The 56,309-nt window shown below is 33.9% G+C and overlaps 9 protein-coding genes across 12 annotated transcripts; 6 read left to right on the top strand and 3 right to left on the bottom strand.

Annotated features, from left to right (window-relative positions):
• Nucleotides 1-8,557: 8,557 nt before the first annotated feature.
• LOC101220018 (auxin response factor 3) lies at nt 8,558-14,265 on the top strand. Of its 2 annotated transcripts, none has more exons than XM_011659927.2 (11): nt 8,558-9,656; nt 9,858-9,917; nt 10,246-10,425; nt 10,582-10,666; nt 10,793-10,883; nt 10,965-11,129; nt 11,274-11,393; nt 11,478-11,553; nt 12,338-12,497; nt 12,586-13,502; nt 13,773-14,265. In XM_011659927.2, exons 1-11 carry the CDS (start codon nt 9,357-9,359, stop codon nt 13,815-13,817), a joined length of 2,199 nt encoding a protein of 732 aa, XP_011658229.1. In that variant the 5' UTR covers nt 8,558-9,356; the 3' UTR covers nt 13,818-14,265. The 2 variants fall into 2 exon arrangements, with proteins under 2 accessions (XP_011658229.1, XP_004134681.1); XM_004134633.3 differs by having other exon boundaries at nt 9,861-9,917; nt 13,773-13,900.
• A 1,016-nt stretch (nt 14,266-15,281) lies between these two features.
• On the top strand, nt 15,282-18,966 carry LOC101222375 (MLO-like protein 12). 2 transcript variants are annotated; one of them, XM_004134895.3, is made up of 14 exons: nt 15,284-15,522; nt 15,598-15,655; nt 15,772-15,932; nt 16,048-16,164; nt 16,613-16,673; nt 16,844-16,932; nt 17,040-17,114; nt 17,200-17,288; nt 17,381-17,430; nt 17,542-17,582; nt 17,672-17,845; nt 17,938-17,973; nt 18,072-18,200; nt 18,439-18,966. In XM_004134895.3, exons 1-14 carry the CDS (start codon nt 15,415-15,417, stop codon nt 18,868-18,870), a joined length of 1,620 nt encoding a protein of 539 aa, XP_004134943.1. In that variant the 5' UTR covers nt 15,284-15,414; the 3' UTR covers nt 18,871-18,966. The 2 variants fall into 2 exon arrangements, with proteins under 2 accessions (XP_031742488.1, XP_004134943.1); XM_031886628.1 differs by lacking the exon at nt 18,439-18,966 and having other exon boundaries at nt 15,282-15,522; nt 18,055-18,195.
• Nucleotides 18,967-24,115: 5,149 nt separating this feature from the next.
• On the top strand, nt 24,116-24,896 carry GRX1 (glutaredoxin). Its single transcript, NM_001287466.1, is given in 1 exon segment — nt 24,116-24,896. A coding segment is annotated over 1 exon segment (396 nt). The 5' UTR covers nt 24,116-24,201; the 3' UTR covers nt 24,598-24,896.
• A 1,208-nt stretch (nt 24,897-26,104) lies between these two features.
• Nucleotides 26,105-35,374, top strand: LOC101220489 (guanylate-binding protein 2). Its single transcript, XM_004134635.3, has 14 exons — nt 26,105-26,570; nt 27,576-27,737; nt 27,914-27,979; nt 28,168-28,311; nt 29,168-29,281; nt 30,279-30,380; nt 30,471-30,656; nt 30,938-31,027; nt 31,102-31,236; nt 32,349-32,471; nt 32,853-32,938; nt 33,023-33,635; nt 33,759-33,836; nt 34,001-35,374. The coding sequence occupies exons 1-14, from the start codon at nt 26,322-26,324 to the stop codon at nt 35,039-35,041; spliced, it is 3,189 nt and encodes a 1,062-aa protein (XP_004134683.2). The 5' UTR covers nt 26,105-26,321; the 3' UTR covers nt 35,042-35,374.
• An 821-nt stretch (nt 35,375-36,195) lies between these two features.
• On the bottom strand, nt 36,196-37,950 carry LOC101222614 (NAC domain-containing protein 73). Its single transcript, XM_004134896.3, has 2 exons — nt 37,590-37,950; nt 36,196-36,844 (listed from the first exon to the last, which is right to left on the bottom strand). The coding sequence occupies exons 1-2, from the start codon at nt 37,867-37,869 to the stop codon at nt 36,432-36,434; spliced, it is 693 nt and encodes a 230-aa protein (XP_004134944.2). The 5' UTR covers nt 37,870-37,950; the 3' UTR covers nt 36,196-36,431.
• A 2,554-nt stretch (nt 37,951-40,504) lies between these two features.
• LOC101222855 (probable serine/threonine-protein kinase PBL7) lies at nt 40,505-41,831 on the bottom strand. Its single transcript, XM_004134897.3, has one exon. The coding sequence runs from the start codon at nt 41,684-41,686 to the stop codon at nt 40,661-40,663; it is 1,026 nt and encodes a 341-aa protein (XP_004134945.1). The 5' UTR covers nt 41,687-41,831; the 3' UTR covers nt 40,505-40,660.
• Nucleotides 41,832-42,750: 919 nt separating this feature from the next.
• On the bottom strand, nt 42,751-46,514 carry LOC101223091 (receptor-like protein kinase HSL1). The gene is made up of 2 exons (XM_011660219.2): nt 43,729-46,514; nt 42,751-43,564 (listed from the first exon to the last, which is right to left on the bottom strand). Exons 1-2 carry the CDS (start codon nt 46,346-46,348, stop codon nt 43,182-43,184), a joined length of 3,003 nt encoding a protein of 1,000 aa, XP_011658521.1. The 5' UTR covers nt 46,349-46,514; the 3' UTR covers nt 42,751-43,181.
• Nucleotides 46,515-47,688: 1,174 nt separating this feature from the next.
• LOC101202820 (protein DMP6) lies at nt 47,689-48,694 on the top strand. Its single transcript, XM_004134898.3, has one exon. The coding sequence runs from the start codon at nt 47,864-47,866 to the stop codon at nt 48,500-48,502; it is 639 nt and encodes a 212-aa protein (XP_004134946.1). The 5' UTR covers nt 47,689-47,863; the 3' UTR covers nt 48,503-48,694.
• A 2,340-nt stretch (nt 48,695-51,034) lies between these two features.
• Nucleotides 51,035-54,935, top strand: LOC101220728 (triose phosphate/phosphate translocator, chloroplastic). 2 transcript variants are annotated; one of them, XM_004134636.3, is made up of 12 exons: nt 51,035-51,498; nt 51,587-51,661; nt 51,752-51,817; nt 51,900-51,978; nt 52,781-52,901; nt 52,985-53,080; nt 53,220-53,332; nt 53,415-53,492; nt 53,914-54,030; nt 54,120-54,219; nt 54,301-54,401; nt 54,637-54,935. In XM_004134636.3, the coding sequence occupies exons 1-12, from the start codon at nt 51,227-51,229 to the stop codon at nt 54,652-54,654; spliced, it is 1,236 nt and encodes a 411-aa protein (XP_004134684.1). In that variant the 5' UTR covers nt 51,035-51,226; the 3' UTR covers nt 54,655-54,935. The 2 variants fall into 2 exon arrangements, with proteins under 2 accessions (XP_004134684.1, XP_011658226.1); XM_011659924.2 differs by having other exon boundaries at nt 51,209-51,503.
• Nucleotides 54,936-56,309: the final 1,374 nt, after the last annotated feature.

Genomic DNA, 56,309 nt, shown 5'->3' with positions numbered 1-56,309 from the left:
GGGTAGATCCGATCCAAATGGCGAGAGAGAGGAGAGAGGGTTTAAAAGTAGCCGACAAGTTCTGTTAGGACAAAGACCGGTCTAGTTCCTTTTGGCAAGTCGTATGTGGGTCTGCTTCTCCACACAGTAGTAGCCACGTGTACCAATCAGAAACAGAAACGAGTCGAGACGGCGGTGCTTTCGAGGAAGCCACGGTGGCGCGTGTGTTGCAGGTGAGATGATTGAAGTTTGAAGGGAAAGGGAAATGAAAGAAAAGGAGGGGTGTAAAGTACGATGAAAGGCTGAGACGACAAGGAGCAGCAGCAGCACCCGCGTAAAAGTCGAGGGTTCTCTCTGCCAACAAAGACAACTGCTTTTTCTGATCCTTTCCTTTTCCCCCCTTCTCTTTTTATTATTTTTTGTCCTTCACCTCCAATCTCTTCTACACGCTCCTCAACGCCCGTGTCACTGAAACCCCCCCCCCCCCACCTTCTCTTCCTTTCTTCTACACGCGCCCCATTTCTAGAGTCACCTACGCCCACTCCCCACCCCCCACCCCTATTGTTTTCACTACTTTCTTCGGAGATCAAGAAAAACTGATTGCCTGCCTGCCCCCTCCTTATATCTACTAAATACTGTTCATAAAATAATATACAATTTCCTCCCTACAACTCTTCTCTCATTCTCTTCTTATTACTTATCCTGATCCTAATCTTTGTCACACATGTATGCGTCTTACACACACCTTTTATCATTTATTTATTTCCCAAATTTCTGCTGCACTTTTACCTATACCATACACTGCTTTTAAAATTATCATTTCTCTTTCAGATTTTATTTTTATTTAGAGCCTATAATTGTAATTTAACGTAACACAAACAAAAAAAAAAGTTCCTGCCTAATGAAACAGACAAATCCTAAAAGAATGGCATAAAACAACACATATAAACATATGAATATGAACTTACCTTGTAAGTTTGTCTAAATATAAATGGGAATGGTTAAAGAACTCATCCTACACAAACAGTACTCTTTTCTAGACACAAGATTATTTGTAGTTGTTCATAAACCATTGAGAACATTTTGTAACTTAACCCTATGAGTGCAGTAACGGTCTCGTAACAAGTTAAGACTTTTGTTTTTTTCTTTTGGGAAAATATATGGATGGGTATGCTAAACTCTATGAAATTGGAAGTTTGATATAAAATTGTGAATACTATAGATTCTATGGTACATATATGTTCCTTAATAAAGACAGAAAAGATGGGGAGGCAGAAAAGCTAAAGACAGATAGATTTAAACATAGAAAATCATGACTTGGAGGATAATACTTGTGGTCGTTGGTGCCTTTTTATTTAAAAAAGTTAAGGTTTGTTTTTGCAAATGGTGGAGAGTTTAAGGTTACTCAAATTATTTTTTTTGTACGATCCATGATTTTAATATTTCTTTTGTTTTCTTTACTTTTATTTTTAACCACCGACGTCATTAGTAATTTTGAAAATGTTAAAATCATATAATTTTTTCTTTTCCAAAATCATTTTTTTAAATATTCGTATTTTGTTGAGCGGAAAACATTACAAAAATGGCTATCTAATTCTTATTTTTTAAAAAAAAAATTAATCCTAATGAGATTTTTTTTCCTATTTAATTAACCAAAGATGATAAATTATAATTAATTTATTAATAAAACAAACAATTATTTATATTTGAAATTTATCAACCACAATAATTTAACAATAAAGTAAGTAGAAATAGGTATTTACCATAACTATTTTTCAAATAGCAAATACAATTATTAATTAGATAACTCTAATTAACTATTGGATCTAAACATACCTATTAAAATCAATTATGAATACATAAAAATAAATTTTAAGAACTTAGTTTCAAAAGTAAACTTGATTGTTTAATTTAGAAATCAATTTTATAAAATTGATTATACATAAATATTTTTTTCTAAAATCAATATCCAACTATCACTCTCAAATAATATTTCACATAAACATTTTTTCAAATTGGTGATAGTATGTAAAAAATAAAAAATAATAAGGCAATAGTCCACGTCTTAATTTGGAAAAGATAAAAGAGAATAAATCATTGTTTACTCTTAGTTTTCATCACAAGCACTTATTGTTATTTTGCAACCGCCATTACTTTATTCACATTCTCCACCAAATTTCTCTATTACCATACCATGCATCGAGTAATCATTTCTCATAGGATAATCATGTAACTAACTATTTAATAAATATATTAGTTAGCCTTAATCATTATTAGCTATCTACTAATTATAACCTATCATGAAAAATTGCTTAGAATTAACAATTATACCATTGATGCTAGTTTGTGTTCATATTTAATTTAAACCTAACAAATAAGTCAAAAATCACACACCCACGTGCACACATCTATATACATATAAGATATAGTCGATTTCATTTCAAATAAATTTAGTTGCCAACTTAATCATTGATACAATTAGATTTAATTGTAACTTATAAAGGAAAAATTCCTCTAATGATCCTAATAAATTATAAATTTCATGTCATTTACTAATCTACATGATTGTAGCTATGTGTGTAGCTATGTGTGGTAACCAAATTCTATATATATTCAAACTTTCTAACTTCTTACATATGATCTTTTCATTATTTGGCTCAAAGCACATTAGAGCACTTGTGACAACATTGCATCAATGTACAGTGTTTTTTCTTTTGCCTACTACATTTTTTCTTTCTTTCTCACAATTTCATCAACATGACGTTTCCATTTAACATGTGTATGTATCTATAAATTAAATATGGGATTTAAAATCATTAAATAAATAGCCTGGAGTTGTCATTTTTGTATGGGTTACACAAGATGGGTAGTTGATTTCAAATGCAACAGTCAAAGCTGTATAGGAAGGAATAAACAAGTCATATATTGTGGAAGCTAAAGTTTTGATGATTGAAATGATGCTGAGGGTTAGCATTATTTCAAAGATGAGACAAACAAGAAATAGTTTCTGTTTCTCCTTTCCTTTTTATATATATAAATCATAGGAATCAAAGTGTGGCGTGTAGTAATAATTAAGAAACTAACCAAAAGCAAAATTCACTGTAACTGGTAGGGCCATTGCATCTCTTTGATGAATTTCAACAAAGTAGAAAGTACTTTGATTATGGTCAAATATTTTACATCTGAATCCAATCTCAAAGCGCTTTCGGAAAAAAGTAGGGAAAATAAAATAAAGGTTACTTTTGGTGTGTGTTATTTTGCAATTCTCGAGTGATTCAAGCCTAGTGTTCGTGCAAAATTACTTTATTAATTATTAATCACAATCTATAGTTTTGACCCTGGAAGAGATTATTATTATTATAGTTACCAAAATCACCTAATTGACCTTGATTAAATCCATGGACGGTGGGTCAAACATTAAATTAACGCAATGGTTTGAACTTGATTAGTGGGGTGATGCTTTTGAATTAATGTCATTATAATCACAATTTGAGAAGAGGTGTCCACACCGGAGAAGGCTAAGATTTGATCTTTCCTTTTTCCCTTTTTTTCCTTTCTTATCCTTTGCCCCTATATGGCTTGCACGTGAGCATTCCACGGTGTCTACACACACATTAATTGACAACACAAACCTATTATTTTGGCTTCTTTCATCAACATTTTGGGTTTAATTCTCCTACGTATAATTTTTTCTTTTTATAAAATAAAATGTCACTGGCTCTAACTCCACAGCCTATCTGACTTCTTTTTATTAGAAGTCGAAATCTCGATTTTCTACCACCTAAGTACACGGTAATAATAGCAATTATACCCCTAGACTCATATAAAAATTTAAAGATGTAATTCCAATCAATCATCACCTTTATTTAAGGACAGTGATTAACTTTATCTACATGTTTTCCATCTCTATACCTAAAAAGTAAATTAAAAGTTAGTTTTAACTCATTTGAATGAGATTTGTATGTATTTGGGAGATTAGGAATTAAATAGGTTTCATAAAATAATAGGATATTTGAATTCAAATCCACCGTTGATGGATGTCATTAACTTTCTGTTCTATACACAATAAAGCACTTAGAAGAAGAAGAAAGAAAAGTTGTGTCTTTAATCGAGAACAACGTTAAAGAAAAAGCATTTAATTAAATGAAGGATTTTGTCGGTTTATTGTAATGAATGGTGTTGGTATTGATTATATGAATAATAATTTAAAATATAATATAGAAATAAATGAATTAAAAAGGGAGGGTAGGGCCTAAAGTTGAAGGGTAGGGAGCCGTAGACGTAGATAGTACAAAAAAGCTTATTATAAAAATAGTAATTGTAATAATGTGTTGGTGATACCAAATAGAAATAGGTTGCGAATAGCCAATAGCTATGGTCTACAAAACCCTCATGCATCTGTCGTACAAACAAATTTTACTAATTTTCTAAACTTAAAAGTACATTTTGTTTACTGTTTTGTTTCTATCATTTCTAATTCAACGCCACCCCCTTTTAACTCTATCCCTTCCATTTTTAAATACCTTCCTATCCTGTCAATATATTTCTTTTTTCTTTTATATACAGAAACAAAAAGCATAGAATTTTAAATTTTAACTTTAATTATGTTTTATTGTACTGTAGACTTTAACGTGTGTTTTCACCTCATCAAATTTCTCAATTACTTTTGTGGGTTTAATTTTTTTTTTTTGCTATTTACTACTTATATTTTTATGGTCTTCTTCTATTGTTTTTGGTCACCTATTCATGACTCAATTGAATCATCAACTGGGATTAAAATTCAAACCATACTAAGAGGCAACAGCCACGTGATTGGTGGCAAAAATAATAGAGAGACATTAATTATGCAACAAGTAACACAGCATAATTGAAATATATAATACCGTGTTTTCAAAAAACACAAATTGGAATAAATACATACATTAATCAAAACTACTTATAAAAAAAAAAAAAAAACATAAATATCTCATTATAATTATATTACATCATGACTCATTGTTCATTGCTAGATCTCATTGATGAGAATTTGCCTCCATTAATAATAACCAGACCTCTTTCTTTTGAACACACATAGAATGACACATTGTTTGACTTGTAAATATTTAATGTAATACTTACATTATATGTATATTAAAATAATTTATTAGTAATTTTCAAATTATGTAGATAAATAAAGGAAGTTGAGGGAATTTGAGAATGTAGTCAAAACCAAGTAGGGTGTGTTTTGAGAGAATTGAGTGAAGAAAATGTATTTTAATTTGAAGAAATGTATTGAGATTTGGAGTTTAGTCCAATTTTGTGTACACACTTTAAGAGAGAAAGAGGGAAAAGCATGGTGTAGTGTTCAAAATTAGGTAAAGGCTCTCATCAACTTTATGTCTTGTTTGGTTGTTCACTTGAGAGAGTAGAAAAATAGGGATCAGAATGTTTGCATAATTCCTCTCTTCCTCTCCTTTTCAATTATCATTTAGGTTAATTAGGAGGAATGATAGACAAATATTTGCAACAACATTTTCAATAATATTTCACGTGAGAAAGATATGAATATTAAAAAGTCATTTTCTTCTTATTTATCTAATAATTGTATGATTTATATTTAAGAAAAAGTAGATAATAGAAAGATATGAGTATTTAAAAATGAGTTTAGATGATGATTAAGTTAGTAAAGTGTGTGCATTAATATGTAAAATTGAGTCGGTTGGAAAAGTAAAAGATTGTTGAAGGGTATTATTATTAGAATAGTAAAAGAAAGTAAGAAAAGAAGAGGGAGGAGAGCGCGTGGGGGTAAAAGGGGGTTTCCAGTAAAGGATAAAAGCAGAGACTGAGAGATGACCAATTGGGCATTGAGTTGTAACCCGTTTTGTCCGGGTTATGGAGCTACCTATCTATCTATGTTATCTATCTTTCCCCCTAATCTAAACCTATTTCCAATCTTTACTTTTTCTTTCTTCTTTTTAAAAAATGAATTATTTTTTTCTATTAATTGAAAATATATAAAAGAAAAATGAATAAAAAGGTTGTGGTCTGGGTAGCCAGCCCTGTGTTTTGGGTTTATTGCAATTGATGGCTCTGAAAGGGACCTGCCATTCTCATATTACTGTTGACACATTTGTCCACACCTTCTCTCGTTTTACAAATTTGCCCCTTTTTCCTTTTGGGGAAAAAAGATTCCCACCTTCATAATCAACATCAATTTTGCTAATTATAATGTCTACAAACTACAACCCCCTTTTTTCCCTTTTACTTTCCCATTTCTTCTCTCTTCCTTTTCTTTTTTATTCATTCTTTCACCCCCCCTCCTCCCCAATAATTCCCCTCATTTTTCTTACAACTATATATCTTAGTGTGTTAATATGTTACAAGATTTGACATTTGATTTTGAATTTGGCAAAATGTGGGGTTGTTTTTCTCAATAAATTATTTTCGGAAATTGGACGACCTATAAAGACAGCAAAAGGCCAACTTTCATACTGCATGAAATAAAAGTGAAAAATAAAAAGATTGGACAAGGGAGAGGTGGTTAAGTGAACAAAGTTCTATTCAAGATTTGGAATTCATCCTAGTAATGACATTTTCTTATCACTTTCTGTTTGTTTCTTCTTCACTTTCTCTTTTTTATTTTATTTTAAATTCCAGTATATATATATATATATATATCAAGCCATTTGAGCTTTGTGCCCCACTAGTTTATTTATGGGATTATTATGTCACCTCTTATACACATCCCATTTAATAATCACAGGGTTCGTTTTTAATAATTGAAATTCAAAACCAACCCTGCTTAACCATTTCAAGAAATAAAACAAACAAATCAAATACTGAAGACCCCCTGAATAACTTTTATAATTAAACAACACTTCAATGATCCATGATTACTTCACTTGTTTTATGAATGACTTTTAAGCTCTTCCAGACAAGTTTTTAGAACTACAATAATTAATATACAGTTCTTTAATTAAATAAATTAATGGTAAACCTAAATTAATCAACCTAGTTCATTCAGAAATCAATCCCCTATTGTAATAATGACAATTTGGTGCAAGCAAAATAGCCAAAGAATCTTAGAAAGAAGTTTAAATAAGTTCGTAACTAACAAACATCAATATTGTCTCAACCACTAATTAATTATATTGTCCCCTAATTGGATAGAAATGATTACGCTGTTTTATATATAGTCCATTGCTTTTTGTCAAAGGAAATCATAACACATGACATTTCTGGCTACAACAATCTTTTTTAAATTAAATTCAAAGTTATATGCATGTTATAGAATTTTAGTAATCAAACAAAATTTGTAACATCTAATAATTAATCATGTCCAATCAATTTAAGCATCAATTACTATACATAATTGTTAGTGCCACCATAGTATACCTTGTTTCATTCATTATTTGACACATAATTAAGCAATTTATCTAACCATTCAAAATTACTTTTATATCAAATACATAGAAGACAGAGTAGATTATCCAACAAGTCTAATCAATTTGTATATAAATAAAATTTAACTTTATACCAAGGATAGAAAAATCACGTACATGGAACATTCTTTTAAACACTTAACAAAAAGAAAATTACTTTTTGTACTTCAGGAGGCATAAAATTAATTTTAAGGAAACATGCTACAAATTAAACAAAATAGAAGCCTACAGCTGATACCGATCCAACCTTACAATACAAATTATTTTTAATTTGAACAAAAATTGCACTTTACTTCTCAAAATTCAATCAAGCCAATAGGAAGAAAAAACATGTAATTTCATATACTTTTATTGTTTTTTTTTTTTTTTTGGTTCAGACATGCAACATAGTACAGTGTAAAAGTATACATTCAAAACTTTTAACTTTTTTTTTTGTTGTTGAGAATAAAATATGTTTTAATGTTAATTTGATGGACCCATGAGGTAAGTGACTTCAATTATTAAAATTGTATCAACAATTTAACCTCGATTGTAAATTTGATAATCTGTAGAGGCTCCAATAAGTATAAAGTTAGTAGAGTAAATTGTAATGGTAAAGAATTGATTTTAATCAAAGAAGGTTTGATTTTGCATTACAAATAAGACCGTTGTTCAAGATGAATTTGACAGTTTTAGTTGAGGAGTACACCCATGAAAAGAAGATTAAAGAGTAAACGAGACTACGACCAAATGTTTTGATAGTGGATAGACAAAAATGAATGTAAAGGAATTAAACTGTGTTAAAATCATAATGATATCAAACAGTTTAACATGGTTGAAATAAAGGAACTGTTGAAGACTACTAGAAGTAAAATAGGAGCGTGTAAGAAGGACTTAATATGAAATTAGAGAAAAAAAAGATGTATTGGTTTTACCTAATTGAAGGATGGAAGGGTTGAATAACAAAGATTGTAATTATAGAAAGAAGGAAAGTAAAAATAGAAAGAGAGGGGTAGGGGGAGAAGTTAGTGAATGTAAAACAAGGATGATGATTAAGGGGGAGGGAAGAGAAAGGTAGAAGCTTGATTAGTAATGATTAAGAAATAGAATGAAAGATTTTGAAGAGTTTGAGAAGAGAGAGAGAGAGAGAAGAAAAGGAATGGAATGGTGATGGGATGAGGGATATGAGAGAGATTTGTGGAGGTAGAAAGGGACAGGATAGACATCCCACCGGAAATACGGGCGAGCCGTACACAAATCGCTGTTTATTCAGTTTCTGATATTTTAATGGTGGAATTTAACTAACCAATGCTCTCACTCACTCCTACTATCTTTTTTTTCTTTTTCTTTTTTCTTTTTTCTTTTCTCTTTCTTCTTCTTCGTCTTTCTGCCATACATCACTCCTTGCAGTCGCAGTATTGCAGCCGCTGCAGTACTGCTCCAGTTCAGTCTCTCTCTCTCTGCACAACCACACACACACACAGAAACAACAAAGAAAAGGGGAGGTCAAAATTATATCAATTCCCCTATTTTCTCTTTTCAATTTCCTTTCTTTACTTTTCTTTTAATTAACCCATCAAATCTTGATTTGATATTGATTTCCCACAAAACCCCATTTCTCTCTATCTAAAGGGAAATACGAAAGAAGGGGTCGAGAGTAACAGAGGTGTTTGTGTTACTATGTGTGTGTGAGAGAGAAAGAGAGAAGGGGTCTGGTCTTTCTCTGTGTGTAGTGTGTTGTTTTTTGAGCGGAAGACCCTCTTTTAGCATTAGCGAAGGTGCACCCATTTCTAAAAATGCAGGCATGAGCTCCTCCTCCTCTTACCTCGCACTCTTTCTTCTTCCGTTCCTGAAACTCTCTGAAACCCTTCATCTTTTCAGGCTTCTATTTAACCACTTCTTTCTTATTATTATTCTTCTTCTTCTACTTTTATTGCTGCACCCCTCTTCTTCTTTCTTCTAGGGCTTACCTTTCAAATGGGTGCTCTCATCGATCTAAATACTACTGAAGAAGATGAATCTCACTCTCCCGCTGGTTCCTCTGTTTCTTCTTCCTCCGCTTCTGCTTTAACTTCCTCTCCTTCGCCTTCTGTTACTTCCTCAATTTGCTTGGAGTTATGGCATGCTTGTGCTGGCCCTCTCACGTCTTTGCCCAAGAAGGGGAGTTTGGTTGTCTACTTGCCCCAGGGTCACTTCGAACAGATGCAAGAATTTCCGCCTACACCTTATGATCTCCCTCCTCACATCCTCTGCCGCGTCATTGATGTTCAGCTTCATGTAAGCCTATTTTGTTTGCTTCTCTGTCTTTCTCGGCGTGGGTTTTGTGTAATGTTGATGATCTGTTGATGTCATTTTCCTGATTGTGTCTGATTTCTTGCAATTGAATTGGGATGGGTTTCTATTTATGGAATTTTGCTTTCTCAAGTTCAGTGGGTTTTTGGTAAATCGCTTACTGTATGAGAAATGTGGTTTTAAAAGCAGGCTGAAGCTGGGAGTGACGAGGTTTATGCTCAGGTCTCGTTGTTTCCTGAAAACGAGGTGAGTTTTTTTTTTTCGCAATTTTTATGTATCGTTTGCAGTCCGAGGAAAAAAAAAAAGAGAAAGGAAATGAAAGAAGCATGAACAGGTTGATTTCGATGTCATTTGAGGATGTTATCTGGTAAACAAAAATGGGTGTTAATTGAAACTCCCCTAGCACGACTGTAGTACTTGTTCAAGTTAATACTTCCTTTACCATTCAGCTTCAATGAACTCTCTGTGGCACAGTACAAGTCTTATCTTTAATTTTTTTTCTTCTTCCTGCACTTCCTGCTCCTGTGAATCAGATGAGATTATTCTGTTTGTTAATGCCATTATTGTTTTACAGCAAATGGAGCACAAGATGCAGGAAGAGATGAATAATGACAGCGAGGAGGAGGATGTTGAAGAAGGTGAAAAGACTACAACACCCCACATGTTCTGCAAGACTCTTACTGCTTCCGACACTAGTACTCATGGAGGCTTCTCTGTCCCTAGACGTGCAGCTGAGGATTGCTTCCCGCCATTGGTAATTGTTAAGCTCAAGCGTATATGTCTATCTATGTTTTTTCCCCTCATTCTGTATTGTTTACATCTTTATTTTTAACATTATAGTTTATTCAATATGCTTCATTGGGTATTTCGTTTGATTATTTAACAATCTTGAGACGTGTGAATTCTTCAGGATTATAATCAACAGAGGCCTTCACAAGAGCTTGTAGCAAAGGATCTCCTTGGCCTAAAATGGAAGTTCAGGCACATATATCGCGGTATAACTTAGAACTTAAGATATTTGGTTTTTTACTTTCAAAGTCCAATCTTTTTGCTCGATTACTTGACTACAGCAGTTCTTTTCCCTAGTATTTGTTTCTGAGTTTACTATCTGGTTTGAGCAGGGCAGCCTAGAAGGCATTTGCTGACCACTGGATGGAGTGCTTTTGTGAACAAGAAAAGGCTTGTTTCTGGAGATGCAGTGCTTTTTCTTAGGTATTTCGAACTTTGTGGTAAAATTTCAAGCCGAGATAACCATATGCCTTGTGTATGATTATCACATAATTTCACTCACAGGGGCAATGATGGTGAATTAAGACTGGGGATTCGAAGAGCTGCACAGCTTAAAAGTGGTTCTGCCTTCTCTAATATTTGCAGTCAGCAGCTCAACTCTAGTAGTATCATGGATGTGGTTAATGCTGTATCCTCAAAAAGTTCTTTTAGCGTATGCTACAATCCGAGGTAGCTTAACCACTTGATTTTATTAAAACAAAGAACCATGTTCAGTTAGTTCTCACCTAAATAATATAGGGATTCTATAGAATGCGGAAGATCTTTCAGCATGCATGATTCTAATGGATTTTGTATCATTGCTTTTCTATGCAGGGCTGCGTCTTCACAGTTTGTCTTGCCTTTTCACAAGTTCTTGAAGAGCATTAACCATTCTTTTTCTGTTGGATTGAGGTTTAGACTGAGTTTTGAAACCGATGATGGGGCAGATCGAAGGTGTGCTATTAATGGTTTTGTGCTTTGCAGTTAATGTATGGTGGTTGGAACATTTACTAAATTTTTTTTCATACTTATCCGCAGACACACTGGACATATAACTGGAGTTAGCGATGTGGATCCTATCAGATGGCCGGGATCAAGGTGGAGGTCCCTTATGGTAGGAACCATTCCCAAGTTTGCCTTTTACACAGGAGTTTGAGTTCAAATATAGTGTATTTTCTTTGAGAGCTTATTAAAATTCAAATGGTTGTTATCACATAGGAAATGTTTGTAAAGAGTGTCAGTCTACTTTGGTTTACTAATGCATCTCTCTAATGAAACTTAGGCTCTCCTAGGCTGTTTATTGTCAGAGATAAATGCATCTGGTGTTCTAGTATCTTATTTTTATCTGCTAGTATTATCTGGACTATAAAATTATCTAGGCCGTACAGAGAAGTTCAGCCTTGGCTTTTCTATATTCGAGTTATCCATGTGTAGATAGATTAACTTTTGTACTTTAGTTGAAAAGATAAATAGATGTTTGACTGAAGAGGACTACGTGTTCACTTGACAATGCTTGTATCTAATTTGTGGCATCAGAAGGATTTAACCGGGTTCTGGTGCTTACAGCCTTGCTTCAATTGCTGTTTAGACCAAAAAAATTACACCTGGCAATTATTGTGTCTAATTTATGGCATCAGAAGGATTTAAGCGGGTTCTGGTGCTGACAGCCTTGCTTCAATTGCTTTAGACCAAAAAAATCACTTCTTCATTATTGTGAATATTTAGTGTTTATTTGATTTTTGTTTATTTTGGAGTTAATGCAGTTTATATAGAAGTGGAATTCTTGCATTTCTCACTATATGGTTTTGCATGCTCTCTCCTAGGTTTTCTATTGAGTTTTAGTAATTGCAAAGGCTCCAAGTTGTTGCTTTATATGGCCAAATTTGATTTCTTCTCAGGTGAGGTGGGACGATGGCGAAACTAACAGGCATGGAAGGGTTTCCCCTTGGGAGATCGAGCCCTCTGGTTCTGTTTCTCTGTCCACCAACTTGGTTCCACCTGGTCTGAAAAGAACCAGAATTGGGCTCTCTTCCACAAAACTAGAGTTTCCAGTTCCAAGTAAGTCTGCCATGCACACTACTATATATTTACTTAATCAGCCATCGTCTCACCTACCATCCTCTGTTCTTTCTGTTGCTTCTTGCAGATGGGATTGGAGCATCAGACTTTGGGGAATCTTTAAGGTTCCAGAAGGTCTTGCAAGGTCAAGAAATTTTAGGTTACAGTACTCCCCCTGACGGTGACAACAACAATCGTTGTCCACCTGAAAAGAGGAGATTGATCCCTGGTTTACATGGTTCTGGGATAGCTCTGATGAGAAATGGTCCAAGAAACCCACTTATCAACTCCGAAACTTCCTCCCGGGGTATCGTGTTTGATGAATCCTTCCAATACCATAAGGTCTTGCAAGGTCAAGAAATATTTCCAAGTCCCTATTATGGTAGGGCCGTGGCCACCAATGAAGTTAAGGCAAATGGTGGTTGCAGTCCTGCCGACGGCATTCGATTGCCTAGGACTAAAGATGGATGGCCCATGGCAATGCAGTGTGAAAATTTCCTCACTCGGTCTTCCATTCCTTCTGTACAAGTCTCATCACCATCTTCCGTGTTCATGTTTCAGCAGTCAATGGTTCCTGTTCAAAGCTTTAATTCACATAACCGTGGCAATTTCGCAGAACAGAGGATTATGAACAAAAGTACATCCCATCATTCTGGGACAACATTTATGACCGACCATAGCATGAACACTGAATTCATCCCACAAGGCATGTGTCCCACTTCATTGGGAGAGCAGAATCAGCTCGGGCTATCACATCCTTCAACAACAACAGCATCAGCAGCGTTTACAGTCAGTAAAGATCTGTCTTCCACTTGCAAAGCTGGCTGTAGATTGTTTGGTTTTTCATTGACAGAGGAAAAGAATGTTGGGAATAAAGACGACAAGGGTTCTTCAGCTACAACTCCCATTAATGCAGGAACAACCACTGTTCTTTCCAATATGGGAGTACAATGTCCTTTGAAGTCTCCTCTGATGAACAAGGTGGTTGGAAGCAACTGCACCAAAGTAAGTAACTTATCTGCTCGTGCCGTAGAGGCGATATATTTTGCATAAACATATTTGATGCTTGAATCTTCAAGATCGATACTTGACATCAACATTTAATATCTGAATTCTGAAAGGTCCTCTCTGCAATCAGGCTATTGTAGATAACTCAGCTTCTAATTATCTTTTTTATTTGTTAAAGAAAGGAAGGTGGGATAAAAAAGTAAAAGCATTAGCCACTGAAAAAAAGCTTGTCACAGCCTGATAAATCTGATCTGCATTGTGATGCAGGGGGCTTTTCAGTACCACCTTGCAAATTACAATACCTACTACTGAATGGGTCTGACTTATTTGTGGGGGCAGCAAAGAACATTTGGGGTTAACAAAAAAAGAAGAAAAAAAGAAAAAAGAAAAAAAAATGGGAAGAAGACTACTGCCTGATTTTGTTGTTTTGAATTACAAGCAACGCTAGTGCAGTTGCTGAACACCTGGTGGTTTGTGTTGATTGTAATGATATCCATTTGTTGTTATTGATCTCTTGTACCTCAGATTGTAATTTGTGTATTGTTTAATGTTTAGACTGACTGTTCTAAGAAGTAAAAGTTATGGCAGTTTAGTTATGGAGAAATATTATGATGGAAGGAGGGTGTAATGATGTGATTTCCCACCCACGAATATTGCCATAAACTTTAGAGGCAAAACTTGTTGGCATGAAAAGACCCATAATTTGTAAAATCCTACTTTATATTAAATGTATGGTAGATATTTGGTTGTAGCTTTTTAAGGAAAGTTGAGATGCTCAATCATTATAAAGGGTAATTACATGCAATATTAAAAGGAACAGAGAACCTTGACTGTGTTTTTTTTTTTAAAAATAAGTATTTTTCTCCATTTTAAATTGGTATAGTAAAATTCAATATCCGAGAGATTAAAAGTTACTCAAGTTCAAAAACCAATAACTTACAAAATATACAATTTGAATATCAAAATGAGTTTGATTTCTTACCTCGGAGTAGGACTAAAAAAACCCATAATTTTGGACGTCAAAATCAGGATTAGACTCTCCATAAAAACAATAAGAAAGAAATAAATGGAAGGAAGTAGACAGACTCCGCAGTCCGTACGAGAAAAAACGCTGTGAACGCCCTCCTCATTTCGCTACCTCTTTCCCCTTAACTTTGAGTATTTCACAAGTCATCCTTCCTTTTCTTTCCTATTTCTTTTCTTCACGTCATCCTCTTTTTTCTTTCTTTCTTAATTATTTAATTTCACAACCATCATTTGAAAATATAAATATATATGTAGCTAAATTACATATTTAGTCTTCTCAACAATCTCAACTCTTAAAATGGTAAAAATAGGCTAATTATATAAGAAAATACTCTATAATATTCTCATTTATTCCTTTCTAAAAATGGGAATTGCTATTTTTTTTTTCCTTCCAAAAGTTGTAAATTGTAATACTACATTTGATTGATTGTTTTCAAGGTTGTCTTATAAGTTGGACGAAAATTGAAATTAGAAAATAGTATAAGTAAATATGGAGGGGTGTACTGACTATTTTTGAAATCATTGAAAATCTCTCAAATAACTCACCACAATAATTTTTTCTCTATCACATTCACTACTCTACCTCAAGAATGAAATTAAAATTTAACTAATGTTTCATCATATATCCAAACTATAAGTTGTTTTAACATTCAATTTTAGAAAATATTAAATGAGATTTTTAAAAATTTGTAGCAAACTAAAAAAAAAGGGTATTTTAGACAATATTTCATATATATAAATACATATATTCCATAATGCATTTGCTTGTCTGTGGGAGTGGTGTGGTATTTGCATTATATTAAAAACCAGTGGAGTTTGTTTGATTTAGGAGTTGTGTATAGTGAGAGAAGAGAGCAGAGAGCAGAGTGAAGAAAGAAAAGCAATGGCGAGTTTGGAACGAACCCCCACATGGGCAGTGGCCACTGTCTGCTTTTTGTTGATTCTCATTTCCATTTCCACAGAATATTTGCTTCACTTTCTTGTCAAACGGGTACTGTACTACCCCAACAACCAAATTTCTTCTTCTTCTTCTTCTTCTTCTTTCTTCACATTATTTCATTTTCAGTTTTTCAGCATCAAAAGAAGGAAATCCCTCAGGCAAGCTCTCGACAATATCAAATCCGGTGCGCTCTCTCAATTCAATAGTATATTTATTATTACTAGCCAACTATTTAATTGATTATCTTAATTCTAAAGAAAAAATTATGTGGTGGATATGTTTGTGTATATATTTCTACAGAATTGATGCTTTTGGGATTTGTATCGCTGTTATTGACGGTGAGCGAGAAAGGAATTGCTAACATTTGCATTCCTAAGAGTTTGAATCACAAATTTCTGCCCTGTCACACTATCAACTTCAATTCCACTTACTTCTTGGAAGAACCCAAGTGTGATTCACAGGTAAATTAACTAAAACTAAAATTCATACACGAACACAAAAACATTATTATAATATATATATATATATATTGTTAATTTGAAATTATACTTCGCTGTTTAATTTGGTAATTTGCAGGGGAAAGCTTCATTGCTGTCTAGAGATGGTGCAAAGCAAGTTAAGTATTTGATCATTTGTTTAGCCTTTGTTCATATCTTCTCCAGTCTACTCAGCTATAGTCTTGGAATCGCCAAGGTACCTATTTTCCTTTCCTCTAATACAAACATAATTCAATTAACTTAGACATTGAATAAAAGAAAAGAAGAAAAAAAAATGGATATAAAAGTCATTGAAGAAGATGTGAAAGAAAATATGGTTGATGTGATGATAGACTTGACCAAATGTGAAGGTTATGCGTAGTTTAGAGTAGCTGTGTAGGGTAATGATAAGAATTTTACATAAATTTATTTGGGGCAAGACTTTTGAGATGCGTACACATAAAACTTCACTATCCTCAATAATATTTGTTCGTTAAATCCTCTGTCTACTTCTTCAAATTCCATTTTATTGGACTAATTACATACTTTTTTCAATTTATTTACTGCACTCCATGCCAACTTTAAATATAATCTATACTATTGTTTATAGTAATATGGCTTAGAATTTGGAATTTAAGGTGATAACTGATGTTTTTTTATTGCAGATGAGAAGATGGCAGTCTTGGGAAGCAAAAACCAGAACTTTGGAATATCAATTTACAACTGGTAAACATATAATTAATCAAAATATTTGTCATACTATTGTATTACAGAAGAATAGATGGTAGTTTTAGCTGCAAAATGGGGAGAGAAAGGAAATTAAATGTTGGTGGACCATCCCCGTTGAAAAATGACAATCGTTTTTCCTTTTGTGTGGGACAATAATTAATTACTAGATCCAAGAAGATTTCAATTTGCTCGTCAAACATCCTTTGGCAAGAGGCATCTTAAATTCTGGAGTGACCACCACATTCTTCGATGGCCGGTAATTTTAACCTTTTTTTTGTTCTTAATTAATCGTTTGAATCATCTTCTTTTTTCCCACATTAAAAATAAAATGTTGTTTTGATTGTAAAATTTGGAATGATGTAGGCCTGTTTTGTTAGACAATTTTATGAATCTGTGTCTGCAGCTGATTATCTCACTCTTAGACATGGTTTCATTACGGTAATTAACTTGGATTATGTAATGAATCAAGTAATTTGAATTCCTAATCTCTCAAAATTAACATTCTCTATTGTGATCAGAACAGGCCCATCTTGGAGAAGGAACCAACTTTGACTTCCAAAAGTATATAACAAGAGCTCTAGATAATGATTTCAGTGTCGTTGTGGGAATCAGGTGAATGAATCATTTTGTAATAAATGGCCTTACCCTTTTATGTGAATATATCACTAATTCTAAAAATGGGTGGATTTTACTTCTTGTTGTAGTTGGTGGGTTTGGGTGTTTTCTGTAATCTTCATATTCTTCAGTGCACATGGTAACACTCGAAATATCCTTTTTCTTACTCTCTTCCAAACAAGAAATTGAATTATTTTATAGTGCATGCAAGAAGCTAATGACAGAGGTTCTTTATTCAATTTGATGGCAGGGTTTCACAGCTATCTATGGCTTCCCTTTATTCCATTATTAGTAAGAAAAACAGTGTATTGAACTTTTTAGGTAACTTTTATAAGGTTTGGATTTGAATTGTGTAATCTTTTATTTAATGAACTTTTCAGATGCTTTTGTTGGTTGGGACAAAATTACAAGGGATTATGACGGAGATGTGTTTGGATAGCCATGAGAAGTCTCATGTCGTTCGAGGAACTCTGCTTGTTAGGCCCAGTGACCATTATTTTTGGTTGGGCCGCCCCAAATTGCTTCTCTATTTCATACACTTCATTTTCTTCCAGGCAATAATAATAATAATAATCAATCTTTTTCTTTCTTTCTTTTTCTAAAAGTTTTAAATTATTTATGAATGTTTTGTTGTTTGCTTTTGCAGAATTCATTCCAATTAGCATTTTTTGCATGGGCATGGGTAAGTACTAAGTACTAAGTATGATTATAGCTTAATCTTTTGGAAAGATGAATTAATAGAGGAGTATGGTGTAGTTAATAGATTTGAACTTAGTGCAGCTGAAATTTGGGCTGAGATCGTGCTTTCAAAGAGAGATAGCAGATTTGGTAATAGGAGTTTCTGTCGGGGTGTTGGTGCAGTTCATTTGTGGTTATGTTACTCTGCCTCTCTATGCACTTGTGGCTCAGGCAAGTACTTTAAATTGTTCCTCACCTTTCATAAAACAACTTGAGAAAGTAGAGAGAACGAGAGAGGGACAAAGAATGTATCAAGTATTATCTAAATCCTTTATAACGTGATCCATTAGTTTTCAAAATACTTGAGTAGTCAGTCCTAACTTTTTAGTTTTGTTGGTTTATGAACAATTCATAAATTTTATATAAACTATAAAAAAACATAAACGACTATTTTGTTTGTTTAAAAAAGATGGGGAGTTCGATGAAGAAAACGGTATTCACGGAGGGGGTGGTTGAGGGCCTGAGGAAATGGAAAGGGAGAGCGAAGAAAAAGGTTGCTCGAAGGCAAAGAGGCCAACATGGCTGCGACTACAACTTCTCACAGTCGCCGCCGCGGACATCAGTTGACGCCGGCGTTGACTCGCCGCCATCTTTCAGACTGGAGGCGACGCCCATGGCATCAGTGGATTATTATGGTCGTTTACAACTGGCGGGTGCCAATAATAATAAACAATACAACAACAACAACAACAGTTGTTCTGCTGCGGTTTCAGTTAATGGCGATGAGGATAAACTAAAAGGCAAAAAACCAATCGAAGAGGCGGATCAGAAGTCCATCTCATTGGATGCCTTTGATTGGGCTAACAAAATACACCGTAATTTTTCAAGACATGCAATGTAGTGTGTTTATATATATTTCTTAATGTGATCTGTATTATATTTTATATCTTTTTGTACATTAATAAATAATGCACTTTCTACACATTATATTTTCAAATGTGGCAGCCTCTACCCTCTAACCTCTAGTAAATATTTCCTAGATAAATATTATAATTGTTAATTACCAAATTTATGATAAATTGGATTAAAGATGTAACCAACTTTTGGTTGGGTAGCTAATAAAAGTCTAATCCCAATTAAACTTGGAAATCTAAGTGGATACCAACACCACCGAAAATCGGTTGAAGTTGTTTAACTAAGAAAACTCTAATTAAACTTTTTGTCTATAACTGTGGTGATACACTTTGGTCAAATATTTTTCTATATCTGACGGGTAATTTTTCTAAAGTTATTAAAATATTCTATGATTATTATTTAATATCTAAAAATTTGTCAATTGAATAAAACGATCGATTCAATTAAATTATGAACTATGATTATAATCAGAAGCTTTCTACTGTCTTAAACGTAACTCTAAGATGCGTATTGGATGAATTAACATAAAAAAAACATGTAATTTTACATGAGCTTGAGATTTTTATACAATTAACAAGTTGTCTCAACACGAAATTATTGAGCACCAATGATGAAAAAGAGGTTGTCCCTTGTTGCAATTTCTCCAATATCATAGTATTGTAAGAATGAAGCTATTTGAAACATTTCAACAAACAAAACACATACACTATGCACATAGGGAAAACAAAAACAGCTCTCACTCTTGGTTGAACAAAAAAAATGAAAAGATTTGATTGTGTGGTACTAAATAAAACTTAGTTAAATGGAAAGTTTTGAGGTGGGAGAGAGAGTTGATATTAGCAAAAGAAGATTGAATTGAGAAAGGCAAAGCTAGGCATGACGTGGGTGGTCATGTGCATTAGGAGGGGGAAAAAATGGTGTTTGTTTGATGTCTTTTTCGGACCCAACTGAGTGGACAAAACGCCCCATTCTCTCCCACTCGGATCCGCGTAACGCTCACCACTTCCCAAACCAAACCCATTTTTCAAAATTTCCTATTAATCTCTACCAAATTATCATTTTAAACCAATGTAAATACAAAATTCTCTAACCAAGGTCACACCTCAAACCTTCTAACAACCCAACGTTTTAATTATGCAAAAATTGAGTTTCAGATTATCTTTTTATGGGTAAATATAAATTAAATTGATTAGGTTTGAGTTGACTCAAAAAGAAGTGTTTGCGGTAAATCGAAAGAAAAGAAAAATGGATAGAAGAAGAAAATTAGGAATGGTTAGTTAAACGCGTGGGGAGCAACAAAGGTTGACTGGGTTGCAGGGGAAGATTGGGTGCACCCGCGCTGTACGCAGTTATTAGCAACTAAAACGAGGGTGGCCGAATCAATTTTTAATGCAAAAGTTAAAAAAAAAAATATATGAATACTGTTTGGGCAAAGCTGGTGTGGTGTCATCAATGACGTAATGATTCAATAATTTAAATTAATTAAGGTATTAAATTTGGTTATTTATGATTCCACGAAAACGAAATTATTATGGATATGTACGAACGGTACGCATTACCACAAGTTGTTTGCAAAATCAAATTTTAAACTTCCAAGTGGATGAATCTGCACACTTACCGCTTTCCCGACGTGGATGTTTTAAATCTACAACTTTTTTTTCTTCTTTCTTTCTCAATTTATTTTACAATTATTTCTCCAATGTCGTCTTTCTGCAATTATTTCATTTCTTGTTTTTAGGTTCACTGAATTAAGCTATGCTTAATGGGTGAATGCATGGTATGTGGGTAATCTCCTTTTATTATCTTTTTCTATCCTTTATTTATCTTATATTAGGTTATACTTTCAAATTGCTGATCAATGAATAAAAGTGTTTACTCCAATCCTGCTTCAAAATTGCATTCTATTATAATTATTATATTGCTACGTTTATCGTTACTATTATTATTCTATCTAAAAAATTTGTTAATTTTGCATATTTACTGTAATTATTCATGTTTAAAAATAATCAAATTATATTTGCGATTTAAGTTTATCCTAATTATATCAATTTTTATTATAGTTTAGTGAGGGTGAACTAATTAACTGTAGTTGATTTCTTAAAAAACTGTTAATTTGTTAATTTTATGGTTTATGGAGATAAAAGTCGATGTATTTATTTTTCAGAGTTTTTTTTTTTTTTAATAATGTACAATGTAGAATAGAACAATAAAAGGGAAAATAGTGGTAAGAATATCATCGTGGTTCGTAAATTTAAGTTTTGCCTTTTATTTTCTTTTTGGTGTGTTATATCCAACTTTAGAAACATATTCACACAATTATATGTTTTTGAAATGAAAATAATAATTATTCTTTCATTGAGTATAATATATATATATATATATATATAATCAACTTCAACTAATTAATTTTAATGACTTTAAAATTATTTTAAGTATATGTATGAACTAAGTTTAGACCAATTCACTTCATTTTGAATCTTTGATTCTTTAATTAGGACATGTCTTAAGTATTAAATAATGTCATTAAAATTTGAAGAAGTTTTATTTTTTAAACTATGGTGTGTATTAAATGAATAATTTGTTGATTTCCACCTGAAGTGACTCCTTAGCTTACATAATGGATTGGTCATCTTCGTTTTAAAAAAAATCAAATCCCAAGTTTTACTTTTCAATGTGACTTATGCTGTTTGATTTTCCCTCCTCAACTAGTATTATTGATTATGATGTATGTGCACAGATCATTAACATTTGTACACCTCTAAAGGGTAAGAGTTTATAGGATATAATTTGTCACCAATAAATCACATATGTACTTATACAACTTTATTTCTATATATTTGTAAACAAATCAAATGTGGAAGAATAAAAGATTGATCTTAAAATAGTTTTAAAAAGTTGATCATGTGACGAAGAAACGTTTGAAATATTAATTATTGATATGATTGAGAGAACGTACGATGTGTATACTTTAAATTAATATTGTGTTTTTGTTGGATCATAGCACACATAATTTAACCATGTTTAGTTTCATATATTTTAATTTATTGTAGACTTGTCAAAAGAGATTAGCTCAAACAAGTGTACAGGCAACCACAAGATTTGTGGTTTGAATCCACTACTAATTCTTGTTGTACTAATTTTTTTTTTGTAGACTTGACCATATCTCAACTAAGTAAAAGTATATATTGTTGAACGAGACGGTCAAATCTTCTACCTTTCACACTTTGTTGAACTAAGAAAATATAATAAAGTATTGTTTATCTTTATTGTATTTAGTTATTTAATTGCATATTAAATCAGCTAAATTATATAAATATACAAGTTAACATTTACTAATATAAACTTGTATAACGCACCATATTGGACCACGAACTACAGGTGGATATAATTATCAACGGGACAATTAGGTCATGCTATATCTTAGTGGAAATTGTGGTTAACAAATTATTGTGTGAGCTAGCTAGTTTGAGTAGTTCAACTACAAATATTGACTCTATTTAATAACATTGGCTCTATTTAATAACGTCATGACCCACACCACATGTCTCCATCTAGAAGTCCCTTTTATGCACGAAGTACACAAGAAGAGAGATCAACTTGAAAACTCACCATATGGGGCAAGGTTTTCTTCTCTTTTAGTGGTATTTGAAGAATACTTATTAATTTTATGTGTACTCCGTCCCTCAAATTATACGCAATTTTGTTTTTGTTAATATGTTCTGTAATGTTTGGTGATTTTGATTCAATAGCAAATCACATTGGGCAACTAATTCTACTATACAACCTAACACATTGATTTGATTGATGTTGGTTTACAGGGAGGTAGCTTGATAATGTAGCTATGTACCTTAATTTGGTGATGGAGCCAAAAAATGTAACTGCAGTTCTTATTAAACATGAGAGAAAAATGTAGTATAATCTATAGTGAAGGAACGATTCCACCAATCCCATAATTTGGTTGATGGTATATCATAAATGAGGCAAAGAGTCTGATTGTTGGTGGAATGATTTTTCTAATTGACTTTGTATTCACTATTTATCATTTGTTTTTTTTTAAAAAGTAATTAAACACATTCATTTTACCATGCTACACTTTATTTTATCTAATTAACTAGCTAGTCCATCACATTCATCATCAATTAATCAAATCAATAATTGATATAATGAACATTTGTAGTTGATATAATTACGTGCTTTTCCAAATAAACCAATTGTAATATATTAAAAAGGGAATTTGTTATTGGAGTGAAATATGAAAACAAAACAATCAAATTGATATTATTAGTGGTCTTTCATTTTTCTATATGTACACAAAATTCAAAGAGTATAATAGTTAGAGTGTAGGTTACACAATAGGTGACGATGCATCCATGTAGAAAACAAAAAGGGTGAAAGAAAAACAAAAATCTGGAAAATTTTGTATTGTCCAGCCGAAAGCAAAAGGGGTAGAGAAAAGATAGGTGACCCAAAGCTAGCGTGAGCCATGAGTCTTCCATAATCACATTTTACACACAAACATATATACTTAGCTTAAACTTAAAATTCAATTACAGCCTTTTAATCAATCACATAAGAACATTCCGCCATCTGGAATTCCCAACTACTTTACATGTCACACATATCTCAGCAAACCAAACCAAACCGAACCAAAGAAACCCCACATGATCATCAATATTCGTCCCCTAATTTCCACAATTACAAATTAAACCAAACCACGTCATAATCATTTTTAAATTGCCACCTCATAACCCTTTGCCTTCTATTTTATATTTCTAATAATATCTCATATTTCAATGCCAAATATATACGTCAACTTGAATTCACTATTTTTCTAATATTTATCTAAATCTAGAGATGGGAATTGAATACCGTAAAATGTCACCATCCATAAGATATCTTTGCTTATGCTTTGTATAATAATCATCATTAGCACCTAATTAACACCCGATGTTTTTTCAAAAAAAGAGAATGAAATTGTTTTCTTAAATACTAATAAATCTTAAATTACTATACGGAAAAATTTAGAATTAAGAAACTAATTGAACAATCTCGTCAGCGATGAAACGTAGGTAAATGGAATCTGTCTGACCGAGTAAGCTGTGACGCAATTGATCGTCACCTACAGTTTCTATTACGTCCTAGATTGCGTTACTCGTATTGACGTTTAACTTTTTCACGGCCCAATCGGCAGCTGCCTAATATAAATAAATGCCGAATGTCATTATTCCAATACGGCAATACCCTCCATTGTCTCTCTCTCTCTCTCTCTCTTTCTCTCGAAATTTTGGATCTTTTTCTTTACCAAATTTGCAATAATATGCACCAAGCAATTCCGTACCGGACGTGGATTCCTGCCGCTGCCTCCTCCTCCTGCAAGGCGCACGAGCCTTCCGGTGATGGGGTTGAGAAATTAGTGTCCAAAAACGCCGTTGTGGTTCTAGCGAGGCGCGGGTGTTGTATGAGCCATGTTTTGAAACTGTTGTTGTTGGGCCACGGTGCCAACCCGGCCGTGGTCGTGGTTGGTGAAGAAGATGAAGTCGATACTGCCGGGGAGATTGGAAAATTTGCCTCCGGCGGTGGAGATGGAAGAGTGCAGTTTCCGGTGGTGTTTATTGGAGGGAAGATGTTTGGTGGGTTGGAAAAAGTGATGGCGGCTCATATTTCCGGTGAATTGGTACCGGCGTTAAAAGATGCCGGTGCTTTGTGGCTTTGAGGCTTTGATTTTGTATAAATTAAAAAAACGAATTAAATCTAGTAAAGTATATTGCTGATCTTGAATTCTCTGTCATCGTTGGTTTAAATTAAATTAAATTTCCGATCTCAGATACGCCCTCCGAGTGGATGCAGAAGAGAATTTTTGAAAGTATATATCGGTGATGAAATTTTCTTTGAAATTTGATCCCTAGAGGCAGATTTGGTAGCTGAGATTTTAAAATATATATTGTAAATTGTTTGATATGTTTTCATTTAATAATTATTAATAGCCCACGAAACTATTTTCTTTAATCACTACATTTGAGAATGTCATTAAATCTCCTTTAAAATATTTGTTGCTTAATTTAATTCTTTTTCTTTTCTCTTTGAAAAATCCTCTTGATATATATATATTTGTCTAATTTACAGATTTGTTCATTTAAAATTAAATTCATTATTTATCTTTTTCTTCTACGTGACATTAGAGGGACCCAGCCATATCAATCAAAATATTGTTGTGTGTGTGTGACTCGTCATTTTGAATATTAAATAATGAAGACATAATATTTGTATATTCATTCATAAAAAAAATGTGTGTTTCCTAAAAGGCAATATAAATGTCAAACAATATCATTATACGAAAGGTTCACATTCTACAAAATTACAATTCTAATCCAAAAAAATAAAAGGACAAAAACTCATCCATGCATTTAAAAAGTGGTGTTGTAATGAGATTGCCTTACTAATTTAAAGCAAAAATACTTATAATTTACTTGTCAAATAATTCAAGTATCTTAGTGCGAATAAAAATAATTGTTTTGAGTTTTCACTTACATGTTACAAAACATATGTTTTTTTACCTAATTCAATTAATTTTTAAAATACAATTTATCAAATGTGATACGATAAGGTAGAAGACTCTAACATCATATCGTTTATATATGATCGTTAAAATATGCAGTTAATTTAAATGAATAAATTCGAACCATGAATCACAAAAATCGATCAATTATGGTGGGAGTGCATTAATTCTTTTCATGTAATGAATAATAATATATTGACACAGTCCTTTGTGTCTTTAACTTTAGTGTTTTGCTTGGGTTGGAGTAATAATTAGTTATATATGGTCTAAAAACCAAAGAAGATTAGACGAAAGGCATGCCAACTTTTCTCTTTTGTTTTGGAGGAAGGCTGAAGGGTTAGGCGTTCAGCTGACCACGACGCTCGAGGAATGGGCTCCTAATTGGGCCTTTTATCATGGGCCGATGAGATAAATGGGCTGTTAAATGGGCCGTTGAATTTTGATCGCTTGATGGGCTTTAGAGAAGGAAAGGTAAGTAAAGGAGGAAAGTTGGAAATAAAAAAAGAGAATGTGGAGAAGCATTTTATGGACAGCTGCCAGGCTAGCCTAGCCTTATAACCACGCTGTCTCAGCGGCTTGAAGGACGGTTAAACCGAAATGACTGAAAAGCCCTCACCCTTCGTTAAAGTTTCTGGGCTTGATGGTAATTTCATGTCTTGAACAAAGAAAGTCTGGGAAAGACCTGAGGGGCTGCTGCTTTTCCCTCCCCGATTTCAAACGCTTCCGATTCCACTCTTTCACTCACTCACACAAAAGCCTAATTCTCATTCCTTTTGTACTGGAAGGTTTGCATTTTTGTTGTTGTTAGATTGTTTCGTAGGGTTTAGGGCGGGAAGTTTGATCTACACAGGCGGAAAAGGAAGCAAGGGTTGCAGAAGAAGATGATCAGCTATTTCAGAGGGAAGGGCAATTCCGCCGATGTTTCAACTCCGCAGTCTGCTTCTTCGCTGTCTTCGTCCTCCACGGGGACTGGTCCGGCGAGGCCAATTCGTCTTGTTTACTGCGATGAGAAAGGAAAGTTTCGGATGGATCCTGAAGCTGTTGCTACCTTACAGCTTGTAAAAGAGCCAATTGGTGTCGTCTCTGTTTGTGGCCGTGCTCGTCAGGGAAAGAGCTTCATTTTAAATCAAGTTAGTTTCTTCTGCTCTTTATTTTGTGTAGGATATCCTCTCAAAAATTAGCTTTTGTCATTTGGTGGGTTCATTCACAATCTAGGGTTTTGGAGTTTTAGCTAAGTAAAAATGCTGGGAGGAGTTGCACTTGTTTAGTGGTTGCCATCTGTATATAAGCTAGCTCTGAAGCGAGACGGGTCTGAGCTGGAATTCAAGTTTATCACTGTGTAGGTGGGAGGAAGTGGTATATGTGTACATCGAAGGGCTGTAGAACATGGAAAGGGTTTATTTTTCTTTCGAACTGCGGGTAGTGAGTGGGTGATGTGGGCCTTTGTCTTCTGTACCTGTTTAGGACTGTGCTAGAGAAATGAAAACTCTGATACTAGGTTGCTAACGTCCGATATTGTGAGTGTGCATTTGTTTAACGGGCTTGGAAGATCTAGGACTGTGAAACTTGTTGTAAACTGTGAAAGGAAATGTGTTTTGAAGCTTGAGTTTATTTTTCATTTTTCTTTGTAATTTGTAAACGTAAGCATGTAGTTTGTAGTAATAATTTATATTGGTTTGTGTATCGGCAAAGTCATAGCAAATCTAGTAGTATGGGGTTTTCTCTTCAACTTCAAGTTGTACAAACTCAGTTTTGGAATTAAATACCTCTTGAAATTTTTATTTTTTGTTTGCGATAATTTTTGTGGGTCCTCGTAGACGCATTCAATTTGCTTTTTTCTGGTTATTCTCTATTCACTAGAGTTGGTTTTGTTTCTCACAACTCGTGGGCTTGTACTTTGAATATAACTTAGTCGGCATGACGTGGGACATATCCGTAAGAATTCAAGTGCTTGTGTCTTTTTCTTTTCTTTTTTTTTTTTTGGTTGGGGTTTCAGGATGTGATTTTATGCAGAGATAATTTGCATACAATTGTGATTGTTACGTAGAACATTCATGAAATTTTGTGGAGCACTTAGCTTCTCCACGTCTGTAGTGTAATTTTGTGGACTTACAATCAACTCTTTTCTTTTGAAGCTTCTTGGGAGGAGTAGTGGGTTTCAAGTAGCATCTACCCATCGGCCTTGTACTAAAGGGCTATGGCTCTGGAGTACACCCTTGAAAAGAACTGCCCTTGATGGAACTGAGTACAATCTTTTACTATTAGATAGTGAAGGAATTGATGCGTATGATCAAACGGTATGACTCCAGTCCACTACTCGAATTGGAATTGAATGTCTTTCCTGTCAATTCAAATTTGCTTCATTTCAATTAATAGTATGTTTGCCTCATTTGAAGGTGTAATATTACAAATTTATTTTGCTATTTAATTTGTTCCATCTATTTTTCTTATTTCCTCCTCAATTTTTTTACAGGGAACATACAGCACCCAGATTTTTTCTCTAGCCGTTCTCTTATCTAGCATGTTTGTCTATAATCAGGTAGGGGCAACTAATGTTGATCTTTATCTTTTAAAAACCTGCCTTTTCTGAACACAATGAATTGCACGTCTCTTCTTTTTTATTTTTCTTCAATTTGAACAATGTTGTTTTCTTTTTGCTCTATAATTTGTGCCATTTTCACAATTTCATTTTTCTTTATGGAACTCATTTTTTTTGTTTCTGTTCAGATGGGTGGAATAGATGAAGCTGCACTTGATCGTTTATCTCTTGTCACTCAAATGACTAAACATATTCGTGTTAGGGCTGCTGGGGGCAGAACTACATCTGCTGAGCTTGGTCAATTCTCTCCAATCTTTGTTTGGCTTCTAAGGGTACAATGCACTTCTCTACCATTAATGTCCATAAATTTATTTCGAAGTGCGTTCAGACATTTGGCCATTTTTTAAAATTTATTTCTGCAATGTGCATTTTTTCCCAATGGCATGAGTTTTCAATGTATGACCCATTTATTCCTTGTTACGTTTGACCTTCTGTTTGGTGCTTATTTTACCTTTTTGTTATTGTATTTAATTTGTGCAGTCGACTTTAAATTTCTTTCATTCTCAATGAAAGTTTGTTTTTAAATTTTAAACAAAAGAGAATTACTTCTTTGGTTGGATCTCTTTGAAGTTGTCCATAAGAATGTCTCCTCTTGGTGTTCCTTCTCCAAGCCTTTTGAAAGCTACAACATTAAGAAATCTACTCAAATTGGAGTCTTTTTATTTTCCCAGCTTAATTCACTTATTTTGAGTTTAATCTCTTTCTGCACTTTTGTCTTAGGTCTTCTGTATGCTTATTGTTGAAACCTTTGAAAGGATAGTGATTTATAGCCTTTTTGTCCTGTAATTGCTGAACTTATAAGCCTCGGCCTATTTTTGATGTAACCTTTTGAAGGATATGATGAGGGTGTTAAGGGGTATCAACCCAGTTGAGATGTTTGGGTGCCCCTGTTGATCCTAGTTATGCTTTATGCTTTATGCTTTATTTTCTTTGAATAACCCTCATGTACTTAGAACATTAGTCTCTTTCCATATAGAGAGTCCTGTTTTCTTTTATAAAAAAAAAGAAAAAGAGAGAGTTACTTCACCCCTACGTTATTATTGTGTTTGATTCTCTACCTGCACTAACTTCTATATTTTGGCATAATATTTGGTTGTAACTTGTCTCTAAAATGAGAATTACTTGCAGGACTTCTATTTGGATCTAGTTGAGGACAATAGGAGAATAACACCTCGGGACTATCTGGAACTTGCTTTGAGGCCAGTTCAAGGAAGTGGAAAAGACATAGCTGCTAAGAATGAGGTATTAGATGGACGTCTGTACTTTTGTGGTTTGGTGAATTTGTTTCTTTATTATTTGGGGTCATATTATCTAGGTCTAGAAAAGAGAGAAAAAGCTACTCTTGTTGCACAAATCATTTTAGAAGTTGCTTACTAAGGGGGTGTTTGGTGCAAGAAGTGCAGTTGTTTACTCTGGAGAATTGTTTAGTTGTGTGGTCTATAGTGTAAGGATAAGGTGTTAATAAGTTGAGGGGCATATTGGTTTTAAGAGCTTCAAGGCCAAACAAGGAGTAGCTCCATTCCTGCCACCCAACTCTTTCCCCAAACACCACCCAAGTTCGTAACTGTTTTTAACTCGAAAATTCCTTTATGGAAATCCAGAACTCTTTTTACTTGAATGAATATATGTATGTTGAAGAAAGGATACGTTTCCTTGGTTCTAGATGGATATCACATGTTCTAGGATTTAGGCCACATACTTCTTTCTTACCTCCTAGATGTTCTGCTTGAGAGTTTAGTAGTTATTCTTCTTTAGTTATTGCACAGATTTAAGAGTGTTTTTTTTTGGTTATGTTATCTTTATTAGTATGGGTTGTGAAGACTGCCTTTCCATTACCTGCTAATATATTTTTATTGGACTCGAGATATGATGGAAGGATGGATGTATGGGTATGCCTTTTGAGTACCTTGTACTTGAGTGAGTATTGGAAGAGTTAGGAAGCTGATATATCTGTTTTTGTTGTGCTCTTTGATGATATTAGTTAATAATATCATCGTTTAAGACTTATACCCTTTCTCAATATTTGAGTTGAGTTGTATTCTCCTCGACGTTTTTTCAATGGCTTCTGATATTTACACTGGCTGTTCACTATCTGTTTGCTCGTGAACATAGAACTTCGAGTCTGCTTTTTATGACTTTGGGACACTTTGAACATTTTCTCTTGTATTTTGTTGTTGTAAATTGAATATGTTTGTTTGCATCGATGATCTGATTTGTAATTTCGTTCATTTACTGCCAGATTCGTGATTCAATTAGAGCACTGTTTCCTGATAGAGACTGCTTTACTCTTGTGCGTCCTCTGAATAATGAAAATGATCTCCAAAGACTTGATCAAATATCTGTAAGTAACTTAAACTTATGGATTTTCTTTACATTTTTTGTTTCTTTTGAAGCCAAATTTAATCAAACTTAGTATTCTGTGGTTCTGCAGTTGGATAAACTAAGGCCTGAATTTAGGTCTGGACTTGATGCATTTACTAAATTTGTTTTTGAGAGGACAAGGCCTAAGCAAGTTGGAGCAACTGTTATGACAGGTCCAATTTTGGTTGGTATAACAGAGTCTTACCTTAATGCTCTAAACCATGGTGCAGTGCCTACGATAACCTCCTCTTGGCAGGTTGGTATATCTTATTGAACATTTGTTTTCCCAGCAAACACATATCTTGTGAAATTTTGTTTTAAGGTACTTTATGTAGATGCTTATTAGGAATTCTTTTTTCTCATTTCTGAATTTGAATGTTTAGGTAACTGCATTGTCAAACATCTCTCTCCTTTCAAATAGATTGATTAAATTTGTGTCATGTAGAGTGCAACCATGTAGGGATTGTTGCCTCTTTTTGTGAATTGGGAATTTAACAATGCATTGAGATAATTTTCATCCATATCATTAATTTGCAGAGTGTCGAAGAAGCGGAGTGTAGAAGGGCGTATGATCATGCTGCTGAAGTGTATATGTCTACTTTTGACCGGTCAAAGCCACCAGAAGAAGTGAGTGCAAATTCTCTTCTACATCTTTATTAGAGATGTTTTTTATTTTTTGTGACGACGTTGTTTTTCTGTAGGCAGCATTGAGGGAAGCACATGAAACTGCTGTTCAAAAATCACTTGCTGCATTTAATTCGAGTGCTGTAGGTGTTGGTCCAGTGAGGAAAAAATATGAGGGACTACTTGAGAAATTTTATAGAAAAGCATTTGAGGTAAGGAATGTAATGAATGTTAATTCTATGTTTTCTCGAAATTTGTATCGTCAATTGGACATTTTGTTTGAGGTGGTCCAATTAGGGAAGAAAATTCTGATGCTTGAGATGGTAAATTCACAATATGCCTTTTTGTAAAAGTAAAGGCTACTTGGTAAGTTGATGTTTGGTAGGAAGGCTTTGTTGGATAGAATCTGGAGAATTGTATAAGGTGTGTGGGAATTTTTGGAGAAACTGCAAACTGACTCGTTTCAGTGCATTCCTTGAGTTTCTATCCCAACTTTTTTATAGTAACTTTATATTTGCTTTTGTTGTAAATTTTAATATGCGTTTTGTTACTCCTTTTTGCATCCTAGCTTTTATACTTTCATATGTCCAAAGGGGAACATTTGAGTTCATGTTGAAAATGGGGGGAGAGCGGGATTTACCTTTACTCTTGTATTTAGTTAAAATTTTAGGTCATTAATTCTTTCAAAATAAGCCTTGAACTTCATGTGATGGAATTAATACTCATTAGTGGGTTTACCATTTTGTTATTTGTGGGTAAATGTATGTATTGTTATGGCTTGATAAGACTTTATTTTCGGGTATTATTCTTTGTTGCTTGTGGATGTTTCTTTAGGTTGTTTTTCTTTTGATGTTTAATTTGGGCCTCCACCCGTTTCAAATTTATGGTTAGGTTCTATATATTTTTGGATTAATTTAGGATTTTTTTGGGGGGCTTGATATTATGTGTTTTGTTGGTTGAATTTTCTATGATTTATTAATATTTTACAAGAAATTTATATTTTGTTTTAAGTAGGTATTAATTTCTTAAATTTTTGAGTTTTAGAATTTAATTTGACGAGGCTAATATTTAATTGACTATCAAGTAAAGAGTGAATATTAACTTACCTCTATAAATTAGTACGGGCTATGTTGTAGAATTGTTCATACACATGTCATGGGACATTCCATCTTCTCCTTGGAGTTTGGTGTTCACTCGACAAGATGAAGCAATTTTACTTATATGACAATCTCTACTTTCCCAAATTTTTTTGGAAGTTATCTTTAGAAAGAATTATTTTCTGCTCCTTGTTTTATTTACTTGAGTTGGTGATTGTCTAATGCAGGATTACAAAAGAAATGCATATACAGAAGCAGACTTGCAATGCACGAATGCTATACAAAGCATGGAAAAGAGGTTGAGAGTTGCTTGCCATGCTTCTGATGCAAATATCAATAATGTTGTGAAGGTAATTTAGATTTTATTTGTCTGTCTTGGGTTAAGGACTATTTTTGTGGTTCGTTTCTGACAGGCACAGTTTGGTCTATTAAAAAACAATGTAAAGTATTAATGATCAGCTATGTTGATGATTCTGGTGGTCTTGAAGCAACTGCAGGCATTAAATTCATTATGTTTGTTGGAGAAAATAGAAACTGTGATTTAATTTGTGTAGTATGATCAGCTTATTCGTAATAGTTGTTAGTTGATTTCTGTGACTGAATAAGCTGAACATACTTCCATCTGCATTTATTGAATTTCAACCTTCTTTGTTAATGTCTCTTCCCATGTGTACTTGTTGATTTATAATTGAATTCCCCATTTTCTTTTGGTTGTTTACACATCCGTGCAGGTTCTTGGTGCTCTTCTGTCTGAGTATGAAGCATCATCCCACGGTCCTGGAAAGTGGCAGAAGCTGGCAACATTTTTACACCAGAGGTTAATATTAGAATTTATCCTTCATCTTATTTGTGGGTTATTTTTTAATCAATGTGCGCTAACATGTACCATGGAAATTTGCAGTTTGGAGGGTCCAGTACTCGACCTTATAAAAAGACTCATTGATCAAGTTGGATCAGAGAAGAATTCCCTCGCTTTGAAATGTCGCTCAATTGAAGACCAGCTGAATTTGCTTAAGAAGCAGCTGGAAGCCAGTGAGAAGTATAAGTCTGATTATCTGAAGCGATATGAGGATGCCATCAATGATAAGAAAAAGGTTGCTGATGACTACATGAATCGTATAACTAATCTACAGGGTGACTGCAGTTCTCTTGATGAGAGATGCTCTAGCCTGAAGAAAACAGTGGAGCAAGCAAAGCAAGAATCATTGGATTGGAAAAGAAAATATGAAACTGTCTTGTCAAAGTTGAAAGCTGAGGAAGATCAAGCTAATTCAGATATTGCTATTTTGAAGTCCAGGAGCAGTGCTGCTGAAGCAAGGCTGGCGGCTGCTCGGGAACAATCTCAGTCTGCACAAGAAGAGGCAGAAGAGTGGAAGAGGAAATTTGAGATTGCTTTAAGAGATACTAAAGCTGCTCTTGAAAAAGCTGCACTTGCAGAAGAACGCACAAATAAGCAAACAAGACTTAGAGAAGATGATTTGAGGAAAGAATTCTCCAATATTTTGTCTGTGAAGGTAAACCTTCATCACCAACCATACTCACACCATCTGGTAGCATATTCTATTTCGGCAATCAAATACTTGAATTGCTATAACGAGAAGTATCTTTTTTGTTTGTTTGTTTTTCCCATGATGCAGGAAGATGAATTGAAGGACAAAGCAACAAAAATTAAGCAAGTTGAGGAGCATTTGACAACTTTAGGGCTTGAGCTGAAGGTAAACTTCTTAGATTTTTAAAAATGTTGGTGGGTCATTTTTTAACTCATTTGTTAATAATCTGTGTTTACTGAAGTCCTGCTGTCATATAACACATGGATATCACTTTCTATCTCAATGATGAAAAGAATATCATTCTTATAAAATGAATGTTTCTTCTGCAGGTTGCCGAGTCAAAAATTGGGAGTTATGATGTGGAAGTATCTTCTTTGAGGCATGAAATAAAAGACTTAAAGGAGAGGTTGGAAACCGCAAATGCAAAGGCTCAATCGTTTGAGAAAGAAGCAAGAATGTTGCTGCAAGAAAAGGTTCATTTGGATCAGAAGTACTTATCTGAATTTCAAAGGTTTGATGAAGTTCAGGAAAGATGTAGATTTGCTGAACACGAAGCTAAGAAGGCTACTGAAATTGCTGATAAAGCAAGAAATGAAGCTAGTGCTGCTCAAGAGGGAAAGAATGAGATGCAGAGGTTGGCAATGGAGCGCATGGCCCAAATAGAGAGGGCCGAAAGGCAAATTGAAAATCTGGAAAGGCAGAAGAAAGATTTGGTGGAAGATTTGCAACGAATTCGGGAGTCAGAGATGGAAGCAGTGTCAAGAGTTGCATCATTGGAAGGAAGAGTTGAAGAAAGGGAAAAAGAAATAGAGTCTCTATTGAAGTCGAACAATGAGCAGCGTACTAGCACTGTTCAAGTTCTTCAGGGTCTTCTGGATTCAGAACGTTCTGCACATGCAGAGGCCAACAATAGGGCTGAGGCTCTCTCTCTTCAGTTGCAATCTGCTCATGCAAAAATCGATCTACTCCAACAACAATTGACTGAAGTCCGTCTTAATGAGACAGCTTTGGATGGTAGGCTGAAGACTGCTTCTCATGGGAAACGTCCAAGGGCGGATGATGGTGATATGGGCATGGAATCCGTTCAAGACATGGACACAAGTGAGAGAATTTTAAGAGTGAATAAAAGATCTAGAAGCACAAGTAGTCCTATGAAGTACACTCAGCCAGAGGATGGTGGGTCAATTTTCAAAGGCGATGAAGATAATAATCATAGCCAGCAAACAAATCAGGACTATACCAAGTTCACAGTTCAGAAGCTTAAGCAAGAACTCACAAAACATAACTTTGGTGCCGAACTTCTTCAGTTGAAGAATCCCAACAAAAAAGACGTTCTTTCGCTCTATGAGAAATGTGTACTCAAACTATGATAACTAGATTTGTTTAGGACTTGTATAGGTTGATGAATTTAGCCCTATGTGGAGATGAAATTGTCGATCCATCTATAGAACTAGAGAGGGTTTTCAAGTCTGTTTATGGATTTTGGCGCTGATTTTTTTGCGGTCTGATTTCTAGAATGTGTTGCTTGAATCTTTTGTGTATTCTGTGTTTGACCTTCTGTCAGTCTTAGGTCAATTGTTTCAAGAAAATGAAATTGTGGGTCCTATTTATATAGGTGTGCATTTGTTAGTAGGGAACAAGAGATGTATCTAACTTCACAGCGAAGAATGTCTTCAGCTTTCGGTTCACTTGATTTGTTTTCAGTGCCTATCTTCTACACTTCTCTACTTTGGCAACTTTTCTTTGAAAGAATTTTAGCTTTGAGACTCTTAAATCCTTATTTACCGGACAACCGTAGGATTAACTTATATATATGTAGATATTTTGATATGTATGTATATTTACGTGTATGTATGTGTACGAGCAAAACTTAGTTGCACTTTTAGGAGAGACCTACAAATTGGAGGAGGGATTATTTCAAATGTCATGTAAACATTGAAAAAATTGATGGTGGTGAAGAAGAGCGGTTACAATATATATATATATATATATATATATATAAATCAAAGAAAAACAGTAAGATGCAACCACAAAACGACAAAATTGAAAGGTAAAAAAAGCGAAAGACTATGGAAATTGGTCACCTGGTTGGGTCAGTCTGGTCTGCAACTAATAGAATCTTCAAAATTTCTATGTACATAGGACTTTCTATATTGATAGCCTAATTGAAGAGGCCAAATTACAAGAATGACTTGGATGCACAAACTTCTCATGAATACTCTAATATCTCACTCTTTTTCTTACTAATCTATATGGTTGGAGTTTTTGTTTCAGTCACAGAATGTTCACTCATTTTATCCAAATTCATTCCTTCAAACTAAATATTTCTTAGTTATTTTTATACCTCAAGAATGTAAGGTTCTTAGTGTTATTAGATCAAGAATCATCCTAGTAGTTAATACTAAATGTTATCATCTCCATCTCTTCCAGCTTTGAGTGGAAAGAGAATTGGATATTCTTCTTGATGATCCTTTAGTATGCATCCACAAAATCCTATGTTCATTTAATCAAATATAAATTATTCTTCTATTACAATAATTACTTTTTTTATTTTGCCACCAATAATTTCTTTCCCTCAAAAACTCTGGGATGACAAATGTCTCAATTTCAGACATAAAATCAAATAAATTATTCTTAATATTTAGGACTAAAAACCAATTGAATGTATAGATTCAATTTGAAAAAAAATAGTATTATTTAGTTCTATTACAAATCATTTAAACTTATGGGTTGAGGGTTGAGCGTTGAACGTGTGGGCATTCAAACAAGAGAAGAGGCTTCTCCTCCCCTTGTTTGATGTATAGAATTAGAAGGCATGATTGAGGTTTGACGAGGCTGTAATTGGAAGAAGACTTTTGAAGCCACCCATTGCCCATCTTTCTCCTCTTCTGTTACACCCAAATGGTATTGATGCATTACCCAGTTTGTTTTTCGTGGTTTCTTTTGGTTCCCATAATTTGAATACAAAACTAAAATCTTCTTGAAACCCATCACCCGACTGTCGCTGCCACCGCTGCCGTCGCTCACTGCTCTTGTCTTACCAGTTTTGTGCCATCTCGTGTCTGTGCCTTCTTCTTCATCTGTTCTAACTTTCCTGCGTTTTCTTGTCCCTGATGTATATGCTTTTGGTGACCTATGGAAAAAGTGTCGGACTCCCCCATCTTTCCTCATTCCTGCACTCTTCCAAATAACAAAATTAAACCATTTCTCAAACCTCCTTTGTTACAATTTTATTGTCTAACAAATCCAATAAAGCTTTGAGATCATTCTGAATGGGTTTTTCCAAATCTTAGAGGTTATAAGCTATTGTTACATTATCAATTGTAATTCTTAAAACTATAATATATTTTGTTTCCAAAACAAATCATAAAAAATATCCATTTTAAACCTTAAACTTTCGTCAACGAATCAGTTTACACTCTTTTCCAACTTGTGTTTTGTAACATGTGAAATTCATAATTTGATTCAATTAAACTTTTGATATTTGAATTAAACTTATATAGTTTTATAAGCCAATCCATTTAGACAATTTGTTACCATCCTTTTTATAAAACAGACTATTAGATAAACATTCTCAAAGAAAATTCTAACCAAAGTATAAATGGATTTATCTATAAGAATTTTACATTTAAATTGATACAAAACAATGGCTATCAAAATCTCGAACTCTTACCATATATTGAAATGAAACCTAAACTTTGCCATAAACCCTAATTTTTCCAAATAGCAACAAACAAAGAAGTACAACAATTGAAAATTGAAAAGAAATGTCAATTATGATAGAACTCTGTCCCGAAATTATAACAAACAGAGAAAACAAGTTTTGGTGATTTTCAAAACTAGGGTTTAATTAGGAGTGAAATTAGAGAGTGAGAGAGAAGGAAGAAGAAGAAGATATATGGGATGATATATATATACCAGGAAGATATTGAGGATGAGTGTAACAAATGCCATCATCTCCATCCAACGTGAGAATGAAATGATGAATGAGAGGATGAAGCTTTTGTTTATCTTCTTTCACTTTTGCCTCTAAGTGTTCCAAAATTTGTTGATCACTTGGATCAAACTTCACTCCCGCTGGTAGCTTTCCCCAATCTTCGACCAACGATCTATTTACCTCATCAATTTCAAGAGGATATGCACAAGATGGACACATTATGCTTCCATATGCTTCCATTATTTTAATAATAATTATCATACAAATCTCTTTTGATTAATCTCTATTTAATTTGTATGTACAATTTTCCTAATATTGATCAATCCCATACCAGCTAGAATCAACTAAGTAGGCTTTATAAATAGAAGAAAGTGGATTTAGTTTAGCTTGGACAACAAGTTGTTCATTCACATGTGGGTCTTCTACGTATCTTCTTCTCTTTGACTTAAGAAGTATAGAAGTTCAGATTGGTCTTTTAGTTCTATGTTAATATCACTAATAATGAAACTTGTGCACCAAGGTGTTCGTTGTATATATTGTAATGCAGGGCCACACTAGACGTAAACAAAGCAAAAAAGTATGCAAAGTGTGATGCCATTACCATGTGCTAAGAAATTCATAATTTTAAAGAAGTGTGAGTTAGTGATAGTTATGACGTGTGTTATTACTTATGCCAACTTTTTTAGATTATAGAGTCGAAGCTACCAATTAATATTACAAAGCTTCCACTGTGAGTAGTTTTCTAAAGGCCAAATTATAAATAAAAAGCAATTAACAATTCAAATATGAATACAATTTAGAGATCATCGTATTTAAACAAGAAATTTATAATTTAATTAATGCGCATTTGATTTTAATGGTAATTCGATTTTATGAAAGTGGGATAATCGAGGGGTGTTGATATATCATATATATTTTTTTAAAGATTAATAATATAAATAAACCATCTAAATTTTCAAATAAATTAAAATGCTCCATATATATATATATATATATATATATATATATATTCAAATTACTAAGGTTGTTTTTTTCTTTTTATAATTCATCTTTTTTTAAAAAAAACATAACTTTACAATATAATATTCTATAATCCAACTATTTTATATAATTCAGTGAATAAATTACTTTACTATCACAATTTTTTGAAAATTCGATCATGAAATATATATTTTGAATATCCACTTTTTACAAATTTGTGTTGTGTTCAGCTTCATAAATTGATTTTGGTATTAACTATAAAATGTTAGTATAGAAAATGGCCCTTAAGAAATGTTTAATTTCAATAATTAAGGTAGTACAACCTACGTATTTTTGTTTAAAAGGACACATTAATCGCTAAACGATAATTGACACGATCTTTTATTTTAAAGATCGAAGATTCTTCAATTCGATACAATTGTTATACTAAAAAAAGTTAAATCGAAAATAAATAAATCATTCTTTTAGATTATGCGACAATTGGTAATTTTGACGATGTTGACTTGATTATGCTTCCTTTTTAGTTACTTGCGTTTGAAGAACATTTTCACCAACGTGACTCTACAATTGTTCAAGTGCACGAAACATGCAAATTGAACATAAGTACGAATGTGTTAATTAGTAGGAAGTTTCTTTTCTATACCAACTCTAAATAGGCATCTTGCAGCTTCCATCCATATATATTATACCTTATTTGGTGTTGAAATTAACCAAAGAGAGAGAGAGACATGAATTTGAAGTTTAAAGAGAAAAATCCAACCACCATATCCAACTTTGGTAAATCTTTATACAATATATTATGTTCCATCATTTTCTATATATTTATTTGGAATTTTGTCATTTTTGTAGTGATACAAATAATAGAATCCCAATTAACACGAAATTTGACAAATACAAATGTCCAACAATTAATATATAATTTTTTCTCACCCTTAATACCCTTAATTAATTTGCATATATTATAGGAGGACGTCCCTTTTAATGGAAACATAAAAATTTGTTTTCATACCTATTAACAAAAATCCAACCATAATTCCATTCATTGTGAAAGCACCAATAAAATTTTGTCACTAATTAATCTGGACCTATGTTTGATTCTCAAGACATATAAATGGTAATGAGGTAAGTTATGGTTGGCAAAGTATTGGCCATTTTGGTCAAAAAAAGGAATTGAAAGATTGGGTCCTTCCTTCATCCTTCATCCTTCATCCTTCCCTCTCACCGCCAAACAAATCCTCCATGAAATTTCCAACTAAATACCACATTTTTATTTCAAAGTCCCTTTCCAATTATAAGAATTATATAATATTTATTTGTATTGTTGTTTAGTTTTCTTGGGAATTGAATGAAGATTAGGTTTGAGGTTAAGTATGGACTTCTTGAAACCCACTTTTTTTTTTTGTTTATATATACCTAAAAGTCAATTTTTCAATCTCTTTCTAATTTCATCAATATTTATGTTTTGTTTATATAACACTTCATTATTTGTCCAACTATGCAATCCTTTTCCTTCCAACTTCCATACTTTTCAACCATATGAGATTAGAATTGTTCGCCAACATTACAACTGAATATAGAAAACCTTTTTATTTCATTTCTTTTTATATAATTGTTTCAAAATTACTTTAACCGAGAATAATCAATTTTTAAACTTTTTTTTTAAAAAATGGAAATAAGTTTAAATCAATTTGAGTCAAAAGGCTAATTATCTATGATTTAATAACATGTTGATATCAGTTATATTAATTTAATATATGGATGAAAATGTAATCAATAGTATGAAATATAAACCTATTTTCAAGTTTAGGAATGGATTTTAAAATCTAGAAATCGAATGAATACATTATTTTACTTAATCTTTCGTTTTAAAAAAATTGACCTGTAGGCTACAACTACAAGAACTATGAAGAAGACAGGAGCATAAACAATAGATATTATCTTTGTTCATCGGAGAGATTCATATAAATTATGTAATCAAATGTATGATATCTACATTATATAAAAAAAGGGGGATTTTGGAGAGGAGACCATTTCAAATTTGTTTCAATCCGTAATTCAAACCAAAAAAAAATCAAACACATACCTGAGTTTCCAAATTATTCAAAATGGCAACTACTTGACCGATCGCCGGTCTGCTCTTTCTACAATTCCCCACACAAGCCAACGCTACCTTCCCCATTCTCATCAATGGCTTCAAATCAGATGGATACTCAATTCTTGGATCCAAAACTTCACTGAATCTCATCTCTTTTATCAAGGGCAGAGCCCATTTCACCAACCATCCTTCTTCACAACCCCTTCCACTCAAAAGCTCCAACAACACAACCCCATATCCGTACACATCGTTCTCCTTGCAATTCCCCTGTCCGCTCTTACCTTTCCAGTACTCATCGTCCACATAACCCACCAACCCCCTTTTCTCTCTCGCCGCCAAGTAATTCAGCCCGTAATCGCTGAGTTTCGGGATGAATTGGGCGTCGATTAGAATGTTTGATGGCTTCACGCACCCATGGATCACGCTCGGCGCCATTGATTCGTGTAAGTATTGAAGTCCTCTGGCTGCCCCTGCTGCGATTTTCACACGATGTTTCCAATTTAAAAGAAATGCCCCATCTGCGTTTTGATGTAAATACATGTCTAAATTCACGACGCCGGCGTATTCCATAACGATGATTCGTTCACCGGGGGCTTCTGAGTAGCCAGTGATGGAGACGAGATTTGGGTGTTGAGCGGAAGAGAGGGATTTGATTACTGAAGAGAACCCAAATCCAGCATTATTATTGCTTAAAACCAACCATGGGTAGATTCTTTTGACGGCGATGAGTTCCCCTGTTTCCGATAAGGCAGCATAGACTGTGCCTAATCGGCCTTCACCGATGACGCGGCGGTGGTTGAAACCTTCGGTGGCGGTGTAGATGTCGATTAGCGTGTGGGGTCGAGCAGAGGGCTTTGCAGGCGGAGGGGACTCGTCGGAGAGTTGACGATGAGAGTGGTTTCTTCTGCAGAGGAAGAAGAGGAGAACAGAGAGAAGAGCGATGAAAGATGAAGAACAGAGTGCTAAGATGAAGTAATAAGCAAGTTTCTGGTGGTGATTCATTTTTGCTTATTGTTGGTTAGAAAAGAGAAGAATTGGGGATTGAGCCATGAAAAAATGAGAGAATTTTGAGAAGGAAAAACAGAGAGATTGAAGATGAGAAAAGGGTTTGAAAATTGGGTGAGAAAAGTTGAAGTTTTTGTAGTTTAGTCGTGGTTGTTCATAGTTGGCTGCTTCCGCTACTTAATCAAATGGCAAAATGTCAAAGTTTTTGTTTGATCTTTCCTTTTTAAATTTATGGTGTCTGATGTCATAAATTGTAAAATAGATGATGATCCAAGTTAAGTGATTTGAATTAAATCAAATTTTAGATGAGTAATATTTGTTTGTTATTGGTAAGGGCTACAAATGCAAATGGAAGAATTTTGTTGTTGCATGCCACCGACGTGGCCATGGGGTTTCTTATTAAATTTTCTTTGGTGGGACAAATGAGTTTGACCTCGAGTTGATCATACCTCAAACCATTTAATTATGCTTTACTTTTTATAAAAACTGCATGTGTTTTGGTTCTCATTTAATAACAATTTTTTAGTACTCAATTTTAATCATTCCACTTACTATTTTGTCTAACCACAATTCTAAAATTGAACTACACCTAATTCAATAATCATTTATATTGTTTGAGTCCTTTAATTATTATATCTTTCTTTTTTACAAAAAAATTAGTTAAAATGTGTGTGTATATATACTTACTTAAAATTTCTATATTTGTATTTATTTTTTTTAACCTAGAAAATCTAATTTCGAAAAGATGTGTCTTCTAAGATGAATAATCAATTTTTTTTTTTTATCAAATATAACAAAGTATCATGTTGATACAATCTAAATTTTGCTATATTTATAAATATTTTTAATAGTAATTTAAAATAATCTTTTTAGTGAATTTAGTTTAATATCTAAACTTGGAAGCTTAAATTTTCTAACTTGAAAATATTGAACAATCCTACTCCATAAGGGTTAAACTAAACATTGTGTAAAATTGGTTAGTGGTTGAATTAAAAAGAAATGCTGGTTTAAAGTTTGAATGAAAGAATAAAAGAATTTACTTCCAAAACTACAGAAGAAACTAAAATGAAGTAATTATACTTTGGAGCATAAACTAAAAAAAATATTCCTCTAGACATGTTTGGCAGAAAACCATTTTGTTCTTGAGAGAATGGACATTATTTCACAGAAAGAAAGAAAGAAAGAACAATGATGAGACTACCAAAAAGAATATTTGAAGAAGGGAAGGGGAATTCTCATTCCTCAACACAAGGAAAAAGGAATATGTGTGAAATATTGATTCAAAGACAAGAGCAGCTACTCAGTTGAAGAAACTTGAAAGCCATATGTACATCCAAAAGCATGAGACCTTTACGAGCCATCAAAGATTTTAGCAAGAACACATTGCAGAATGTGAAAAGCTCAAGGTAATTATGAACTTCACTGCACTTTCTTTGCCAGTGTTTACCTCCATTCTCTGTCCTTACTTTCTAAAATGACGACGACTTAAGAACTATGCTGCATTTTCACTATCTTCGAAATTATATGGAGTCAATCTTCCTTTTCTCCATGCAATCATCGAATTGCAATCCATACGAACTTCTAACAACATTGTAACCACTCGTCTCATGGGCGGGCGGTCGCTAGGTAGAGGGTTGGTGCATAGGAGGCCAATGTTGAGGACCTTCAACATTTCCTCCTGGTGTGAGGAATCCAATTTGGGATCTAGAATATGGCTGAGGCCTTTCCCTTCTAAAGTGGTTCTTACCCATTTGACAAGATCATTTTCTTCGCATTCGAGGTCGGTTGGCCGCCTCCCTGTTATCAATTCAAGGATTACCATACCATAGCTGAAGATATCGCTCTTCTCGTTTACATTCAATGTATAGGCATACTCTGCAAAGTATAAGTAGTACAAGGTCAATAAGCTTGATGACTCCAATGAAATCACATTATCATTCATGAGAAGTGATTGGTTATCAATTGTAAAAAAAATGAAATAATAATAGATGAATGATTGGCACGTAGATGAATCCATAAACATAATGAGAGAAACGCACCTGGGGCAATATAACCACAAGAACCAGCAATGACCGACATGGTTTTAACCTTTGATATATCAACGGTCATAGCTATTCCAAAATCTGCTATCTTGGCTCCAAATTCGGCATCCAACAAGATGTTATTGGACTTGACATCTCTGTGTATAATTGGAGGAACACAATCGTGATGAAGATAAGAAAGCCCCTCAGCAGCATCCAAGGCTATCTTGTATCTTGTTTGCCAATCCAATAACTCTTTTTTAATGCCATGAAGCATATCACCTAAGCTCCCATTAGGCATATATTCATAGACCAAAAGGTTGCATTCTCCATTAGTACAACAACACAAAAGTTTCACTATGTTTTTATGCCTTATTTCACCCAAAGTCATTACTTCTGCATCAAAAGCATTAACTTCAGTGCAATTATTCTCGAGATCGATGCTCTTGCAATCATCAGGCAGCTCGGGCCAAAGTTTCTTAACCGCAATGGTCTCGCCATTGGCGAGAACGATCTTGTAAACTAAGCAAGAGCCTCCACTGCCTATCACATTGTCTTCATCTAGAGAATCCACAATGTCGTCATAGTCAAAAGAAAGCTTTTGGAACGATGTCATTATCCATTTTGATTTGATGTTTAAACTTCTTGTCTTGACGAATGTCTTGTACTTGACATGGAACAAAACCGCTCCCACAAAGAGAGTTACACCTACAAATACAAAGATAGATCGCTGCAGCCAAAGGCAACCTCCTTCCTCATCACATTCTTTTTCTTCTCCACCTCTTCCTCCACTTTTTGAAGAATGAATTAGATGACACGCATCATTTTCTCCCTTACACAATCCAGGATTGCCCAGAAAGCTATTTTTGTACATTGATCTCTCAAAATAGGAAGGAAGTATTCCAGTTAAGTGGTTGTATGATAGATTCAGAACATTGAGGTTCACATTCTGTAACCCATGTGGGATTTCTCCAGAAAACTGATTGCCTGAAAGATCAAGGTAATTAAGTACTGGCAAGAAAGCAATTGCCGGGGGAATTTTCCCAGAGAAGTTATTATTGGCCAAATTGAGCTCATTCAACCTCTCCCAGGCATAAAGCCTGTGGTCGAGCAACCCGGAAAGCTTGTTGTTTCGAAGATCTAACTTAGCTAGCCGATTCAATTTCATAATGCTGTCAGGGATATTTCCGATTAATTTGTTATGGTCAGCAGAAAACTCGACCAGATTCTTCAAAGAACCAATCTCCCTTGGAATTGTTCCTGAGAAATTGTTCCTAGAAATAAGAATCATACTCAACATCTTGGAATTGCCTATTTTCTTTGAGATTTTGCCCGAGAAGGTGTTGTTTGTAAGTTCAAGAAGAGAAACATCTGGAAGTCCCCATATATTTTCTGGTACAGGACCAGTAAAATTGTTGTTCCCTAATCGGATCCTGGTCAGACTCTGGCAATTGCCGAGACTTGATGGGAGTTCGCCGGAAAAAAGGTTGTTGATCATCATTATCTCCGTCAATGCCCCCTTTGCACATAAGTTCTCCGGAATGCTGCCGGAAAAGAAGTTGTTCGAAATGTCCAACGATGCCAGAGCCGAATATTTTCCCAAATCCACTGGTAACGCCCCCGTGAATTTGTTCGCAAATAACTTAATCTCTTTCAAGGACCTCGACTTCGCCATGCTTTCCGGCAAGCTACCCTCGAAATTATTCTCAAACGCATTAAGGCTTTCAAGCGGCAACTCAAACAAGCTACTCGGAATTGGCCCAGAAAAATTATTCATTGAGACGTCGAACATGCGCAACGCCTTGAGTTTCGAAAACGTATCTGGTAACGCGCCGGACATATAATTGCCAAACAACTCAATCTGTGTCACATGGGTTAACTCCGTCAGCGCTTTCGGGAACACCCCAGTAAGATTGTTACTGCTCAAATCCAGAAGAATGAGGTTCTTGAGCCCTCTAAACGAGTCAGGAATTTCCCCTTGTAATTTACAACCCGTCAACCAAAGAACCTCAAGATTCATCAGATTACCTAACTCCGGAGGGATTCTCCCAGGGTCAAAAGAGTTGTAAGACAAATTCATCATCTTAAGAGAAGTAATGTTCCCAAGAAACGGAGGAACGGTACCACCCACAAGATTCGAAATAAGCGAAAACGCCTCTAGTTGCGGAAACTGACCGAAAGAGGGAGGTATTCGGCCGGAGAAATTGTTGCCGGACAAATCCAAGTAACGAAGATGACGCAAATCAGCAATTGAGGAAGGGATAGAACCGGTGAGGAGATTTTGGCCAAGGTCAAGAAACTCAAGAGTAGTACAGTTGGAAATGGCAGGAGGGAGAATGGAATGAAAGGTATTATTGTAAAGAGAAAGGTAAAGAAGATGTGGAAGCTTACAGAGTTGAAGAGGGAAAGTTGAAGAAATAGCAGAGCTGATGAGCTCAAGGGAAATGACTTGACGATGTTCGTCACATGTGACACCATTCCATAAACAGGGATCAGGGTCAGTTGCATTCCAGGAAGAGAAGGCATTGCCACGATCCTCTATAGAGCGCTTAAAGGCCTGAAGAATATGACCCTCTTGATTGAGGGCGAAGGAAAACAGAGGAAAACAGAGGAGGAAAAGGAATGAACAGAAAGGCATGAGAGGCAAAGAAAGAAGAATAAGTCTTTGAGTTATAATGGTGAAAAGAGTCTGAAGGGAAGAAGATGACACAGACACAACACTTCTTGAATGAAACAGTAATTTAGCAGGAAATCGTGGTCGGTGTTGAAGAAGATAATAAAATCATTCAAAAGAAAAACCTCAAAATCTATACGACATTCAAAGTTCCTTCAAAATCCCATGCATACCAACCTTTTAATGTTTCTTAGTTGAATTATACAGAAATAACCATACTTCAATAATTCCCCTAAAATTTTGTTACTTTTTGAACTTCCTTGACTCAAAATTCTCAACCTACTTGATCTTTCACAGCCACGTTGTAATGGTAAAAATTCTCAAAACAGTATAGAAACAACAACCAAAGATGGTTAAATTATTTTACAATCAATTCATTTCAATTAATTACAACTAAGATTCTAAATGTGTGACAGTTTTTTAAATGTGAGGACTAAATTGTTTACAATTTTTTTCCCCTTTCAGTTGCAAACGTAGTCTATTTAGGGTAAACTTCTGTTACTTTCAAACTTTCTTGTCCAAAAAATCTCAGCTGGCCAAGTTTTCAAAGCCACCTTCTAATGGTAAACCAATTCATTTGAATTACAACTAGATTCTAAAGGTCAATACCATCTTTGAAATTGTGAAGACCAACCAAGACTAAATTGTTTACAAGAATATGATCCCAAAATTTATTTCAACTTCAAAGGAAAATAAGTTTAGGAGACCATATTGAAATAGAAGTTTTGAATTTAACTTACCCGTAATTGACACATTTTCTTTTTATCATTGTATTAAAACTGAATTAATTTATAAAGTTTTCTTTTTCGTTCTTTTACTCTAGTTTTTGCCGTAACACTATAGGTGAGCTATTTTTCTAGATCTAAATCATGTTTGTTCCTATGAATTTAATATTTATTTTGGTTATCTTTTGAGTGAGTCCTCAAAGTTCTAATGTTATATTAGATGAAGCAATGTTTTTAAGATGAAAGGATGAAAGACGTTTTGCATGGAATACAATATGATTGATCAATTGATATATAATGTTCCTAACTATTTGGAAAGCTGAAAATGATTGGAGAAGAATAGCAGTAGAGGGTCAAACGTGACAAAATCCAAATTCTGTATATCAAATTCCTAACAAAATCATATTGATTAAATTCCTAATATTCTGTATATTAAATTTCTTACAAGTTTGAACAACCCCAATACCTAACAAAATCATACAACTCCCACTGCTCAAATATGTGTGAAGCAACAAAACTCCTTTACCCAAATCTTACTCCATCTTTCTTTCTATTTTCAAAATCCCCTCTTCTTTCTTTCTTTCTACAATCCAAATTTTCTATTATCTTTATTGCTTTGAAGCCATCATTAACCTCCCTTTTCCCACACTCATCTTCTACTTCTTCCTGCATATTAATACTCTTCAAACTCTTCAATTTTCCATCAACTACTGAACCCTTTAACTGATTGCATTCCAATTTCAACCTCTCAACCATGGAGATCAAAACCGCCGACGAAGAAACCCAATCTCATATTGACCAGAAACGACCCCTTTTGCGAGAAACCATGATCATCCCATCAAGAGATGAAAAAACACTCATCCAAAAAGCTATTTCTCAAACCTTTCGAAGCACTGCTAATTTGGCTAATCTTCTACCCACTGGAACCGTCCTCGCATTTCAACTTCTTTCCCCCATTTTCACCAATCAAGGCAACTGCGACTCAATTTCTCGCTACCTCACCGCCGGCCTTGTTGCTCTCTGTGGATTGTCTTGTTTCTTTCAGAGTTTCACTGATAGTTTCAGAGACAGTCAGGGGAATGTTTCCTATGGATTCGCCACTTTCAGAGGCTTGTGGGTCATCGACGGCTCCGTGGAACTTCCGCCGACCGTCGCGGCTAGTTATCGGCTGAGGTTTATTGATTTCTTGCATGCTTTCATGTCGATTCTGGTTTTCTCGGCTGTTGCTCTGTTTGATGAGGATGTGGTGAACTGTTTTTACCCGACGCCATCGGATCAGGCGGAGGAGATTTTGACGTCTTTGCCGGTTGCAATTGGGGTGTTTTGTAGTATGTTGTTTGTTGCTTTTCCTACCAGACGCCATGGAATTGGTTTCCCTGTCTCTGCTAATTAGCGGCGAAGTTGCTATGTGATTCGCCGAAATTTCTCTCCAGAAGTCGGAGATACTTTGTGTGATTCTGATGATTCTTTTTATGATTATTAATCATTTTGATATTGCTCGAATTCATCAATTTGGAGAAATGATTTCCTTTGAAATTTGACATTAACAAAATATGCATATATATAAAAACCAAGGATTAAATTACTATTTGGTACACATTATTAATACTACAACCGAATCAAATGGGTCCATTTTTCTTTCTCTAATAAGAAAAAAGCAATAGGATGTTGATAGAACGTATTTCAAAGTGATACACCTCTCAACTTCCCATGGCATTTCAATTTTTTATTCCCAAATTTCACTCCACCTCAAACATAAACTAAAACATATGATCCAATTATATTTACTAATTCTAACAAAAACAAATTATTTAACTTTTTGAAGTGCAACCATTGTGACGTGTGATCAAACCTCCGACTATATAAGTAAATATCATACCATAAACTTTAAACTACTTTTTCGTACTTTATTGAACTAGAAAATGTTGTTCTCAAGTTTAATGCCTTAACCAAAAAAATAATTTTGATATCTCTTATTAGAGTTTGTCGATATAGAAAAATGATTCTTTTGAAATATGCATCATTTGTATAATTCTAAATTTTATATGGTGGATAGGTTTTTGACCAATTAAAAAGCATTTATTCTTATCTTAGAATTAAAGGCTTGAATTATTCAAAATATATTTAGTACTTAATTCAAATAAACAATGATAGATTTTGAAAACTCGTTCATACTTCCGTGGAACAATAAAAGTATGATCACAACTTTAATTTTAATATACTACAATGTTTCACATAAACAGTGAGGTATCGAATTCTATTACAATTTGCAACTAATTTCGTATTTTGAGTGAAGAGTAAGTACGTGAAAATATTGAAGGTTGAAACTTGAAGTTGTGTTTTTTTTAGTACAATTGGAGTAGGGGATTCAACTATACATATCTCGTGATTATCACTAACTAAAATATATATGTTCGGTTTGACATCGAAATTTTAAGTAGTATCTACTTGTGCAGTTCGAGAACTAAGGTATTTAAGCTTGTTTAGATGTAAATTGGCCAATCAATAATTTAATGATCGAACAATATACTATAACATGAGTGGCACTTTAAGGGACCGTTTGGGACGATAATTATGTAAGACTATAATAATCACCTCTACCTCCACTAAATATTATTTGAAAATCCTCAATTAGTTATAGTAACACTATTCTAAAATTCCTTATTTATTTACTATTTCACATCTATCAATTTTTTATTATTAGATACAATATTTACTATTTCATTTCCAAACTAAAATAACCTACCTCAGAAACATATTAGTATAGCCACTAAAATATTCAACATCCAAAATACAAACTATTATAACTCATATATAAACCTATAATAACACATGATTATAACTCAAATAATATATAAAAATGGGGTGAAACTTTAATAGGAATAAATGAGAACTATTAATACATTAAATACGCTATTCATTAAGAAAAGAATGTTGGAGTGTATTAAAAAATACTAAACAACTTTTTATCTATAAAAATAAGTGAAATTGTTAAAAATAAAAAAATTGATAAAATATTTATCGTTTAAGAAAAATTTGTAATAAAATGAATTTTGTCTTTTACTATTTTTGAAAAACTCCTACAAAAATTGATGAAGTTATTTCCAAACATTTTTAAGTTTTAGTTTACATTTGATCATTATATTTTAAAATAGATAGACCTCTTCCTGTTAAAAGAACGAACACAGTCAATTACCAAACAAACTTGTTTTAAATATTTTTCATTCCCACATGGTTGTTAATATTTATTATAGAAAATATTTCATACAATTTTGATTACGTTCTATTATTTTATTGATTAAAGAGTTCTTCCACTTCCATAAGTTAAAATGTAGATAGACTATGCAGTATAGAGATGATTTTTCAACTGCTACCGGACAAGATAACTACTTTCTTGGGGTGATAAAATGTGTTCTTAAATTGAAAGTATATAAAGAATATTTTTGAAACAAAAGTAACTTTTCAAAATAAATAAGAAAAAAATAGCAATTTTTTTCTAGCAACAGACAAGCTAAAATGAAAGAAAAGAAAGAAAAAACCAAAATGAGATATTTTTAAAATTACAAAATTGGAAGTGGGCAAAAGAATGGTTAAATAGAAGGATAAAAAAAGAAAAAGAAAACCATAAGCCGTTTTTCGTAAGTATAGAGTATATTATAGTCAATGATTTTGATTTATTGGCATTGTTTATTTGGATTTAGTGATGGCTTTATATTATAAAGTTAAAATCACAGAAAGAAAGACATTGGGGAAATGGAAATTGGAAACGATAAGGAGATATCTGAACAGAAAACAACCCTCCTTCACATTTTGACAACTCAGCTCCATCCCTTCGCTCATTCGCTCTCTCTCCCGATAACTATACCCCACCACATCCCCAATCCCCTCCACAGAAAACACAAATATCCACTCTCTCTCTCTCTCTCCCTCCCTCCCCCCCCCATCAACCGTCTCAACACCCCCCCTTACTCTACTCCTGCATCCACCCAATCCAACAGTACAATAATACGACATCTCATGGAATTACCGCCAGAAATTGGTTCGCGATAAGCCCCTCCTCAATAAATCCTCCCCTTACCCAACCAGACCACATTTCCTTCTCTTTCTCTCTCAAGTTATGGAGTCCCACTTTCTCTCACGCGCCACCTCCTTCGCCGGCGCCATTCCCACCCTCCGCAAGTTGCACAGAGACGTCACCTCTAACAGTAACCATGTCGCCTTTGTCCACACTAGGCCTATCGCCGAGGGAGCCAACTTGATCTGGGGAAGACAACTCCGCCCCTCTTTGCTTCTCGATACGCCGCATCTTGTCTCCGGTAAACGTGACACTATTCGCCCTACCTTTGCGGCGGCCTCCTCTTCTCCAGCCGGAGGTAGCGATTCCGCCGGGTGAGGTTCGTCTCCTCCGTTATGAACCGGACCGGCTCCGAGATTCATCTTTCAACTCATTCTGTTTTCCTTTTTGAAATTCTTGCAGAGACGCGAAGGTTGCTCCGGTTGGTTTCTTCGAGAAGTACCCGGCGTTGGTGACCGGGTTTTTCTTCTTCATGTGGTGGGTTTAATTGCTGGTCACGTGTTTTGCACGGCGAAGGTTTGAGCTGGGTTGTGTGAAATTACCGTGTTGTCCCTTTTTGTTTTGTAGGTACTTTTTGAACGTGATTTTCAATATCCTCAACAAGAAGATATATAATTACTTCCCCTATCCATAGTATGTATTTCCAATTTACATTTTCATCCCTGTATTTTTTTTTCTTTGTAAATATCGTTATTAATATTTGTCTACCTTGCAGTTTTGTGTCGGTGATCCATTTGGTTGTTGGGGTTGTGTACTGCTTGATAAGCTGGGCAGTGGGTCTTCCTAAGCGAGCAGTAAGTCAACTCTTTCTATACCCCAATATGCCAATTTTCTATTCTTTTTCTTTCATTCAAATTGTTATTTTTAACTTTTTCATACCCAATTTAGTTTGTTTATTAGTATTAATTGTCTAATTGGTAGGGTTGTTTTAATGAGTATTTAGATTGAGACAGTACTATATCATATATGATGTCATTGCAGTGTTCATTGAGTTCTTTTTCTCTATTTATTTCAAAGATGGCAATATAACTTTTGTAATCTTTGTGCCCATGTTTATTTGAAGCTACATTGTATAGGGGGAAAAAAGAAAAGGAAAGTGTAAAATGGTCAACTAAATTATTATTTTTAGTGAATAGATTATATAAGGTGCGCTAAAATATAGCACTTACAAGTAAATGCAAACTTACTAATCTAAAGACTGAACTATCAATTCATGAAATTTTTTATAATTAGCAATGGTTTTTTTTTTATATATATATAGTTTTTGGGGGTTTGTTTTTCAATGAAAATATTGCAAGTATGGTAATCTTTTATGACAATGTATTTGCTAAAGTATGGATATAATTTTTTTTTAAAAAAATTTATCAGCTTAAATTTTTAGTTGTACTAGAGATTTAGGGTAGGAGGTTAATATAGATCCAGCTATTGAGACTTCTTCAAAATTTCAATTAAATATATCGTAGCTTATTAACTTAAGTTTTAGGTGATTAACAATGTCAAAAGATAATTCAGTTATTTTTGGTGCGCTTAGTATAAGGGTAACTCTGTTCTCTCTATTTCACACAAGTGATTGCTAACATGTGTTTTGGCTTGCAGCCTATTGATTCAACCCTCCTGAAGTTGCTGATCCCTGTAGCTTTCTGTCATGCACTTGGCCACGTCACTAGCAATGTCTCATTCGCAGCTGTTGCTGTCTCATTCACTCACACAATCAAAGGTAAACCACCAAATTTACTAATGAACGAGTTCACATTCCTGGATTTTGTTGTTTTTCTGAAATTTTTGTTTAATCATTTTCAGCTCTGGAACCATTCTTTAACGCTGCCGCTTCTCAATTCATTTTGGGGCAATCCATTCCCATTACCTTGTGGCTTTCATTGGCTCCTGTTGTCATTGGTAAAACCCTTCTCCCTTTAGCTGCATTTTGATGCATAATATGAACCCATAGCACTACCTTGAGGTTGAGGTTTCTTGTGTTGTCATATAGATTTGGTTTCATGTGATTATACTTTTGCTTGGATTTTGATCAATGCAGGTGTGTCAATGGCATCTTTGACTGAGCTTTCATTTAACTGGACTGGTTTCATTAGTGCTATGATTTCCAATATTTCCTTTACCTACAGAAGTATTTATTCAAAGAAAGCCATGGTTATCTTCGACCTAACTTACCTTTGATTCTTTTAAACTTTGACATTTTTAACTAGTACTGATCTATATGGTTTGTTGACAGACTGACATGGACAGTACCAACGTCTATGCTTATATTTCCATTATTGCTCTCCTTTTCTGCATTCCACCTGCTGTGATTGTAAGTTTCTTTCTGCTATAATACTGAAGTATCGATCAAATTAAATTTACCATATGATTAATTGGTGATTTAACATGGTATTAGAACTTTGTGTTATATCATTTGCTTCCAAATCAATATTGCCCTCTCGATTGATATTTTACAAACTTTTAAGCTGAAGTGAAGTGAGGGAGAGTGTTGATTGACTATATACCATTAAAATTCTCTGTTTTTGTTTTCTTATCCACTTTCTACCGTGTTTCTAAAAACCATTCAAAATTTGAAAACTAAAAAAATTAGAATCCGACTGAGAAAACCATGATAAGGAAATAAGGAGAGAACAAACGTAAAGTTCAGAAACAGAGAATTAGAAAACGAAATTGTTCTCAAACAAAGCCTAATAGGCATCATTTTTCACAATCTTGCATGTGGTTCTTGATAGGTGGAAGGACCTCAACTGCTTAAGTTTGGTTTCAATGATGCCATAGCCAAAGTTGGTCTAACCAAATTCGTCTTAGATCTCTTCTGGGTAGGAATGTTTTATCACCTTTACAATCAGGTATGTTGCCTAATTTCATTTTATATCTAAGAGAGACAGTAGATTTCCATGGTTTTAAGAGAATAATATTGCTTTGGATAACTTGACAGTTAGCAACCAACACCTTGGAGAGGGTAGCACCACTTACTCATGCAGTCGGAAATGTGCTGAAACGTGTATTTGTGATTGGATTCTCCATCATTATCTTTGGTAATACTTCGTTTTTTTCAGTTTGTATGTATATTGCAGTTTTCTACTTTCAATTGTTGCAATGAAAATTTCTGCTTGCAGGTAACAAAATCTCTACACAAACTGGTATTGGAACCTGCATTGCAATTGCAGGAGTAGCACTTTACTCTTACATCAAGGCTAAGATGGAAGAAGAGAAACGAGTGAGTTCCATCTTATTTGATGATATAATATTTATTTTGCCTTCACTCTTTGATTTAAACATTTGGGTTAGTCAAGATTTAAGATGGTATCGATTGGATGGTTTAGGAAGGCTCTGTGCTCAAACTATATTTCATCTAACAAAAGTTTATGACATGAAAAGAGTTGATATACTGTCTAAATCAATATTATTTGCTTCCTTCTGCTCTCTGAATGAAATTTTTGTTGTTTGGACAGCGAACAAAGGTGGCTTGAAGAAACATGGGATGGAGGAGATGGGAAGCTTGGAAATGAGGAAGGATTTGGTGTTGTAAATTTTAAAATAATAATTCCATCAACATGAAAACGAAAAAAAAAAAAGAAGTTATTTTGGAAGTATTCGATCAATTTTTATTGATTCTGAGCTCAGACATTTGTTGATTTTGTAATTATCCAACGCTGTCTCATTTTAAAGCCTTTTTAATTTCAAAACTATGTCGCTTCTTAGCACTTCGCAAGAACCTTTGCTTTCAATAACATCCCAAAGTTTAGTCAAACTATTCCGGATTTTTTAGTTAGTCGACTATGTATGTGAAGCGATCAAGAGTTCTAAGGTTCACAAAATTGAATTGACGGATTAAGTTATGGAACCTTTTTTATTCATTTGTAGGGCAGGTTATTGAGATCTTTTGCACTTGGGGATAATTTTTCTTGACTTTTGTCTGGTGTGTGTTTGGTTAATTTTGGTCTTATTAGAATAGTGAAATATGGCTTTGAATTTCATTGTTGTTTTCGTCTATAGATATGTGGTTCTTTAAAAATAAACTTAATTGATTTAAATGAATTAAGATTATTTTTAATTTTATTGCCATGAAAGATTTATCTCTTTCACAAAATGGCTACCAGGATTGGACATAGGTAAGTATGTGCAAATGCTTTTAAACGAAAGGAATAAAGAATAATTGAGTTATGTTTGAGATGCCAACACAAGTATAACTAACATTAGTTCAAAAGTTTGACAGTATCACGTGGCGTGATGCTATGGCTGGGTAAATTATTTAGTTAAGTATCTAACTTTGAGGATATAACCCAATCAATCATTCTAAAGAGAGCGTTTATTTAACTCTGGAGACCTACTCATAAAATCACCACAAGGTCACAAAAGAAGAAAAGAGGTCAACCCGCAAGTTCAAAATGATCATGTGAGAACGCTTTTATGAGTTAGCTAACCTGAAATTCTATTGGAATTTTTGCTTAGATCCATGAACAAAGTTGTTTCAACGACTTGTTACATAATGTACAATGACAATACGATTAGTGATTGAATTAATTAGTTGAACGACCATAAATGGTATGAACCTCTATTTTACCATTCTTTGAAATCATCAATGATATAATCGTCATTCAAATGTCAAACCATACTACTAAGCATCGTACTGATACAAGAATCTTCCTATTTTTCATGTTATTACAAATCTAGCTGCATTGAAGTAAATAGATTATAGTTAACAAATCAAGGATAGTTAAGGACATCACTTTTCTAACAAGATAATAAGTTCGAGGTTCTAACACATGAAAAGCCACTTGAAAAATAAATCAAAATTTATGGATTGAGGAGAAAGATTTAAGGATAAATAAAATGGATCTAACAAATAAATAACATTTAAAAGTGGCATGCCTATCTATTTAACTTTGTTAACAACATAACAATCTAAGGATGAATCATTATTTTTTAACAAATTTCAAAAAACATTAAGAACAAAAGTTTGAATGGTAAGATATTAAAAAGCAAACATAATTTTTGATTTTGTAGGGTAATAGAAATTAGTGAACCCTTGATAAAGTTATGGTTGGAATTCTTTCACTGAAAAAAAAAATAATTTTTAAAAATATAGAAAATATATCATTATCTATTATTAATAATGAATATA

This window comes from Cucumis sativus, chromosome 6 (assembly GCF_000004075.3).
Source record: "Cucumis sativus cultivar 9930 chromosome 6, Cucumber_9930_V3, whole genome shotgun sequence".
In the NCBI taxonomy this organism is placed as follows: Eukaryota; Viridiplantae; Streptophyta; class Magnoliopsida; order Cucurbitales; family Cucurbitaceae; genus Cucumis; species Cucumis sativus.
This window is presented reverse-complemented; position numbering and strand designations above follow the sequence as displayed.

What these genes read in the sequence shown, in the direction of transcription:
- LOC101220018 (XM_011659927.2), top strand. Translation starts at nt 9,357, where the DNA reads ATGGGTGCTCTCATCGATCTAAATACTACTGAAGAAGATGAATCTCAC. An exon ending in AGCGTATGCTACAATCCGAG is followed by an intron (nt 11,130 to 11,273) that starts GTAGCTTAACCA and finishes TTTTCTATGCAG; the next exon opens with GGCTGCGTCTTCACAGTTTG. An exon ending in CAAGGTGGAGGTCCCTTATG is followed by an intron (nt 11,554 to 12,337) that starts GTAGGAACCATT and finishes ATTTCTTCTCAG; the next exon opens with GTGAGGTGGGACGATGGCGA.
- LOC101222375 (XM_004134895.3), top strand. Translation starts at nt 15,415, where the DNA reads ATGGCGAGTTTGGAACGAACCCCCACATGGGCAGTGGCCACTGTCTGC. An exon ending in TTCACTTTCTTGTCAAACGG is followed by an intron (nt 15,523 to 15,597) that starts GTACTGTACTAC and finishes TTTCATTTTCAG; the next exon opens with TTTTTCAGCATCAAAAGAAG. An exon ending in TCTCGACAATATCAAATCCG is followed by an intron (nt 15,656 to 15,771) that starts GTGCGCTCTCTC and finishes ATATTTCTACAG; the next exon opens with AATTGATGCTTTTGGGATTT.
- LOC101220489 (XM_004134635.3), top strand. Translation starts at nt 26,322, where the DNA reads ATGATCAGCTATTTCAGAGGGAAGGGCAATTCCGCCGATGTTTCAACT. An exon ending in TCTTTGTTTGGCTTCTAAGG is followed by an intron (nt 28,312 to 29,167) that starts GTACAATGCACT and finishes AATTACTTGCAG; the next exon opens with GACTTCTATTTGGATCTAGT. An exon ending in CTTTAGGGCTTGAGCTGAAG is followed by an intron (nt 33,837 to 34,000) that starts GTAAACTTCTTA and finishes TTTCTTCTGCAG; the next exon opens with GTTGCCGAGTCAAAAATTGG.
- LOC101222614 (XM_004134896.3), bottom strand. Translation starts at nt 37,869, where the DNA reads ATGATAATTATTATTAAAATAATGGAAGCATATGGAAGCATAATGTGT. An exon ending in TCATCCTCAATATCTTCCTG is followed by an intron (nt 36,845 to 37,589) that starts GTATATATATAT and finishes GGAAGAGTGCAG; the next exon opens with GAATGAGGAAAGATGGGGGA.
- LOC101222855 (XM_004134897.3), bottom strand. Translation starts at nt 41,686, where the DNA reads ATGAATCACCACCAGAAACTTGCTTATTACTTCATCTTAGCACTCTGT.
- LOC101223091 (XM_011660219.2), bottom strand. Translation starts at nt 46,348, where the DNA reads ATGCCTTTCTGTTCATTCCTTTTCCTCCTCTGTTTTCCTCTGTTTTCC. An exon ending in TTGTGGTTATATTGCCCCAG is followed by an intron (nt 43,565 to 43,728) that starts GTGCGTTTCTCT and finishes TATACTTTGCAG; the next exon opens with AGTATGCCTATACATTGAAT.
- LOC101202820 (XM_004134898.3), top strand. Translation starts at nt 47,864, where the DNA reads ATGGAGATCAAAACCGCCGACGAAGAAACCCAATCTCATATTGACCAG.
- LOC101220728 (XM_004134636.3), top strand. Translation starts at nt 51,227, where the DNA reads ATGGAGTCCCACTTTCTCTCACGCGCCACCTCCTTCGCCGGCGCCATT. An exon ending in AATTACTTCCCCTATCCATA is followed by an intron (nt 51,818 to 51,899) that starts GTATGTATTTCC and finishes TCTACCTTGCAG; the next exon opens with TTTTGTGTCGGTGATCCATT. An exon ending in ATTGGCTCCTGTTGTCATTG is followed by an intron (nt 53,081 to 53,219) that starts GTAAAACCCTTC and finishes TGATCAATGCAG; the next exon opens with GTGTGTCAATGGCATCTTTG.